Genomic DNA, 54,704 nt, shown 5'->3' with positions numbered 1-54,704 from the left:
AATAATCAAAAGTCTTAACTATAATGGGCCAATTTCAGAATTTATTTTACATTGCTTTGATCTGTCTATCCGCATGCTAGTACTACACTATTTTAAATATTGAGGATTTATAGTATTTCCAAACTTTATCAAGTTAGTTTGAAGGAAATAATGTTTTCTTTTTTCTTTTCTTTCCACAGGTGTTGATCTCATGAAGGAGATAATTTTTAAGGTATGAAATTTGAATTTTTTTTCTTTTGGGGCACAGTGGCTCACTACTGTCATCCCAGCACTTTGGGAGGCCAAGGTGGGTGGATCACCTGAGGTCAGGGGTTCAAAACCAGCTTGGCCAACATGGTGAAACCCTGTCTCTACTAAAAATACAAAAATTAGCTGGGCGTGGTGGCACAGGCCTGTAATCCCAGCTACGCTTAGGAGAATTGCTTGAAGCTGGGAGGCAGAGGTTGCAGTGAGCTGAGATGGTGCCACTGCACTCCAGCCTGGGCAACAGAGTAAGACTCTGTCTCAAAAAAACATGTTTGCAGCAACAGAAGTAATTGTTTACAATTGGTTCCTATTTCTGACTGGATAAAACTCATAGTAGCAAGAAGACTTTCACAATAACAGCTCCTGAAAAGTTGGTCATAAAATAAATTACTAATTTTAAATTCATAAAAGAAAAACCTGACTATAATTGCCAAACATGAAGGTATCAACAGTACTAATGTACTAATGTCCTTGTACAACTGACCTGTATCAGACTGCCTCATTTTATAAATTAGGATTCTCTCATATTTCTACAATTTCCAAATACACTATCAATTTTTTCATTGTTTTTGAAATCAGAAGAATTTTTAACATGACTTTAAAAGTATTTAAGGTATTTATATCTTCAAATGTTACAGAATTATTATTATTAAAAGTAAACATAAAATAAAGTAAAAAGGAAATGAATAACATTAATATCCACATCTAATCACTGGGATTATAAATTCACAGTGCAGGCCAGGTGCAATAGCTCATGCCTGTAATCCCAGCACTTTGGGAGGCTGAGGCGGGTGGATCACTTGAGGTCAGAAGTTCAAGACCAGCTTGGCCAACATGGTGAAACCCTGTTTCTACTAAAAATACAAAAATTAGCCAGGCGTGGTGGTCCACACCTGTAGTCCCAGTTACTTGGGAGGTGAAGGCATGAGAATTGCTTGAACCCGGAGGCAAAGTGCATTAGTCTGTTTTCACACTGCTGATAAAGACATACCCAAGACTGGATAATTTACAAAGGAAAGAGGTTTAATTGGACTTACAGTTCCACGTGGCTGGGGAAGCCTCCCAATCATGGCAGATGGCAAGGAGGAGCAAGTCACATCTTATATGGATGGCAGCAGGCAAAGAGAGAGAGTTTGTGCGGGGAAACTCCTCTCTTTAAAACCATCAGATCTCATGAGACTTATTCACTATCATGAGAACAGTACAGAAAAGACTTGCCCCCATCATTCAATGACCTCCCACCAGGTCCCTCCCACAATGCATGGGAATTCAGGATGAGATCTGGATGGGGACACAGAGCCAAATCATATCATTCCACCCCCGGCCCCTCCCAAATCTCATGATCTTGCATTTCAAAACCAATCATGCCTTCCCAAAAGTCCCCCAAAGTCTTAACTCATTTCAGCATTAACTCAAAAGTCCTCAGTCCAAAGTCTCATCTGAGACAAGGCAAGTCCCTTCCACCTATGAGTCTGTAAAATCAAAAGCAGGTTAGTTACTTCCTGGACACAATGGGGGTACAGGCATTGGATAAATACATCCATTCCAAATGGGAGAAATTGGCCAAAACAAATGGGCTACAGGTCCCATGCAAGTCCAGAATCCAGCAGGGCAGTCAAATCTTAGAGCTCCAAAATGATCTCCTTTGACGCCATGTCTCACATCCAGGTCATGCTGATGCAAGGTTCCCATGGTCTTGGGCAGCTCTGTCCCTGTGACTTTGCAGCGTACAGTCTCCCTCCTGGCTATTTTCACAGACTGGCATTGAATGTCTGTGGCTTTTCCAGGTGCATGGTGCAAGCTGTCGGTGGATCTACCATTCTGGGATCTGGAGGACAGTGACCCAGTAGGGACTCTGTTGGGGGGGATCTGACCCCACATTTCCCTTCTGCACTGCTCTAGCAGAGGTTCTCCATGAGAGCCCTGCCCCTGCAGCAAATTTCTGCCTGGGCATCCAGGCATTTCCATACATCTTCTGAAATCTAGGTGGAGGTTCCCAAATCTCAATTCTTGACTTCTGTGCACCTGCAGGCTCAATACCACATGGAAGCTCAACACCACAAGGTTTGGGGCTTGCACTATCTAAAGCCAGGGCCCAAGCTCTACATTGGCCCTTTTCAGCCACAGCTGGGGCAGCTGGGATGCAGTAGACCAAACCCCAGGCTGCACATAGCTTGGGGACCCTAGGCCCAGCCCATGAAACCACTTTTTCCTCCTAGGCTTCTGGGCCTGTGATGGGAGGGACTGCCGTGAAGACCTCTGACATGGCCTGGAGACATTTTCCCCATTGTCTTGGGGACTAACATTTGGCTGTTCCTTCCTTATGCAAATTTCTGCAGCTGGCTTGAATTTCTCTTCAGAAAATGGAATTTTCTTTTCTATTGCATTGCCAGGCTGCAAATTTTTCAAACTTTTATGCTCTTTTTCCTGTTTAAAACTGAATGCTTTCAACAGCACCCAAGTCACCTCTTGAATGCTTTGCTGCTTAGAAATTTATTCTGCCAGATACCCTAAATCACCTCTCTCAAGTTCAAAGTTCCACAAATCTCTAGGGCAGGGGCAAAATGCTGCCAGTTGCTTTGCTAAAACATAACAAGAGTTACCTTTGCTCCAGTTCCCAATAAGTTCCTCATCTCCATCTGATACCACCTCAGCCTGCATCTTATTGTCCATATCACTATTAGCATTTTTGGCAAAGCCATTCAACAAGTCTCTAGAAAGTTCCAAGTTTTTCCACATTTTCCTATCTTCTTCTGAGCCCTCTAAACTGCTCCAACCTCTGCCTATTACCCAGTTCCAAAGTCGTTTCCACATTTTCAGGTATCTTTTCAGCAACACCCCACTTCTGGTACCAATTTACTGTATTAGTCCATTTTCATGCTGCTGATAAAGACATACCTGAGACTGGGCAATTTACAAAGAAAAGAAGTTTAATTGAACTTACAGTTCCATGTGGCTGGGGAAGCCTCACAGTCATGACGGAAGGCAAGAAGGAGCAAGTCACATCTTACATGAATGGTAGTAGGCAAAAACAGAGATCTCGTGCAGGGGAACTCCTCTTTTTAAAACCATCAGATCTCAGCTGGGCGCAGTGGCTCACGCCTCTAATCCCAGCACTTTGGGAGGCTGAGGCAGGCAGATTATCTGAAGTCAGCACTTCAAGGCCAGCCTGGCCAACATGGTGAAACCCCCTCTCCACTAAAAATACAAAAATTAGCCAGGCATGGTGGCAGGCAACTGTTATCCCAACTACTTGGGAGGCTGAGACAGGAGAATTGTTTGAACCCGGGAGGCAGAGGCTGCAGTGAGCTGAGATTGTGCCACTTCACTCCAGCCCAGGTGACAGAGTAAGACTCTGTCTGGGGAAAAAAAAAAAAAAAAAATCAGCTCTTGTGAGACTTATTTACTATCACGAGAACAGCACAGGAAAGAATTGATTGTCCCTATGATTCAATTACCTTCCACCAGGTTCCTCCCACAACACATAGGAATTCAAGATGAGATTTGGGTGGGGACACAGCTGAACCATATCACAGAGGTTGCAGTGAGCTGAGATTGCACCACTGCACTCCAGCCTGGGCGACAAAGCAAGACTCCATCTCAAAATAAATGAATGAATAAATTGACAGTGCATTAATACTATATCAATACCATAAACATACCCTGTTTGATATAAAAATATAATTGCTGATTCATCATTTGCAGATTTGTACTCTATTACCGTACTCATTTTTTAAAATCTTTAGTATTTCCATTTTTATAGTAACGAAAACCCAAACGGGAATATAATTGGCCCCAAATCTATCCTTCCTCTGTTCCTTTTTAACATTGTAATTAGTTCTCTTGTTTTGTTCTAAACTTTTTAAAATTAAAAATAAACAAAATTATAATTGGTACTCTGAGATGAATATGCAAAACTAAATAATTTTTAGACTCCTATATATTTGCCTTCTTGATTTGGTAAAGTTCTTGAAACTATTAAGGCCCCAGGAACATTTTATCTTCAGTAAATCTTGTTAGCCACAATTAAACCTCTCAAACTTTCTAGACAATATTACTTTAGGAAGATTTTCGAGTCACCCTTTTACTTCTCCCTAATGCATATTCATACATGTGCACAGGCAGACTTCAAGTGTTCTATCACATGAAATTCTGATTCCTCCCATTCCACTCCAATTTAACACTGTATAACTGTGTTCGCCATGATGTGTTATTCATTGTTTTATTGCAGAGGTTTGTATAATAAAGGCCTGTACAACAGGTATCCTTTGATTATGCCCACATCCACCTCCATAGCAACAAAGACCCTTGTAAGCAACCTGAAAAGGAAAAGGCAACTGTGGTGGCCAGTCTCCAAGAGGACCCCAGTGATCATCACCTCCTGGTCTTTGGAGTAGTCTCCAAGTCCCTATCCATAACATATCAGGGTTGGTCTGTGTGACTGAAAGGATAAGACACAAGTAGTGATGTGTCCCTTCCAATATTAGGCTATAAAAGTCACTGCAGTTTTCATCTTGGTAGTTTTTTCTCTCTCCGTACCACCCCCACCCTGGTCCTCGCCCCCCTATCATTCCACCCAAAGGGAAGCCATCTGCCATGTCATGAGCAGCCTTGTGGAGAGGTCCACATGGTGAAGAACTTAGGCCTCCAGCCAATAGCCATCCAGGAATGAAGGCCTGCCAACAGCCATGTGAGCTAACTTGGAAATGGATCCTCGAGCTGCTGATGAGACTTCAGATGACTGCAGTCCCAGGCCAACAGCTTGACTGCAACCTCATGAGAGGTTCTGGCTCAGAGCCGGAACCATGCAGCTAAGCCACTCGCAGATTCCTGACCATCAGCAACTGTATGAGACAATAATTGCTTGAAACTGCTAAGTTAAGGTATATTTGTTACACAACAATTGACAACTAATATACTAACCCCAACAAATACAGCCCACCACCACCACCAAGAAGAAATATCCAAAAAAGAAGGGAAAGCTTTACATAAAAAGGGAGAGGAAAGCAGGTTTCTTTTTGGTTACTGGGTAATAATTTTCCCTTTGAAGCACTTTTAGCACATTTCCAGCATGAATTATCTTGCCTTCTCTGTATTCTTCCATCTAATTATTAATTTCTGTCACCTCTGGGCACCTAAGATCTATTAAATCCTGAGAACTTTATATAGTATTTCTTTATTTAACATTATATTTTGCTAATAAGTCTTATATGAGTATAATGTTCTCCAAATTAGAATTCCTCAGATTACATTGGACTCCCTACTTTTATTAGTTATTTAATTCTGCAGGTTATAATGGTAAGTAAAAGAAAAAACAAAAAAAGGCCAAATTGCATTTATACTATTAAAACAATATAGAAATTCCTGGCTGGACACAGTGGCTCATGCCTGTAATCCCAGCACTTTGGGAGGCTGAAGCGGGTGGATCACTTGAGGTCAGGAGTTCAAGACCAGCCTGGCCAACATGGTGAAACCCTGTCTCTACTAAAAATGCAAAAATTAGCCGGGTGTGGTGGCGGGTGCCTGTGGTCCCAGCTATTCAGGAGGCTGAGGCAGGAAAATCGCTTGAACCCAAAGGTTGGAGGTTGCAGTGAGCTGAAATGGCACCACTGCACTCTAGCCTGGGCAACAGAGCGAGGCACTGCCAAATAAATAAATAAATAAATAAATAAATATCCCCATGCATATGGACATGATCTAAAAGGAAATAGTAATAAAAACAATGTTCAAGTGATTAATTATGAGTGATTAATTCGACATATTTTTGCCATATAAAGCAAATCAAGTCTGTAGGCATTGTCGGTGGTCTATGGGCAAGGCGGCATGCAAATATTCTAAGTAATACCCATTTTGAATTTTACATTGGGTTGCCTTTAATTAAAAAAATAATAATAATAAAGGAAAGGAATCAAATTCCATGTTCCACCTAAGAATGTCCTGAGACTGACAAAGCTCATTATTGACATGCTTTGTTATACTACATTTCAGTCTTAGAAAAAGAAGAAAAAAAAGGATGAAGGAGGGAACAGACCTGCATTCTGGGAATTGACTACTAATTAGCTCAATAATACTGTCTAAGTTACCTATCGTCTTGTGCCAGTTTCCTCAGCTGTACAAAGACTGGGCTAGACCAGCACTGTCTATTGCAGCAGCCACTAACCTACCACATGTGACCGGTGAGCATTTAAAATGTGACAAATTCAGGCCGGGTGTGGTGGCTCATGCCTGTAACCCCGGCACTTTGGAAGGCTGAGGCAGGCAGATCACATGAGGCCAAGAGTTCAAAACCAGCCTGGCAAACATGGTGAATCCCCATCTTTACCAAAAATAAAAAAAATAGCCCAGCATGGTGGCGGGCACCAGTAATCCCAGCTACTCAGGAGGGTGATGCACAAGAATTGCTTGAACCCAGAGGCGGACGGTGCAGTGAGCCAAGATTGCACCACTGCACTCCAGCATGGGCAACAGAGCGAGACTCTCAAAAAACAAACAAACAAACAAACAAACAAACAAACAAAAAACAGCACCAACAACAAAAACTAAAGAAAATGTGGCAAATCCAAGTAGAGACGTATTGTAAATATAAAATTCCCACTAGTATACAAACTTAGTACCCCGAAAAAGTATTTAAAATATCTCATTAATAATACTTTATGTTATATTTTGGAATGATATCTTGAACACATTGCATTAAATATGTTAAAAATATCTTTGGTTTCTTTTTACTCTTTAATGTGGACACTAGAACATTTTAAATTATATATGTGGCTTGCATTATGTTTTTATTGGACAGTGCTGGGATAGATCTTATCTTCCAGCCCTTAACATTCTTATAGTTATCTTAAGCTTCAGAGGCACAGTCATTCAAGTTCAGAAAGCATTACACAGCATACAGTATATAAAATTGTTCCTTCTTTAGAGTCCACTAGGTGGCACTAGAGTTCAGGCCACAAGCTAGTAAGAGATTTAAAATTTGTACTTGCACTTTGAAAAATTATTTATTTATTATTATTTATTTATTTTGAGATGGACTCTCACTCTGTCACCCAGGCTGGAGTGCAGTGGCACGATTTCGGCTCACTGCAACCTCTGCTTCCCAGGTTCAAGCAATTCTCCTGTCTCAGCCTCCCCAGTAGCTGGGACTACAGATGCCGGCCACCATGCCCAGCTAATTTTTGTATTTTTAGTGGAGACGGGGCTTCACCATATTGGTCAGGCTGGTCTCGAACTCCTGATCTCAAATGATCTACCTGCCTCGGCCTCCCAAAGTGCTGGGATTACAGGCGTGAGCCACCGTGCCCAGCCTTAATTTTTTAAGAGACAGGGTCTAGTTCTGTCACCTAGGCTGGAGCACAGTGGCATGATCATGGCTCACTGCAGCCTCAAACTCCTGGGCTCAAATGATCCTCCACTTCAGCCTCGTTGGTAGCTAGGACTACAGGCATGTGCCACTATGCCCAGCTAACGTTTAAAAAAATGTTGGCGGGGGTGCTGGCAGGGTGCGGTGGCTCACACCTGTAATCCCAGCACTTTGGGAGGCCAAGGCGGTGGATCACTTGAGTCCAAGGGTTTGAGGACAGTATGGGCAACATGGTGAAACTTCATCTCTACAAAAAATACAAAAATTAGCTGGGCATAGTGGCGTGCATCTGTAGTCCCAGCTACTGGGGAGGCTGAGACAGGAGACTTGCTTGAGCCCGGGAGATGGAGGTTGCAGTGAACCAAGATCCCACCACTGCACTCCAGCCTGGGCAACAGAAAGAGACCCTGAATGGAAAAAAAATTTTTTTAATTATTATTTTTTTAATAGAGACGGGGTCTTGGTCTGTTCCCCAGGCTGGTCTTAAACTCCTGGGCTCAAGCAATGCTCCTGCCTCAGCCTCCCAAAGTGCTGGGGTTACAGGTATGAGCCACTGTGCCTGGCCTGTACTTGCAGTTTTGAGATGGAGTTTTGCTCTTGTTGCACAGGCTGGAGTGCAATGGCGCATCTCAGCTCACTGCAACCTCTGACCCCCAAATTTAAGTGATTCTCTTGCCTCAGCCCCCTGAGTAGCTGGGATTTCAGGCACCTGCCACCACGTCCAGCTAATTTTTTGTATTTTTAATAGAGATGGAGTTTCACCATGTTGACCAGGCTGGTCACAAACTCCTGACCTCAGGTGATCTGCCCGCCTAGGCCTCCCAAAGTGCTGGGATTACAGGTGTGAGCCACTGGGCCTGGCCTGTACTTGCAGTTTTCTAAATGAGCTGTGCATAGGCTCATCTCCATGCCTTTGCTCCCATTGTTCCCTCCACTGAGACACCTTTTCCTAAGTTGGCCAGCAGGCCTACAACCTACGCATTTTAAAAAATTGAGATCCTCTAAGAAGCTTTTCCTGAACATCCCTCTCCTGCCTACAAATAACTTTATGTACCCACTAGCCTGTATACATATTTCTATCACAAAACCATGACATATTATTTGTTCACATGCTTTCCCCCCACTACCTCGTGTACATTTTGAGGCAGGTAGTGGTTGAGATCCTCTAAGAAGCCTTTCCTGAACACCCCACTCCAGCCTACAAATAACTTTATGTACCCCCTATCCTGTATACATATTTCTATCACAAAACCATGACACATTATTTGTTCACATGCTTTCCTCCCACTACCTTGTGTACATGTTGAGGCAGGTAGCGATGAGGTATTAGCTGATGCCTGGCATCCAACTGGTGCTGTACACAATGTACCAGTCAGGATAGGTTAAGTTATACTTCAGTTAACAAAACCCCCAGATATCAGTAGCACAATTCCTGTGCTATGGTGCAGGTATCAGTCACCTTCCTGAAACAGGCCCAGTCCTTTTACTGGGCCTGTCAGATTGGACAGATTAAGGGCCCTGCGCCATGGCATCCTCATTCCAGGACCTACACTAATGAACAGTTCCATAGGAAGCATTGCTGGTCACTGCAGAGGGAAAAAGAGGGCCTCGCAGATTTCTCCAGCACTGAAATGCTCTCATGTAGAAATAACGCAAGTCACTACCACTCACAGCTCATTGGCCAGAACTAATGACATGGCCCCATCCAACCACAAGGGGGTGGTGGCACACAGATCACTTCAATTAAACTAAACCACTTGGAGGAGAGACTTAAGGTATAGGCTCTTCAATTGAAGGTTCAAAAATACCCCAAATTAGAGGCATGAGAATAAGAAAACATATCAAATATAAGAATACGACTAGAAGAGGGTAACTACTGGCATATGAAACTCTGAAACCAGAGAGAAAAAGCCAAATATATTTTTGAGAGTAGTACTATGCTAACAAAGTAATAGTCATATAAACCCCGCCAGCCACAAGGGAACCAACTTACCATGTACCCAGAAGGTGGGAAACTGGAAATACTTGATAAATAACACTAGTGACAACCACAGTGCAATAAATGAAAATGATGCTTAACCCACAGGCTTCTAGGATAGTGACACTTTAAGAACACTCAGGAAGCAAAACTGGCTTAACAGAAGACACTATACTCCATTGTTTCATTTTAGCAAAAGCAAATCAAATTAATAAAATGATGCACATGCCCAGATGGGAGTGTAACTATATTGTCACAGGCAAAGGAGTGAATACAACTGTACATGGGACAGGGAGTACAAGAGTGGTGGATACAAGAAAAAAACAAAATAAAACAAAACAAAACAAAACAAAAAATCCCTCCAACTTTGAGTAAAGGCCAAGTTGCTTAGATCTGGGAGGGCAGAAATAATCATCTGTGTGGTGTAGACACTTTACCAACTGACTTTGAGAACAATCTGAATTAAGCATACTTTTTGGTGGGTAAAACATGCTGAAGAGTAGAGAAGAAAAAGCTCATGGCCTCCTGGACTGACAGTCCTCTTCGTCCCAGAGACTCAAGGAGAGGGACTGGAAGTGGTGATCACTTTTCTTCTTTACAGATCTAGTTATGACAGGCCTGCAATAGTTGTGGCCTAGACTCACACAACTGGTTGATACAGGGCAGACCCAACTGCCTCTGCCCCAACTTCAGAAGTCTATTGATAATTATGTTTAAACAAAGTGATTTAAGCACTTTCCTGCTCCAAAGTATTGAGATGTTAAACCTCAGGTCTAGAAATTAAGACCCTCCCTACCACAAATTTCAAGAACAGAAGTCAACATGACACACAGTAGAAATACATATTCCACTTTATTAATTAGAAAAAATCATTTAAGCCACATGGTGGCCACAATGTCCATAACTTGAGTAGGCTTTGGTATCCCACCTCCCCCTTCAGACCAATACACACTATGTTGGAGGAAGGACTTTAAAATGTAAAACAATGAGAAATGGGCACTGAACACTCCATCCTCTCCCTCCCAAGACCCCACCCACACACCTCTTCAACTGCTATCCAAACATGGAGGAGCTCTTGTGGAAGAGAGGCTGAACACCAAATAATTGAGCGTAAGACATTCAAGACTAAAGGAATCCCTGGCAGATGTTTAGGAAGCAGGGTTGAAAACATCACCATCTCCCAAAAGTTGAAGTTGGGACATCTAAGAGATGTCAGAGCCATACTGCTGAGAAAAGCACAGCATACACCAGACCCTGGGGTAAGCTTCTGCGAGGTAAGGGCGAGATCAACCTATCTCACGGCCATAAGCAATCCATTCCCACCAGTGCATTAAACAGGCCTTTTCTTTTCTTTTTTTTTTTTTGAGATGGAGTCTTTTGCTCTGTGGCCCAGGCTGGGTACAGCAGTACGATCTCAACTCACTGTAACCTCTGCCCCTGGGTTCAAGAAATTCTCCTGCCTCAGCCTCCCAAATAGTTGGGATTACAGGCCTCTGCCACCACACCCAGCTAGTAGAGACGGGGTTTCGCCATGTTGGCGAGGCTGGTCTCGAACTCCTGACCTCAGGTGATCCACCCACCTCAGCCTCCCAAAGTGCTAGGATTACAGGCATGAGTGACCGGCCTAAACAGGCCTTGTCCAGGCAATGAGCATCCAGTTAGGCAGGTCCTTCAAGGCCTAGTAATAGTTAGTTCTCTGGTTATACTGGTGCTCAGCCTGCCTGCTAGGAAGGGGATTCCCTTCTGGACATGTGTAGGTCAGTGTTCCAAAATATGGCCAGCACAGAAGGAGGTCTTATCACATGCTTCTGGATGGATGGTCTGGAAGGCCCTTGGTGGGTTCTGTATTGGCTAGTTGGCTTCTGGTGGTCCACGAGGTCCCAGGCGATGGGTTCTCTAGTAAGCCCTCTAGGGACTCCATCACTCTAACGAAGATGGAGAGTAGCGTCAGCACCACACCTAAGAGGTAGAGGTTCAACATATGCTTCATGGCTGAAAGGACCCTACTCTTCTGCAGAGAAGCACAGCTGCCTTCTCCTTCTGAAAGGCCTCTGAACCCTGAGGAAAAAGAGGAAAGGATTAATCTATAGCCTTTTAGGGGTATGCATGCATCCAGCCCTGACTCTTCTGTCCTCTCACAGGGCACAGGGACCAGGGGATGTTCTTGCACAGCAACTCTCCAAGAATATTTTACATTGCAAACTTCATGGCTACGGAATCAGTCTTGCTTCTTGGACTAATTCAAGAACACTTCTTAAAACACTGACTTTCTTAGGCCAGGAGCGGTGGCTCACGTCTGTAATCCCAGCACTTTGGGAGGCCGAGGCGAGTGGATCACCTGAGGTCAGGAGTTCGAGACCAGCCTGACCAACATGGTGAAACCCTGTCTCTACTACAAATACAAAAATTAGCCGGGTGTGGTGGCACATGCCTGTAATCCCAGCTACTCGGGAGGCTGAGGCAGAATCGCTTGAACCCGGGAGGCAGAGGTTGCAGTGAGCCAAGATTGCGCCATTGCACTCCAGCCTGGGCGACAAAAGCGAAACTCCGTCTCAAAAACAAACTTTTACTTTCTTGAAAACTTTGTTCCTGCAAGGCACAATGCACAACCCCTGTGCTACAGTGCAGGTATCAGTCACTTTCCTGAAATAGGCCCAGTCCTTTTGCAGGGGGGTGGTGGGTAATGGGAAATACAAGAACATGCCCCAGAGAAAGCAACCTGCCTAGAAGTCTCTCCTACATCACAGACTAGAGTTAACTAAACTTTCTGCAAGTCCAAATAACTCTTCGAGGGTCCAATCTATCAAATTCATTTATTTAACAAACATACCATGAATATCTTCAATGTGTTAGGTACCCTGGAATATACTAGGGCCACATGGAAAACCTTATAGACAAAGGGTAGTTACCACGCAACACGCTAAGTGTTGGGACAGGAAGGAGATGGTGAAGGTGCTTTGGGAGGGCATGGCAGGGATGCCTAACTCAGCACCGGTGGGCATGGGATGGGCCACGTGGATCCTAGTTAGGGCCACCTCAGGACAAAACAGGGCTGACGGCTGACTGGGGACCCTGGATGGCGGGGGGTAGGGGGTGAGGACAGAGGCTCCCGGCGGCGCACCCCAGCCCTGGAACGCGAGGCTGCTAGCCCGGTCAGCACTCTGGCGATGGGGGTGGGGAGCCGGGGAAGCCCACGGGCCGCTCACCTCCGGAGGAAGAACAGGGAGTGGGTCGCCGGCTGTAGCAGCAGGTCGTGCAAGAGTCGGGAGGAAAGTCGGTTACTAAGCAGCAGCGCAGAAGCTTCCCGCCACAAAACTCACTGGAGACAAAAGCGCGGTCACCCGCAGAGCGCCGAGCAAAGCCACCGAGCCTCCACCCCTTATAGCCGCGGGCCCGCCCCCCGAGGGCACGCGCAAGCGCACTGGAGGCCGCACGCACGCACCGGGACGCACACGCCAGGTCGCACGTCCGCGGCCCCGCCCCGCGGGCGACGGGGTTTGGGGACTGTCCGAGGTGCTCTCCCGCGGAGCTGTTTCCAAAAGTACACGTCGTGTGGTTTTGAGTCATTGTGTTCTGGAGTGAGACGAGGCGTATGTATTAATCTCGACTGCCATCTCTGCTGTAGAAAACATTTGAAGGAGTCAGAGAGCACATATCCCTCGTCCCCAGTAGGTGAAAATCACCGACGGCCTGGGTGTCGGTGAAGCCCTGCAGTGGAGGGTGGGTTCTTCCCCAGAGATTTCGGCAAGCGCTAAATTGTCAGAGAGCACCAGACCCCTACCCACTCGTTATTTTCTTCAAGGACTGAAGAGCGGGTTTTGTTTCACTTCATAGAGGTACCAAGATTCCAAATCCCGAGTTTCAGTTGCCATCGGTATCTCTGGAATGGTGAGGCCCTTGTGCACCACATTAAGCTCTGCAAGCTCTACTTTCTATGAGAGTTTGTCGTGTCGTTTAAGAAAACGTGAAATACTCCTGGCCCTGGTGTGGGATCCTAACTGCATATGGGCAAGTCATTTGATATTTAAATGGGCCTCAGTTTTCTCATCTATAATGAAGACATTGGCCACTTTTTTCTTCTTTGTTTTTCTCCTTTTTTTTTTTTTTTTTTTTCTTGTTGTGTTGCCCAGGCTGGTCTCGAACTCCTGATCTCAAGCCATCCTCCCACCTCGGCCTCCCAAAGTGCTGGGGCTACAGGCGTGAGTCACTGCGCCCGGCCGCTAGATGATTTTTAAGGGTGCTTTCGGCTTGAACTAAAGAACCAGGAGGTCACAGACCAGCCTTATGTCCAGATTTGGGGGCTGGGCTGCCTTACTAAGCACCCCCCACCCACTCAGCCAAGACTGTGCGGTCTGTCTTGAGAGCACGCAACCGGGGATCTCCGAAAGTAGAGTCCCGGAGAGACACTGGGAATGGGGAGGACCCCCGGGAAGGGATGTACAGGCCGCGGAAAGGAAGGCCACTGGTGGCTTTAGAACTGGCGGTTCCGTGTACCCGGGTCAAGTTCCCGTGCCGGATGGGAAAGAACCCTGTGACTTTCCACATCTCAGCGAGCTCGGCGGGCTCTGCTGAACAAGAGCTGTTGGACGGGAAGGGAGGAGCCAATCCCCACTGCGACCTTTCTCCTCCTTTCCTGGCTGGCTGGCTGTGGTCTCTCGGGAATGAGGGGGTGGGGAAGCCGGGAAAGCAGAAGGTTGGGGCTGGAGGCCTGCTGGCAGGCAGGCAGACATTTGGAACCAACTTTCCTGCTCAGTCCGCAGAACTTTTGGTCCTTCGCTATACCAGAGTTTCGTCTGTTTTTTTGCTTGACTCTGTGACCCTTCTCTCACACTGTTATTAAATAGGTCTCAAGCTGCGAAATCAGTGCCAGATCCAAACGCCACTACTTTGCCAGGTGAAGGCCTTGGGCGAACCCTTTAACCTTCTTGTAATTTGGTTTCCTCAGCTGTTATGTGAGATCGTAACAGTCTTAGCCTGGATATTAAATGAATTAATCCATATAAAGCACTTAGAACAATGCCTGGCGCATAGAAAACATTCCATGAGTGTTAGCATTATCTGTATCATCAACTACAAAATTCCCAGTGAGGGGTTTTGCTCATTAGGAGCGTAGGCTTGGTGAATGAATGTGGGAATTCTACAATGACCCTTTGGGTTCTACTTAGTTTGAATTCTAAATTTATACTTCACACAGCTGGAAGAAGGGATGGGCACCTCTCCAACAATTCTTTCTCCCCATATTCACTGCCACTGTCTAAAGGTCATGCCAGTTGGAAATAAGAAGAATTTGGGTGAGGGCAGCTCTATGCTTTTCCATCTGTCAGCTACAAATGTAGCTAACTGCATCAGGATTTAGTCCTGCTTTCAACACCTTGGCCAGGCTAACTGACCCCTTTGAATTTTAGTTTCTTAATCTGTAAAATGAGGAAAATAATCTGTGAAACAGGGTTGTTGTGAGGGTTGGAAATAATGCACATAAAGAGTATGTCATGTATGCTCAATAAATAGTAGCTATTATTTTGCTGAAAAGTGTAAAGCCAGATTCTTGTTCTAAATAAGCTTGTCACCTGGTTGAGTAAACAAGACCTGAATAAGATAAGATAACTAACAACCCAAGGCAGTGTGGGGTAGAGCTTAGAAGTAAGTACCTAACTAGGGTAGTAATGTTTTGCTTGGGGAACTGGGATTTTAACATTCACTATGGTTATTTAAAAAAAAAAAAAAGAGCCGAGCGTGGTGGCTCGCGCCTGTAATCCCAGCACTTTGAGAGGCTGAGGCAGGCAGATCGCCTGATGTCGTGAGTTCGAGACCAGGCTGACCAACATGGAGAAACCCCATCTCTACTAAAAATATAAAATTAGCCAGGCATAGTGGGACATGCCTGTAATCCCAGCTACTCGGGAGGCCAAGGCAGGAGAATCACCTGAACCTGGGAGGCAGAGGTTGCACTGAGCCGTGATCAAGCCATTGCACTCCAGCCTGGGCAACAAGAGCGAAACTCCATCTCAAAAAAAAAAAAAAAAAAAAAAAGAGAGTGGAAACAAAATAATCATTCTTCAAGTAACTGATATGTGCTGAACATTTTGCTAAATGCTTTACATGTATTATTTAATTTTTCTTCTTTTTTTTTTTTTTTAGATGGAGTCTCGCTCTGCCGCCCAGGCTGGAGTGCAGTGGCACGATCTTGGCTCACTGCAATCTCTGCCTCCCAGGTTCACGCCATTCTCCTGCCTCAGCCTCCCGAGTAGCTGGGACTGTAGGCGCTCGCCACCACACCCAGCTAATTTTTTGTATTCTTTAGTAGAGACGGGGTGTCACTGTGTTAGCCAGGATGGTCTCGATCTCCTGACCTCGTAATCCACCCACCTCGGCTTCCCAAAGTGCTAGGATTACAGGCGTGAGCCACCACTCCCGGCCTATTCAATTTTTCTAATGATGCTATGAGGTAGGTATTATTGCCTCTCTTCTTTATTTGTTGTTGTTATTGTTGTTGAGAAAGGGTCTCACTCTGTTTTCCAGACTGGAGTATAGTGGCATGATCACTGCTGACTGCAGCCTTGACTTACTGGGCTCAAGCTATCCTCCCACCTCAGCCTCCTGAGTAGCTGGGACTACAGGCAAACATCACCACACCCAGCTACTTACTTTCTTTCTTTCTTTCTTTCTTTCTTTCTTTCTTTCTTTCTTTCTTTCTTTCTTTCTCTCTCTCTCTCTCTTTCTTTCTTTCTTTCTTTTCTTTCACTCGTTCTTTCTTTCTCTCTCTCTCTTTTCCTTTCTTTTCTTTCCTTTCTTTCTTTCTTTTTTTTTTTTTGTAGAGATGGGGTCTCTCCATGCTGCCCTGACTGGCCTCAAACTCATGAGCTCTAGCAGTCCTCCCACCTCAGCCTCCCAAAGTGCTGGGATTACATGTGTGAGCCACCGTACCCAACCTTCTTTATTTGTTAACTATGCTTTTTCCTCCAGAGGAAGAAGAGACTTTCTTCACCTAGTCTTTTACTCATCTTTCACATCTCAATTCAAACGTATTTCCTCTGGTCACCCTTGCTGACCCTCAGGCCCTGTTCCAGGCTCCAGTGGCAGGATAGACATTTCTCTCCCAATGTGTTACTTTGGCCTTAGTTGTATTAATGTCTGCATCCCTTCAAAAGCCTGAAAAGTCAGTGAAAGGAGTGTTTGGTCTGATTTTGTTTCCATTCCATCTCCAGCAGCTAGCACGAAATAGTAGGCTTTTGATAAATATTGATTGATTGAAGGAATAAATGAATGAATATTTTACCCAGTATCTTCAGTGAGTACCTATTGTTTCACCAAGGAAAGGTAGATAAGGGCCCCAAGACAAGCCGTTTTCAGGCTCTACCTCCTCCTTGGAACTGCAACCAAGGAAAGCTTTTTATAAGCTGCCCTTCCCCCAAAGCCCCTAAAAAGAAGTGATTCTGAAGTCAACCCACACAAGAGTACCATACTAAGAACACAAGTATTTTCACAAATTTGATCTTATCATCCAGTGTTCATTTAAAGAACATGTACTTACATTTCTGGTAAGTATAAACTGGTACATTCTGTATGGAAATCAATTTGTCAGTAATTGTTTCCCAGACCCCTGCTTTTTTTAAAAAAAACACTTCAAGACCATTGCGGTGTTAAAAAAGACCACTGAGTACCATTTGGCAATATCTGTAAAAAGAAAAGCATACACATGCCCTTTAGCCCAGAATTCCTTTTTTAGGATTTATCCTTACAGACTTCCACATGTAGAGAATGGAGTATGTAAAGTTGTTGTTACAGCACTGTTTGTGATAGTAAAAGACTGGAAAAAACAGCCCATTGATAGAGAACTGGTTAAATAAAAGGTGGTGCATTCATTCAGACAGTGAATTACCATAAAGCCAGAAAAAAGAGATAAGTTCCGTACTTATCGACAAGATCTCTACAATATATTGTTAAATGAAAAGGGTATATAGTATGTGTACGGTATGCTACAGTTTATGTTAAAATGAACATAAAAAATAGAATACAATGAGACACCACCTCACACTCACTAGGATGGCTATAACACAAACAAGCAAAAAAACCCAGAAAAGAACAAATGTTGATGAAAATGTAGAGAAAATAGAACCCTCATACGTTGCTGTTAGAATGTAAAATAGTGCAGCTGCTTTAGAATAGTTGCTCAAAAAGTTAAACATAGAATTACCATATGATCCAGCAGTTTTGCTCCTAAATATATATCCAGGTGAACTGAAGATGTATGTTCACACACAAATGCTTATACACAAATGTTCATAGCAGCATTATTCATAATAACCAAAAAAGTAGAAACAACCCAAATATCCATCAACTGACTAAAGGATAAACAAAATGTGATACAATGGAATATTATTCAGCCATAAAAAATGAAGTATTGACACATGCTATAATATGGATGCACCTTGAACACATTATGCTAAGTGAAAGAAACCAGAAACATTAGGGCACATATTGTATGATTCCACTCATGTGAAATGTCAGAATAGGCAAATCCAGGGCCGGGCATAGTGGCTCCCACCTGTAATCCCAGCACTTGGAGGATCCCAGCACAGAGACCAAGGTGAGCAGATCACTGGAGGTGAGGAGTTTGAGACCAGCCTGCTAACATGGTGAAACCCTGCCTCTACAAAAAAAAAAACAAACAAAAATTAGCCGGGCATGATGGTGCTGACCTGTAGTCTCACCTACTTGGGAAGCTGAGACAGGAAAATTGCTTGAACCCAGGAGGCAGAGGTTGCAGTGAGCTGAGATCACACCACTGTACTCCAGCCCGGGCAACAGAGTGAGACTGTCTTAAAAAAAAAAAAAAAAAAGGGAAAATCCACAGAGACAGAAAGTAGGTAAGTGGTTGCCAGGGGCTGGTGGAGAGGGAACTGGGGAATGACTGCTAGTAGGTACAGGGTGGTTTTTTTTGGTGTGTGGGCTGTCCATGAAATGTTCTAAAATTAGACAGTGCTGACAGTTATACAATTATACAAGTCTGTGAATATACTTAACCATTGAATTGCATACTTTAAAATGGTGGATTTTGATATGTGAACTATATCTAAATAAAGTCATTTTTTTTAAAGGAGGGCAAGTTGAAGACATCTTCAGATGACAAACAAAAGCAGAGTTAGCTGCCATAGGCCCTTACCATGGAAACTACTGAAGAATGAACCTAAGACACAAGAAAACTGAACCCAAAAGGAAATAGGGAAATGCAAGAAAAAATGGTAAGGAAATATTTACAAAACATATGGATGTATCTAAACAAATTATGACTATGCAAAACTATTTTTAGTAATAATGGTTGATTTGGAAAAGTAACAATAACAAGATAAACTTAAAAATTGGTAAACATTTCAGATGGGAACAGTGAGCAAAGATAAAATTTAATATGTTTTTATTTGGAAGGAAAGTAAATATTGATTAATTTTAGACTTTTTTTTTTTTTTTTTTCAGACAGAGTCTTGCTGTATTGCCCAGGCTGTAGTACAGTGGTATGATCTTAGCTCACTGCAACCTCCACCTCCTAGGTTCAAGCAATCCTCCTGCCTCAGTCCCCCTAGTAGCTGGGATTACAGGCATGTGCCACCATGCCCAGCTAACTTTTATATATATATTTTTAGTAGAAACAGGGTTTCACCATGTTGGCCAGGCTACTCTTAAACTCCCGGCCTCAGGTGATCCATCCGCCTCAGCCTCCCAAAGTGCTGGGATTACAAGGTGTGAGCCACCACGCCTGGCCTTTTTTTTTTTTGAGACAGAGTCTTGGTCTTGTCACCCAGGCTGGAATGCAGTGGTGCAATCTCAGCTCACTGCAACCTCTGCCTCCCAGGTTCAAGTGATTCTCCTGCCTCAGCCTCCCGAGTAGCTGGGATTACAGGCGCCTACCACCACGCCCAGCTAAATTTTGTATTCTTAGTAGAGATGGGGTTTCACCATGTTGGCCAGGCTGCTCCCAAACTCCCGACCTCAAGTGATCTACTTGAAGTGATCCACTGCCTCAGCCTCACAAAGTGCTGGGATTACAGGTGTAAGCCACCATGCCCAGCCAATTTTAGACTTTTAAGTCCGTATATTAAAATGTTAAGAGTTGGTTGGGCACAGTGGCTCACGCCTATAATCCCAGAACTTTGGTAGGCCAAGGCGGGTGGATTAGTTGAGGTCAGGAGTTTAAGACCAACCTTATTAAATAAATAAATATATTTATATTTATTATTATTTTTTATTTTTTTGAGACAGAGTCTCACTCTGTCACCCAGGCTGGAGTGCAGTGGTGTGATCTCAGCTCATTGCAACTTCCGCCTTCCGGGTTCAAGCGATTCTCCTGCCTCAACCTCCTGAGTAGCTGATCTACAGGTGCCAGCCACCACACCCAGCTAATGTTTGTATTTTTTTTAGTAGAGATGGGGTTTTACCACGTTGGCCAGGCTGGTCTCAAACTCCTGACCTCAGGTGATCCACCTGCCTCAGCCTCCCAAAGTGCTGAGATTACAGGCATGAGCCACCGCGCCCGGCCAAAAAAAATTAAAATGTTAAGGGTAGCTCTTCCTCTTCCTTCCCTTCCTGTACAATTCAGTCTTCAAGCCAGTAGGTAAAATAGTACAAAGTGTCTACAATGAAGAGGAGAACCGGTGGCCCAGAGCGGAATGTCACTTTTATTCACTATTATGTCCTCAGTGTCTGAAACATGTTCACTCAATATTTGGCTTGCTCTGTCACTTCTTCTGGACTCTGATCAAATGTTGTTTCTCAGGGAGGCTTTCCTAATCATTTCATGTACAGCAACACTCAACACCTACTCTTCTCCTTTACCCTGTTTTATTTTTTCTTCATAGTACTCAACACTATTTTATATTTATTTGTTGATTATCTGTCTTCCTCCGCTAGAATGTAGCTCCTTGAGAACAAGGACTCAGACTATTGTGTCAATTACTGTGTTCCTAAACCCAGAACAGTGCCTTCCATGTAGTACATGCTCAACAAATATTGTTGAATGAATGAATCATGTTTGTGTATCTGAGATATTTTATTTTATTTTATTTTATTTTTATTTTTATTTTTTTTTGAGATGGAGTCTCGCTCTGTCGCCCAGGCTGGAGTTCAGTGGCCAGATCTCAGCTCACTGCAAGCTCCGCCTCCCGGGTTCACGCCATTCTCCTGCCTCAGCCTCCCGAGTAGCTGGGACTACAGGCGCCTGCCACCTCGCCCAGCTAGTTTTTTGTGTTTCTTTTTTTAGTAGAGACGGGGTGTCACCGTGTTAGCCAGGATGGTCTTGATCTCCTGACCTCGTGATCCGCCCGTCTCGGCCTCCCAAAGTGCTGGGATTACAGGCTTGAGCCATCGCACCCGGCCCTGAGATATTTTATAACCGGAAGGAACATGCCAAGCATGGTGGCTGACGCCTGTAATCTCAGCACTTTGGGAAGCTGATGTGGGAGCATTGCTTGAGCCTAAGAGTTCAAGACCAGCCTAGGCAACATGACAAGACCCTGTCTCAAAAAAAAATTAATAATAATAACGGAGCAGCTGATCAATTTCTAATTCTATCTATTGATGTTTGTTGCACAGCATTTTTACAATGATCATCTCTGGGTGATATGATAATGAACTCCTTTTTTCCTCCTATTTTCTCCCATGTGCATCTGTTACTTTTACCATCAAAGAAAAAAATTAAAATTTACTAACATTTTGTAAATTTACAGCTTGAGCAACATGGTGACAATGAAGGGAAAACAAACACAGGAGTTTGGATGGGGAAATTGGGTCAAGAGCTTGGAGCAGCTAGTGGGAAGTGGGAGTGGAGTGGGAGGGCCTGGCAGTATGGCACCAGAGGAAGGTGCCCACAGAGAGTTGGCCCTGGAAGATGGGCAGAGGGCAAACAAGGCAAGCAGTGACTTCTTCACCTCCCACCTGAGCCAGCAACCTAAATTCTGAGTCTGGTTGTGGCACTAACTAACCACTCACCTGGGGCCAGTCACTTCTTCAGGCCTCAGTTTCCTCATCTGTGAAGCACAGGGCTGAGGGAGACAAGCTGTCTCTCTCAGAGCCTTTCTACCTAAGAGGCGGGTGGTCCTAGAACCTGCACTGAGAAGCTGTGGTGTGGGTGGCGGACTCCCACCAACACAGCAGGCCTCTGCTCTCAAGCTCTGTTTGGGAAATACTGGATGAACAATGTGGAATAGGAGAAAAACAGTATTCAAAACTATATGGGCCCTTTAAGTTAACCATGATAAATACATAGAGAGAGAGAGAGAGAGACTGACAGTATATCTACTCTTAAATAGTAACATTTTTTACTGGGCAGGGTCCTCTTATTCTTTAGTCACAATAAGCACAGTTCCTGGGGCCTAGAGACTTTTCAAGGACTCTCAAACATATTTGAGATATAGAAAACAAAATATATTGACTTCCAAAAAATTTAAATGACAAAACTAAAATTCACAAACATTTAATCAAAGGTCTGCAAAATATATGTTAACTAGACAGTTTCTTTTTTTTTTTTTTTTTTTGAGACTGAGTTTCGCTCTGTCACCCAGGCTAGAGTGCAGTGGCACGATCGCGGCTCACTGCAACCTCCACCTCCCAGGTTAAAGCAATTCTCCTGCCTCAGCCTCTTGAGTAGCTGGGATTACAGCTGCCTATCACCACGTCTGGCTAATTTTTTTGTATTTTTAATAGAGATGGGGTTTCACCATGTTGGCCAGGCTGGTTTTGAACTCTTGGCCTCAAGTGATCCGCCCGCCTCAGCCTCCCAATGTGCAAGGATCACAGGCATGAGCCACCGCGCCTGGCCAACTAGACAGTTTCAACTAGCATAGTAACTTCAGATGTGAGATGTGGGCTCATCTTTACATGATGGAGTATCCTATAGGAGGCATATCCGGGGCCTGTGGAAGTAAAGTGAGAATGGGGTGGATTATGGAGGTTTGATAGTTTCCTGAGTTTCAATTTTTCTACTATGAGCATGTATTATGAGAAGAAGAAAAAGTATTCAATGAATGTTTTGAAAAAGTATGTAAATAAAAAAACCTTAGGAAAGATTTGGGGTGAAGAAGTCCCTATTTTCTCATCTCAATAAAGGCTTGGGGACAGTCCTCTGTCTTATGGAGTTAATTAGAATCAAAAAGGAAACTCACTGGAGACATGTATTTAAGAGTTTACTCATTCTGTGCTGTTCTCCAAGTTATTTCCATTTAGCAGTTTAGGATAAATCTGTGTATTGACACATTGCTCTCTTTTTCCTTCATGGAACTATAAAATCATTGAATGTTAGAACATAGAGGGAGCCTTCCTCCTTGCTGTCACCTTCTCTTGGTGGTCACAGTGGGCTCTCTGAGCATGGGAGAGCCCAGGTTAGCCGCAAAAGGGCCAGGGTCAAATGAGCTCCATTGCTGCCTGGTAGATGGCGGAGGTGCTACCAGAGGAGACAGGTGTCTTGCTCCTGGCAGGGAGGCAGAGTCTGAGTCTATGGGTTGGGAGACAATGGGGTTCTCCTGGTGTCTATGCTGTTGTCATTCACAATTACAACAGCTGCTCTTCCCTCTGCTGCATGTGTTCACTGACACATGCCCTACCTATACACACATGTGTGTGCACATGGGCACATTTTCTCTCCGCCTAGACAGCTGGCACCTCTCCCCCAGACACAGATGCCCAGACATTTCTGCCGCCAGCCAACTCACTCCGTGGCTCTGCTCCAACTCGGCTAGAGCAGGGCAGGGGGCTGTTCCTGCTGCCTCTTATCTTAGCCAAGAAGGACAGTGGCTGCTGTCGGGAGAGGGGGTAATGAGGGGTAGAGGACAACTGGTCTTTGAGGAGACTCCCACCCTTTTTTCCTTCTCCCAGTTACCCCTCCTCCTTTGGCTAAAGGACTGGAGAAAAAGCTGTTCAGGGCTGGGCGCAGTGGCTCAAGCCTGTAATCCCAGCACTTTGGGAGGCCAAGACGGGCAGATCACAAGGTCAGGAGATCGAGACCATCCTGGCTAACCCGGTGAAACCCCGTCTCTACTAAAAAATACAAAAAACTAGTCGGGTGAGGTGGCGGGCGCCTGTAGTCCCAGCTACTCGGGAGGCTGAGGCAGGAGAATGGTGTAAACCCGAAAGGCGGAGCTTGCAGTGAGCTGAGATCCGGCCACTGCTCTCCAGTTTGGGCGACAGAGCGAGACTCCGTCTCAAAAAAAAAAAAAAAAAAAAAGAAAAAGCTGTCCAGTCAGAATCCCTCCTGTCAACAATGAAGGCTCAAAGCCCTACCCACACCGAACCCCTCAGCCCCTCGCCTAACAGATCCTGAAAGTCAGCTATAACTGTTGGTGTCTCAGGCTCCCAGCTCTCCCATTTGACCCTGAAAACCTCCCCAGTCCCCCATCCTGGGTTCTTTTGCATATTGGAGTATCACATGCTGATACGGCGTTCGATGTTTATACCTCTCAGTTTATAAGCATGTTCCGTCTAGAGAATGTCTTGTATATTTTCTTAAAAGTTCTTACCAGGGACTCCAAAGGGGGTCCCTTTTGAAAAACTACTCACTGAGTGCAGTGTTCACTGTTCGGGTGATGGGTTCACTAGAAACCCGTTATGCAATATACTCATGTAACAAACTGCACATGTACCCACTGAATCCAAAATAATTTTTTTTTTTTTTTGAAACGGAGTCTTGCTCTGTCACCTAGGCTGGAGTGCAGTGGTGTGATCTTGGCTCACTACAACCTGTGCCTCCTGGGTTCAAGTGATTCTTCTGCCTCAGCTTCCTGAGTAGCTGTGATTACAGGCACCTGCCACCATGCCTGGCTGATTTTTATATTTTTAGTAGAGACAGGGTTTTGCCATGTTGGCCAGGATGATCTCAAACTCCTGACCCCAAGTGATCCACCCGCCTTGGCTTCCCAAAGTGTTGGGATTACAGGTGTGAGCCACCGCATTCGGCCAAAATAAAATTTTAAAAATGTATTGTAAGCATCATCCTTATTCATTGATCATCTCTGTTAGTTAATTATTTCCTTTAACTTTGAGAGGGTTGTTTTAAGATTTAAATATATATTTGCTTCTCAGTCTGTGCCTTGTGCAAACTAGATACTCAGTTGTTATCAGTGGACCAATCTATTACTCACATGCACTAAAGATCAGTAAACCAGGCTGGGTTCAGTGGCTCACGCCTGTAATCCCAGCACTTTGGGAGGCCAAGGCAGTTGGATTACCTGAGGTCATGAGCTTGAGACCAGCCTGGCCAACATAGTGAAACCCCATCTCTAGTAAAAATACAAAAATTAGCTGGGTGTGGTGGCACACGCTTGTAGTCCCAGCTGCTCGGGAGGCTGAGGCAGGAGAATCACTTGAACCCGGGAGACAGAGGTTGCAGTGAGCTGAGGTTGCGCCACTGCACTCCAGCCTGGGTGACAGAGCGAGACTCTGTCTCAAAAAAAAAAAAAAAAAAAAAAAATCAGCAAGCCAACCCCACCCATGAGCTAACTAAATTCTCCAGCTAGACTGAGCCTGCCTATCCCACCTATATCATCAAATTCAGCCTCAGCCACTGCCCAGCCTGGGGCATTGGGCAAACTTCTTCGCTTCTCTAGCCTTAGGATCCTTGTGAAAACAGACTGAGCTTGATAATGGCTCTAAGCATTCCTTGTAGCCGATTAGATTCTATAACTAAGTGCTTTTATAGAGTCTTTGTAGCCTCGGTTCCTCAGCCTTCTGGAATTAAATCACCATTGTCCCTTGCCACTTCTCTATCTGTACAACAGGGAGAAATCAGAGAGAAGGAGGAATAGAGGGTTGTGGAGAATCTTCCTTCATAGCAAAGAAAATGAGCAGCCTGGGTACTAGCTCTAAAAGGGAATTCTACCCAAAATAAGGAGCTCAGTGCATCATGGGATATATACTGCCCGAGGGGCTCTGAGTATGTAAATCCGGACAGGTATGTGTATATTAGGGCAAATGTGTGTACCCTAGGAACCTTTGCACCTGTCAGTGACCTCAGGCCTGTTGATGTTCTCGTTGTTCATGTGACTCCTGGTACCCCGAGGGCCTGGGCCTGGTTGTGCGCTGCTTTCACAGCCTCCTGGGGTAGGTCTGTGAGTCAGGAGGCATGTGACTCTTGGTGGTTGTGTGTACCTGAGACTGTGTGTTGGCCTCATCACTGCAGGAAGTTCAGGTTCTTTGGTTGGCTTAGTGAATTACCCAGGAAACAGTAGACATGGGCTGGCTGAGCTCCCTTATGTTTTCCAAGCCAAGGAAGGAGGGAAATGCCGTTCCTGCCCTCCTAAAGGTCAGCATACTCTTCCCACAAAGGGGGCACACTATGAAAAGTCACCCTTGTCTCCTGAGGATGAGGCTTCACTTATGAGGCCCCTAGGGGGATGTGTGTAAAGCCAAAGTCATTCCAAGATCTGGAGACAGGGAAAAGGCCGGTAACCAAGCACAGTAACCAGGTCTGCAGTTGGCTAAGCCCCAGAGTCACATCACCTGGAAAAGCTATTTTTATGTGCCAGACAAGACTGAGAAGTTGCCGCTGTCATCAGAGCCCAGGTTTCCCCTAACCTTGTCCCAGAGGCTGGGCCACTGTGACCCACCCATCAGGGAAGAACAGAGAGCTGGCCTTGCTCCAGGTAGGCCCTTTCCCTTCTCCTCCTCCTCTAGCTCTTTCCCCAACTCTGCTGTTGGGAGACTGCTGTCTACCTGTAGAGTTGGATTTCCTCCTCAAAGGGTAGCTTCCCAGCAAAGCCACATTCCTACTTCCAAAGCAGGGAGCTCATCAGTGTATACTTCCGGATTTTTCTGTCTACTTTCCCTAACTTGGGACATCTGATCGTTCTGCCAGGCCATGCAGCAGTTCCTTTCCTGTCCTCCTGTGCATCTGAAAAAGGCTTAAGCCAGCTCTGCAGCTGAGCCCTTTGCATTTTCTAAGTCCCCCTTCACATACCTGAGGTCTGCTTGTCTTCATATGGTCTCCGATGTACTCTTGGAAAATTAATATGTTAGTGTTACAGCTCTTTGAGAATTTGTCTAGCAGGTCTTTGGGTCTTCACTGGAAAGCCCCTAAAAAAATTAACATGTTAAATTCCAGGAAAGGCATCTCTCTATTAGCCCCCACTTATTCTTTCATTTATTCATTCTGCATTTATTTAGCATTATCATTTTTCTATTGAAGATTTCATGCTTTTCTTATCTATTTCCCAAGTTCCTAATATATTAAGAAATTGATGCCGGGCGCGGTGGCTCACACCTGTAATCCCAGCACTTTGGGAGGCCGAGGTGAGTGGATCACGAGGTCAGGAGTTCAAGACCAGTCTGGCCAACATGGTGAAACCCCGTCTCTACTAAAAATACAAAAAAATTAGCCAGGCGTGGTGGCACGTGCCTGTAATGCCAGCTACTCCAGAGGCTGAGGCAGATAATTGCTTAAAACTTGGAGGGGCAGAGGTTGCCGTGAGCCAAGATCACGCCACTGCCCTCCAGCCTGGGCAACACAGCGAGACTCCATCTCAAAAAAAAAAAAGAAAGAAAGAAATTGAGACCTTGTTATTGTACTTACGAAAATATTTCCCTGCCTATTTGCTTTTAGTTTTTTTGTTTTGTTTTGTTTTGTTTTTCTTTGAGACAGAGTCTCACTCTGTCACCCAAGCTGGAGTGCAGTGGCATGATCTCAGCTCACTGCAACCTCTGCCTCCTGGGTTCAAGCAATTCTCCTGTCTCAGCCTCCTGAGTAGCTGGGAGTGCAGGTGAGTGCCATGATACCAGCCAATTTTTGTATTTTTCGTAGAGATGGGGTTTCACCATGCCAGGCTGGTCTCAAACTCCTGACCTCAAGTGATCCATCTGCCTTGGCCTCCCAAAGTGTTGGGATTACAGGCGTGAGCCACCATGCCCGGCTGCTTTTAGTTTTTTGTAAATAATTTTTACTATTTAGTAGTAGAGATTGGGTCTTGCTGTGTTACCCAGATTGGTCTTGAATTCCTGGGTTCAAGCAGTCCTCCTGCCTCAGCCTCCCAAAGTGCTGGGATTACAGGCATGAGCCAAAACACCTGGCCTATTTGCTTTCAATTTTGTTTATGACTATTTTCTTCTTTTTCATGGTCATTTATTCAACAACTATTGATTAAATGTCAACTATGAAAAACCCACTGGGCAAGGCATTTTGGAAACTGAACTACTTGCCTTTAGGACACTTCTTCCCTCCTACCTCTTAATTATTTAACTGATAGATCTGAAAGCTTGATAGTATCATCACACCCTTAGATGACAAGGCTCTGGGCCTTATCACTCAAATCACTTAAGTTTATATATGACTCGCATATAATAAAAGTTAAAAATTAATAAAAATGGCCAGGCGCAGTGGCTCACGTCTGTAATCTCAGCACTTTGGGAGGCCAAGGTGGGCGGATCACCTGAGGTCAGGAGCTCGAGAGCAGCCTGACCAACATGGTGAAACCCCGTCTTTACTAAAAATACAAAAATTAGCTGGGCATGGTGGCAGATGCCTGTAATCCCAGCTACTCAGGAGGCTGAGGCAGGAGAATTGCTTGAACCCAGGAGGTGGAGGTTGTAGTGAGCTGAGATCATGCCACTGCACTCCAGCCTGGGCAACAAGAGTGAAACTCCGTCTCCAAAAAAATAAAATTAATACAAATACACTATATAATATATACAGTTACAATAACTCAAATTAGTTAAAAAATCACACGAAATTAATGAACACTTATTAATTAACTTCAATTTATTAAATTACAGAGAGAAATAAACCTGCCAGGCCTTGTGCTTATTGGTTAGTGAGTGTTTTCTTTTCTCTGTACAAAAGTCTGTTTGGGGACCGAAAAGACAACAGAAAGTAGCCTGAAGGTGTAGAATCTGAGCTGGGGGAAGTGCCTAGGGAATTGCAGAGGCAAGTGTCACCAAGCTCCAATAGCCTGCTGTCCTCACTGTCCCCTGCAAGAAGAGACACACTAAGAGAACCAGATTTCTCACGCTGGCATTTCAGGGCATCTTGATTAAAAAAGTAGTGACTTCCAGGACAAACAGACGTGAGTTCAAAGCCAGCCCCACACTCTCTGACTGGATGACCTTGCGTGAGTAACTTAATCTTCCTGGGCCTCAGTATTCGCATCAGTTTTCTCTCAATGTGATGTTGAGACACTCCCCGTAGGAGTGTTTTGAAGATGAAATGAAATTATTCAGGCAAAGCAGTTGGACATTGTTTGGCACTGAAGCTCAACAAATGTTATTTCTATTTTATTATTATTATCACCACTATTATTATTATCCTATGTTGTGTGCCAGAGGCTGTGCTGGGTGCTGGAAATGCAGCAATGAATAGGACACATGGTCCCTGCCCCATCCCACCTCCAGGGATCTGATTGATCAAAGGAAGCTGAGTTTTTCAGCACCAAACTCAGCCTCATTACACACATGGTCTTATTATATCCCTTCCTGAATTGTCTTTTTGAGAAAAGACACTTTAAATCAAGGAAAATTTTAGACTATGAATTATTTGAAGCCAAAAATTTAACTTAATTCTTTCTCCACTAAAGAGTACAATAATACATATTTAGAACACTAATGAGTCCTAATAATCTCTTCTATATGTAGAAGGCTGTCAGTCCCCCAAGTACTTTCATACTCATTTCCTCCTGGAAAACAATTAAGTTAGAGAAACAGACATTTTAGAAAAATTACATAATGGAGAAGTGTTAATAGAGCCGCCTATGAAGTTGTGATACCTAGAAGATTCTACAAAAACAGAATTCAACTAGATATATACTTTGTTTAACTTTTTATTATGGAGAATTTAGATCATACACAAAAGTAGACAGATGAGCAGAATAGCTTACAGGTATCCAATCTTCAGCCACCAGCAACCCTATGACCAATTCTGCCCCGTTCACACACACGTGTGCTTTCCCCGCGCCTGTGTTATTTGAAGAACATCCTATACAGCCTGTCAATTCAGCTGGGAATATCTGGTATGCATCTGTAAAAGCTGAAGATTTGAGGCTGGGTGCCGTCGCTCATGCCTGTAATCCCAGCACTTTGGGAGGCCAAGACGGGAGGCTCGCTTGAACCCAGGAGCTCGAGACCAACCCAGGCAACATTGGAAGACCTCATCTCTACAAACAAATTAAAAAATGAGCTGGGCCTGGTGGCAGGTACCTGTAGTCCCAGCTACTCAGGAGGCTGAGGCAGGAGGATAGCTTGAGCCAGGGAGGTTGAGGCTGCAGTGAGCTGTAATTGCACCACGGCACTCCAGCCTGAGTGACACAAAAAGAACTTATCTCAGAAAAAAAAAATCAAAAAATAAATAAAGTTTACACATTTTTAACAAAGCTAAAACACTGTTACCCAGCTAAAATATCAATAGCAATTCCTAATACCATCAAACAATATTCAAGTTTCTAATTGTTTCATAAAAGGACACCATTTTAATATCTGCAAGTGGGTTGTGGTTCTAAGAAAAGGAAACATAGGTAAAAGTAAAGAATTCAGTTGAATTGCAACCTCTTTAAGAGCAAATAAATTCTCCTTTGTATTCATTTAGAATGTTTGTGTTTCTTTTTACTGTTTTAAACAAAGCTGCAATGAATATCTTTATACTTACATTTTTGTATGCTTGCCCAATTATTTCCTTAAGAGTAACACCTATGAGTAAAAGCCAGAAGGCATGCCTTTGTTTTTTTATTTTGTTTTATTTTTGAGACAGGATCTCACTCTGTCACCTAGGCTGGAGTGCAATGATGCTATCATGGCTTGTTGCAGTCTCGATCTCCTGAGCTCAAGCGATCTTCCCATCTTACCCTCCCAAATAGCTGGTACCACAAGCACACCACCACTCCTGATACTTTTGTTCTTTTATTTTTATTTTTTGTAGAGACGGGTCTCATCATGTTGCCCAGGCTGATCTTGAACTCCTGGGCCCAAGCCATCTTCTTGCCTCGGCCTCCCAAAGTGTTGAGATTACAGGTATGAGCCACTACAGACAGCCAGCACACTTTTAAGGCTCTTGTTCCATACTGTGAAATAGCCTTCCTAGGCACACTGTGTGAAAGCGCCCATTTTCTTTTGTTCCATGCACACATAGTCCTAATAGTATTCTCTTTATTTGCAAATGAGGATATGGAGTGGGGGGCACTGGATTAGGGTGGGCCCTAATCCAATGTGACTGGTGTCCTTATAAGAGGAGGAAAATTTGAACAGACAGAGGGAAGATGGCCATGTGGTGCCAGAGGCAGAGAATTAGAGTTAGGGTGCCATGAGCCAAGGAGTGTGTGGAGACACCAGAAGCTTTAAAAAACAAGGAAGGATCCTCCCCTAGTTGGCAGCATGGCCCTGCCAATGCCCTGATTTCAAACTTCCAGCCTCCAGAACAGTGAGAGAATAAATTTATATTGTTATAAATCACCTAATTTGTGATACTTTATTACCACTGCCCTAGGAAACTAATACAGGTGGAGCGGAGTGGTTTGTAAAATAGGGAGGGGAAAGGATTTCTTGACACCATCTACACATTTGCTGGGGATATGTCAGACTAACTCCTTTTAGGACACCAGAAGGCTGTGTTGGATCATGGGGAAGGGATGGGAAGAAGGCAGGCAGATAGTGCTATAGGACACTAGCTACCACAAAGGTGATAAGAATGGATGTCCTCTGGACTTCTAGGGGTACAGGATATCTGGGAGCAGACCAGGGTGAGCTGGGAGCAGAGGTGCAAGGGACCAGAAGAAACAAGGCTTCGGAAGAGCAGCTCCCTCATCAGTTTTACCCAGGGAGTAATTTTGGGTACAGGCCACACTCCTAGATTCCCCTAAGGCACAAATTTCTACTCTTCTCACACCAACAACTCTTTTTTGAGATGGGGTCTTGCCCTGTCACCTAGGCCAGAGTGCAGTGGTGCCATCATAGCTCACTGCAGCCTTGAACTCCACAACTCAAGGGATCCTCCCACCTCAGCCTCTTGAGTAGTTGGGACTACAAGCATGCGCTACCATGCCCAGCTAATTTTTTTATTTTTTATTTTTGTAGAGACTGGGTCTCTCTATGTTGTCCAGGCTGTTTCAAACCCCTGAGCTCAAGTGGTCCTTCTACCTTGGCCTCCCAAAGTGTTGGGACTACAGGCGTGAGCCATGCAATGGGCCTATACTTTTTAGATTCCATACAAAGGAATACTATTCTGGACATTTCATATAAATGAATAATTTAATATATGACCTTTTGTGTCTAGTTTTGTTAATGGATGGTACCGTGTAGTTCCTGGCTCTTGGTGTCCCAAACAAAGAACTGGACGTGACACAGATAGCATAGCAAAGCAGCAAAAATTTGTTATGCTTAGTAACACTCCCAGAGAGGAGAGAGCAGGCTGACCAGTGAGTGGTATCAGTCCCAGTTTGTTACATTTCATGGCCTTTTATATGTTTTTTTTTTCTTCCACTTGCTCAACCTTACTTTATCTCTTGACCAAATTGCTTTTCTTTACTTTTATTTTTTTGTGACCAAATTGCTACTGCAAGTCCTTATTTTTCTTATCTTGCATGTTTCAACTCACTGCTTACTCCCTTTTGTACATACTGCTTATTCCCTTATTTTGTGTATTCTACTTCTGCTATTTTGCATGTTTTGCTTTTGCTACTGATTAAGCTAGCTTATGTCCAAGGATCCGCTTCACCCCCAACTTACTCTGCTATTCTCTTGCCTCAGTTTCTTCCAACTTGCACAATGTTTTCAAGTTTCATCTATGTTGTAGCTTGTATCAGAATTTCATTCGTGTCCAAGTAATATTCTGTTGTATGGATATACCATATTTTATTATCCATTCATCAATTGATGGACATTTGGATTAGTTTTCACCCTATTATGAATAAAGCTGATATGAATATTTGTGTACATGTTTTTGTGTAGATATATGTTTTCAGTTCTCTTGGGTCTACAACTAGGAGTAGAACTGCTGGGTTATATGGTATCTCTGTGTTTAATATTTTGAGGAATTGCCAAACTGTTTTCCAGAGTGGCTGCATCATTCTGTAATTCTACCAGCAATATAGAAAGGTTCCAATTTCCCCACGTCCTGTCAACACTTGTTATTGTCTTTACTTTTTTAAATTTTAGCCAGCCTGGTGGTTGTTAAGTAGTATCTCATTGTGGATTTCATTTGTATTTCCCTAATGACTAATGATGTTGAACATCTTTTTATCAGTATATTGGCTATTTGTAAGCCTCCTTTGGAGAAATGTCTATTCAAATCCTTCACCCAGTTGTAGCCGGGCATGGTCGTGGGCACCTGTAATCCCAGCTACTTGAGAGACTGAGGCAGGAGAATTGCTTGAACCTGGGAGGCAGAAGCTGCAGTGAGCCGAGATCACCACACTGCACTCCAGCCTGGGTGATGGAAAAAAAAAAAAAAAGTGGCTGGGCACAATGGCTCACGCCTGTAATCCCAGCACTTTGGGAGGCTGAAGTGAGTGGATCGCCAGAGGTCAGGAGTTCAAGACCACCCTGGCCAACATAGTGAAACCCCATCTCTACTAAATATACAAAAATTAGCTGGGCATGGTGGCGGGCACCTGTAATCCCAGCTGCAAGGGAGGCTGAGGCAGGAGAACTGCTTGAACCTGGGAGGTGGAGGTTGCAGTGAGCCGAGATTGTGCCATTGCATTCCAGCCTGGGCAACAAGAGCAAAACTCCATCTCAAAAAAAAAAAAAAAAAATTCTGTGCTTATTTTCAAATCAGGTTATATGTCTTTTTATTTTTCAGTTGTAGAAGTTCTTTATATATTCTGGATACAACTCCCTTATCAGATACATGATTTGCAAATACTTCTCCCATTCGATAGGTCCCCTTGCTTTTAAATGTTATCTTGACTAAGTATAAAATTCTAGTTTGCTAGTTATTTACTTTTTTTTTTTTTTTTTGAAACAGGGTTTTCGCTCTGTTGCCCAGGCTGAATTGTAGTTGTGTGATCTCAGCTCACTGCAACCTCTGCCTCCCAGGTTCAAGCAATCCTCCCACCTCAGCCTCCCAGGTAGCTGGGACTACAGGCATGCTCCACCATGCCTGGCTAATATTTTTTTTTTTTGGTAGACAAGGGGTTTCATCATGTTGCCCAGGCTGTTCTCAAACTCCTGGGCTCAAACAAGCTGCCTGCTTCAGCCTCCCAAAGTGCTGGGATTACAGGTGTGAGCTCCCATGCCCGACCTGTTATTTACTCTTATACATTGAAAAATATTATTCCTTTGTCATCTAGCTTCCTTGATGATAGAAGTTGAGGGTTTCATGTCATTCATTGCTTCTGGACAATTCTCAGCCACTATCTCTTAGAATATTGCCTCTCTCTATTCTATTTTCTCCTTTCAGTACTTCAATTGGATGCATGTTCATCTTACTCAGTCTGGTCTTCATGTCTCTTAATATTTCCTTCATATTTTCCAAGTTGTTGTCCCTCTCTGCTTCATTCTGTGTAACTTTTTAGATCTTGTGGGGGAGGGGGTTTGGCTTGTTTCATTTTTGTATTTTTTTTGGTTCACTAATTCTGTCTTCCATCCTGTCTAATCTGCTGTTTAACTTGCCCATTGAGTTTTTAATTTTGATTATTATGGCTTTCAGTTTTAGATGTTCTATTGATTTATTTTTTCAAATGTCTCTCATCTGTTTTGATAGCATATAGCCCCTTTGTCATGTTTTCAGTTTATTTTTATTTTTCTGTAAACATTTTTTAAATTCTTATTTTTTACTTTATACCTAATAATTCTGTTATAGGAAAATAGAAAGGATATTATGCAGCTGTTTCTTGGGTATGCTGGCATTTGCTCATGTAGGCTTGTTGCTGCGTGATTTATTTTTTGCATTTGAGCTTTCCTTGTCCAAACTTTTTGTGTGGGAATCATACGTAGCCTGGGTTAACTGTAGCTCCTCTAGAGAAGCTTTGTGCAAAGCTTCTTCAAGGAACTAACAATCCACCGCTAATGTTTGTTCATGTTTGATCTTGTGTTTGCCCAGACCAGGCACAGTACTCATTCTGTTTGCAAATACACCTGAAGCCCAGGATTGCAAATTCTCAGTGGAAATGTTTTTTCAGGTCCAGAATTATGACTGAAGCAGATACATTTTCCCTTTCTCCTCCTCCTTTTGCTGATGGCCAGATTTCTCCTGGTCCACTCCTCCTTGAGAGCAAAGCGCTTGAGGGCCCCAGCTTTATGCCAGGCTTTGGTTATCAATGTTACTCAACAGCCGCCCCCTCTCCCCCAACCCGCAGCCACAGCTTCAGGGTTCTCATTTCTTTGCTTTGTTTTTTTGTTTGTTGTCCCTGTAGCTTTCCCTTCCTCCTCCGCCCTCAAGCTCTGCTATGCATTTAAAGGAATGTTTGTCATGCTTTAGGTGTTTGGTATTGGGAATACTGTCTGATTATCTAGTTCCTATACTGCCTGAAATTGAATCCAGGGGGAAATAGTACAGATACACAAGCAGATAATTTCTAGTGTTCTCAGCCCCACTGGAGCCCGTTATGGATCCATGTGCTTCAGAAGATAACCAGACAAGATCAGGCTTTCAGGGTGGTATGGCTGTAGACAGAAGATGAGTTAATCAGATAATGGAATTCCTATGCTATTAGATAATTGATGTATGACCTCTCTGGGTAAATTAGAACCTTGACCCAATCAGAATGCATTAGTTGTATTTTTTTTAATGTTTTTAAATTTTTATTTATTGAGACAGGGTCTCAGTGTTGCCCAGTCAGGTCTTGAACTTCTGAGCTCAAGTGATCCTCCTGCCTTGGCCTCCCAAAGTGTTGGGATTACAGGTGTGCGTCACCACACCCAGCTGTATTTATTTATTTATTTATTTATTTATTTATTTATTTATTTTATGTACTTACTTACTTTTAGAGACAGGGTAGGTATCTCTCTGTTGCTCAGGCTGGAGTGCAGTGGTGTAATCATAACTTGCTGCACCCTCAACCTCCTGGGCTCCAGTGATCCTCCTGAGACAGTGCCCTGCCCCACTCCCAGTAGCTGGAACTACAGGTACGTACCACTGTGCCCAGCTAATTAAATTTTTTGTTTGTAGAGACAGGGTCTCGCTTGGTTGCACAAGCTGGTCTCAAACTCCTAGCCTCAAGTGTTCCTCCCACTTCAGCCTCCCAAAGCACTGGGATTACAGGTGTGAACCACTACAGCAGCCTAGATAGAATGCATGATTTTTAAGAGGGATTATATAGGTTGGCTGTGTCCCCACCCAAGTCTTATCTTGAATTGTAGTTCCCATAATCCCCATGTGTCCTGGGATGGACCTGGTGGGAGGTAATTGAATCATGGGGCAGTTACCCCCATGCTGCTGTTCTCGAGATAGTGAGTGAGTCCTCATGAGATCTGATGGTTTTCTTACGGGCTTCTCCCGCCCTTTGTTCTGCACTTCTTGCTGCCACCATGTGAAGAAGGATGTGTTTGCTTCCCCTTCCACCATGATTGTAAGTTTCCTGAGGCATCCGCAGCCATGAAGAACTGTGAGTCAATTAAACCTCTTTATAAATTACCCAGTCTCCAGCCATTCTTTACAGCTCTTTATAGCGGTGTGAGAAGGACTAACAAGGGGTTTGAAGATGGGTAATCAGTGCTAAATCTTGCAAATGGCCAGGAGGAGGGATGTTAGTGACAAAGGTTTGTTTTTCCGAGACCCTTCAATCAATCACCCTCATGCTTAATTTTCCTACATGGAGCTTTAGGGGAAGCCATGAGGAATATGGTTTCTGACACATAGTAAGTGTTCAGTAAATATTTGCTGACCAGATATAGTGGAAGTGCCTTATCTTCTAGTCTGTTTGGCCTCAGCTGCAGAAGTGAGATGAAGGGAATGTCATCGTTTGGGAAGCATCACAATAAGACACACAAGTTGTGCCACCACTATGGCTCTAAGGCCTACCACCTCCAGAAGATGACCTGTGGCAAATGTGGCTGCCCTGCCAAACACAGGAGGAAGTATAACTGGGTGCCAAGGCTAAACAGTGAAATACCACCAGGACTGGTTGAATGAGACACCTAAAAATTGTTTGCCGCAGATTGAGGCCAGATTCTGAAAAGGAACAACACCTAAACCCAAGAGGGCAGCTGTTGCAGCATCCAGTTCATCTTAAGAATTTCAGTGATTAGTCATGTGATAAATGTTCTAGTTTAAAAAATAAATAAATAAATATTTGCTGACCGAATGTTGAATGCATAACTGAGTCATTGTGTCACAAGACAACTCCCTAATTTTCTGCAGTAAGCTTCCCTCTCTGTTGATGTGACAATCCCCAACCCACAGTTAGAGAATAAGTTTGTAAAAACATTAATATTATGCCTTTGGGAGGCTGAGGTGGGCAGATTGCTTGAGCCTAGGAGTTTGAGACCAGCCTGGGCAACATGGCAAAGGCAAAACCCTGTCTCTATAAAAAAAAAAATACAAGGGCCGGGCGCGGTGGCTCAAGCCTGTAATCCCAGCACTTTGGGAGGCCGAGACGGGCGGATCACGAGGTCAGGAGATCGAGACCATCCTGGCTAACACGGTGAAACCCCGTCTCTACTAAAAAATACAAAAAACTAGCCGGGCGAGGTGGCAGGTGCCTGTAGTCCCGGCTACTTGGGAGGCTGAGGCAGGAGAATGGCGTGAACCTGGGAGGCGGAGCTTGCAGTGAGCTGAGATCCGGCCACAGCACTCCAGCCTGGGTGACAGAGCGAGACTCCGTCTCAAAAAAAAAAACAAAAAAACAAAAATTAGCCAGCTGTGGTGGTGTGTGCCTATAGTCCCAGCTACTCAGGAGGCTGAGGTGGGAAAATAACCTGAGCCCAGGAAGTCCAGGCTGCAGTAAGCTATGATTGTGCCACTGTCCTCCAGCCTGGGTGACAGGAGTGAGACCCTGACACACACACACACGCACACACACACACACCAAAAGCCAAAACAAAATATTGATACAAATGAGAGTGCGTGAGTATGTTGGGGTGATGTATGGCAGCCATTTCAGATTAATTGAAGAAAGCTTCCTGTGCAAAGCGGACTTGGAGTTGAATGGTGAAGGGTGGGCTGCTCCAACACTTACATACGAATTGGGAACAGTAATATCTATGGGGTACTTACTATGCCCCAGCACTATACTAAGTTCTCTCCGTCTGTCAGAGCATTTAATCCACCCAACAACCCTTAGAGGTGGGCACTATTATGATCCTATTTTGCAGATGAAGGATCCAGACACATAGAAATTAAGTAACTTGCTACTAAGTGATGGAGCTGGAATTCAAACCCAGGCAGTGTAGCTGCGTGTGTGTGTGCCCCGCTATCATGCCATATGGTTCCGCTTGGGCCTCTGTTCCTATATACAGAGCTACATTTTGTTCCACGGAGCACCATGCCATGGGAAGCCTCTGAGCCTTGCTTGTACTGTTCTCAGAACTTGAAATGACCCCTTCTTTGTCTGTTGAGCTCTTATTCATCTTTTCTGCCTCCACTGAGATTTTTGTGCCTCCAGAATTTGACTCTAGTTTGGGCAAGGGCAACAAGGACAAAGAGGAAGGAAAGAATCTATAATTAGAAAAGATCAGTAGACTCTGATTTTTATTATATAAAGGGAACAAAGAGACATCCAGGTTGGCTGCTGGCCTGTGGCTCCAGGGGACCAAGATGCAACCTCTTGTGTGTGGACAGAGACGGGGATTGATTAAGGCATGTTTAGGAGTTTTAGGAAATGTTATTTGCATCCTAGTTCCCAGCTTGTGTCTAATTAGGACTGTTTTATCCAGAAAAGAAACAGAAATGGTGGCAGGAAGCACGCTCTAGTCTATTCAATATAGTGTGGGCAGCAATACAAAACCTGCCCGCCCAAACATACTTTGTGTGAAATCCCCACCCGTTGGGATTAAGTGTTGTCCTGTAAGGCACATTTTAAAGCCATGTACTGAGCTCCTATTCTGTGCCAGGCACCATCTAAGAGCGTTCCATGTTTTGTCTCATTTAATTTTTGCAGTAATCCTAAAAAAAGTTCCATCATAGTTATTAGCCATTTTACAAATGAGGAAACTGGCCTCTGAGAAAAAGAACTCACCTAGAATAACAGAGCCCCCCAAAATGGTAGAATCAGGACAAGTCCAAGTTAGGATGCTAGAATCTGTGCTTTTAACTATTTCTCACACTCCCTCTCATTGTTACGCCTCCCGTGTGTGTATATACCCTTGCCCCCTGCCTCTTGAGAGTGGAAGAGAGCCCTCATGGGGAAAAGTCCTTCCTCTTAGCAGTAAGTAATTGCTTTACTAGTAAAGTCTAGAGCCAGGGAAGTAATGCAAATGCTGGGATAATACTGTTTGTCCCAGGAGGAGGGGAAGATCTCAGTAGGCACCTTGACCTGCAAGGGTTGAGCAGCAGTTTAGGGCAGCCTCCAGGGTAGCCAGACCTCCCAACTCGGGGAGGAAGTGAGCGGGCCAGTTCTACCACTGGCCAGAGCAGTGCTTTCCCCGTGGGGCTGACTCAGCCGGAAACCACCCTGGGCCGCCCATAACGGGAAGGAGGGGTCTGTCCTCACCTTTACCCTGCAACTGAGACATCGAGGCAGGGAGAGGCTGGGTGGACACAGGAACTAGAATCCCTGCTTGTGGGGTGGGGGCGGGAGCTGGGGCTGGTGGGCTCCTTTGCCAGGGATTGTGATTTGGGGCTACCAAGTATGCCCCGTCCCATAGCCAGGAACAGTCTCCTGGTCATCTCAGAAGCTACCCTCAGGTCCTAGCTGGAGGGTCTGTGGGTGCCTCTGGGGTCTTGTAGATTGTTCTCCGAGTGGAGGGGCCTCCAAAAGGGGTGGTCCCAGAACTCAGGGAGGCAACCACTCCCTCTTCCTGAAGGTGGCCACATCACGACCTGTGGCTGCTGCTGGTGGGACCCAGGGCTCCCTGAGGAGGAGCGCCAAGTACCCCCAACACTGGACAGAATTGTAAACCCCCTTAGGATGGTAGAGCCCAGTTCAGTTCCCCCGGGGCCTGAGAGGAGTCTTTGTGCAGTCTGACTGCCATATGCAGGTGCCTTCCTGTACCCTGTAGGGACCTATAGGTGCAACAGGGAAATAGGTGAAAGGTGCCTCTCCAGGTAGGTCTCCACCCTCACCCATGAGATCAGCAACCTGGGCTAAGCAGGGCGGGCCAAAGTGACTGAGTCTTCCCAAAAGCTGGGAAAGGAATAAGTCTTGCTCTGGTCACAAGCAGGTCAAGGACTGAATGGTGAGCTGAAAGGCTTATTGGAAGCAGTGTTTCTTTGGGACAAGTGGAGTTTCTATTCTGATGAATTTTGCTTATAATAACTTGTAAAGATGGTGTTGAGGTTGGTGTTTTATATTAGGTCACTCAAGGTGGGGACGGGGTGGGCATCAGTCCTGGTCTGGGCCATCATACCTGGATGTCATGCCACCACGTGGACATTAGATGACAAGCATGTTGAGAATGGATTTCTAGCCCCATCCACCCCAACCTCCTGTCTTGCACAATCTGTGGGCTCCAAAGGGCTCCAAAGCTCAGTAAATAGTTTTTTAAGTGAAAATTTTTGGCTAAATTTTGGACTTAAAAAAAGTGGTCCTGGCCAGGTGCTGTGGCTCACGCCTGTAATCCCAACCACTTTCTGAGGCTGAGACAGGTGGATCACTTGAGGTCAGGAGTTTGAGACCAGCCTGGCCAACATGGCGAAACCCCATCTCTCCTAAAAATACAAAAATTAGTTGGGTGTGGTGGCGGATGCCGGTAATCCCAGCTACTTGGGAGGCTGAGGCAGGACAATCATTCGAACCCAAGAGGCAGAGGTTGCAGTGAGCCGAGATCACGCCACTGTACTCCAGCCTGTGACAGAGCAAGACTCTGTCTCAAAAAAAAAGTGGTCCTAACCATGCCCCCCACTTGTGTCGAGGTGTACCCAAGTCCCACACACCATGCTTCTTCATCCCTGGACTTTTTTTCCTGTGCTGTTCTGTTTTCTCTACTTGGAATGGTTGCACCTCCTTCGTGGTCCTAACTCCTCATCCTTTAAGTTTTGGTCTAGACACATGGCACTTGACACTTTGCCAATGCTCTGAGTCTTAGTTCAGTGTCCCTCCTCTGTGCTCCCACAATTCCTTCCTGGATTAGCATATATTACATGGGATTTGTAATCACCTGTTTCCTAGCGTTGGTCCTTCATTAGATTAAAAGCCTTGAGGGCAGTGACTGGGTCTCGTTCATGCCCATGCCCCTGTGCCTAACACATAGTGGATGCTCACTAGATATTTATGGGATGAATGTGTTAGGGACACTGCTTCTTCTATTTCCTCCTCAGTAGCTGACCTAGAGTTCAACCATCTGGTGAGTGAGACATAAGATTTACCTCTTGTAGAGAGAGGTATATTTTATAAAAGCCTTCAAGCCCAAAGAAATAATATCTGAAGATGAAAGCCAGCTGGGTACAGTAGCTCACACCTTATTTAATCAGACAAGGTGGTGTGATTGTATGTGCATATGTATGTATGCATGTAAGTCTATATTAACAGTGTGCTTGAGGCTGAGGATGGCGTATAGGCAGTCTGGTGGTTGCATGTGTGTGTGTGTTTCACACCTACATGCACACTTGTGTCCCCTCACGACTTCAGGTCTGTCATGGAAGTGAGGAGGGGAGAAAGGGAGAGAATAAACTCTTAACAGAGTACCTGTTCTAAATCAGACACTTGATGATTTTTAGCTTGTTTAATCTTCACAACAACCCTGTAGTGTAATTTTGCCATCCCAGTTTTACAGATGAAGAAACTGAGATTCGGGGATGTTATGTAATTTGCCAAAGGACATTGTGTTCACTTGTGGTCCTGACAGTAGTGTTTAATTTATGTCTGCTCTGTCATTTCCTGATTGACCCCTAACTCAATGCTGAGGGTTTGGTATCCAGGACAGGGCACAGAAGAAAATCACTGATTAAGCCCAGTTCAAAGAAATGGTTAAACATTTGGGCTCGGGTCAAATCCTACTTCTGCCCCTTTGTCATGTGGCCTTGGCATTAGTAAGGTGCCCTTTGTGTGTCAGTGCCTTTAAAAAAAATACCACAAATTTACCTTCCAGTAAATTGTTAGGTCCAAACAACTGAATAAGTATTTATGTCCAAACAACTGAATAAGTATTTATGTCCTTGGCTATTTAAAAAGATAATGCACATAATTAGAAAAAAAAATTGTTTCTTGCTTAAATTACCAGTTACTTACTAATGGGATAGCTATGCCTACTGGGCACTGTACTACTTCCCCAATGTTGGAATCAGATTGACCACCACCACACTGATACCCTATTCCATGCCAATTTTCAGGCTGAAAAATCCAGTTTGCAAAGAGATTATGTCATTAGAAGGAATGTAGCGCCATCTACTGTAGAAATGGTGAACTACCATAAGCTAGCACAATAGTTCCCTTGGTGCCTGGTCTCGGCTCACTGCAACCTCCGCCTCCCAGGTTCAAGCGATTCTCCTGCTTCACCCTCCCGAGTAGCTGGGATTACAGGCACCTGCCACCACACCTGGCTAATTTCTTTTCTGTATTTTTAGTAGAGACAGGGTTTCACCATGTTGGCCAGGCTGGTCTCGAACTCCTGACCTCAAGTGATCCACCCGCTTTGGCCTCCCAAAGTGCTGGGATTACAAGTGTGAGCCCCCACACCTGGACTTTCCCTGATATTTTTCAGATATCATGTGGAATCTCTGTGAATCCATTGTGGAGACTTGGAACGCCTTAGTGAACAGTTTGGGAATTGTGGTATTAGGGGCTAAGGTCAGTTGGGCAATTTACCTATCCTATCAGCACATGGCTGGTATACCTAGCTGATGAGATTTGTGAGGAGGTTTAAATGAGAAGGTTTTTATAAAGCCCTCACACATGGCACTTGGTGCTGTACATTAGAAACATCTGGAGGAGCTAATAAACCCACAGATGTCTGGAACTCCACCCACGGATTCAATGTAATTAGTTGAGGAGAGGCCCAGATAGGAGAGTTAGTTAAGAACCCCAGGAGATTTTAGTGTGCAGCAAGGTTGAGAATCACTGACCTACCACAAAGTAAATAGGATATTGCGAAAATAAAAGTAATATTTTTATTATGGTTAGGCAGAAAGAATGCAAACCCCATATCCAAAGGCCTGGGTTCTAGAACTTCTTTCCCATTTACTGGCTGTGCACTCTTGGGCAAGCCACTTGCTGTCTCTTAACCTTTATTCTTCCATGTACAAGGAGGATAATCATTTGTGTCTCGTCTTAAGTCACAGGATTATGATGACATGTGAAATTAGTGTAAAACTGTCCCCCACCCCCCCCCCCCCCGCCGCCCCGAGACGGATTCTTGTTCTGTCCGCCCAGCCTGGAGTGCAGTGGCCCGATCTCGGCTCACTGCAACCTCCACCTCCCGAGTTCAAGCAATTCTTCTGCCTCAGCCTCCTGAGTAGCTGGGATTACAGACACCCGCCACCAAGTCAGGTTAATTTTTATATTTTTAGTAGAGACGGGGTTTCACCATGTTAGCCAGGCTGGTCTCGAACTCCTGACCTCATGATCTGCCTGTTTTGACCTCCCAAAGTGCTGAGATTACAGGCGTGAGCCACCAAGCCCAGGTGAAATTGTTCTTTAAAATGGTTAGCACTATACCAATGTAAGGCAATGTTGAGGAGTAGATGCGGCCTCTTTCCTCAGAGATCCACAAAGGCTTCTGAAAACCCAAGACACTTGAAGACCATTGTGCTCTAGCAGTCTGAGCACCATGGAGAGACCCACAGCCGTGAAGACAGAAAGGGGTGACACGGTTCTGCCAGTGCCCCATTCCAGTGAATGAAGGCAAAGAGCCTGCCTGAGCAAGGAGTCACTGCAGTACTGGAGGGTCCCAGAAGGGGGCAGTCTTGTCTCAGCACCCCCGACATGGATTCAAGTGCAGCCATCCAAGCCAATTTGCTTTGAAAAAGTTTACATGACTGTTTACAGATTTAACTTATTTTTATTAGCCACTGTATCATGGTACACAAAGTAATTACAAACTCAAGATTAAAATTAGGGCCGTGTTGTAAAAACTAAAAAAATTAAAGCTTTTTTTTTTTTTTTTTTGAGATAGAGTCTTGCTCTGTCAATCTCGGCTCACTGCAACCTCCGCCTCCCGGGTTCAAGCGATTCTCCTGCCTCAGCCTCCTGAGTAGCTGGGATTACAGCCGCGCCTGTCACCACACCCGGCTAATGTTTTTTTGTTTTTTGTTTTTTTTTTTTTTAGAGGGAGTCTCGCTCTGTCGCCCAGGCTGGAGTGCAGTGGCGTGATCTCGTCTCGCTGCAAGCTCCGCCTCCCGGGTTCACGCCATTCTCCTGCCTCAGCCTCCCCAGTAGCTGGGACTACAGGCACCCGCCACCATGCCCGGCTAATTGTATTTTTTAGTAGAGACGAGGTTTCACCGTGTTAGCCAGGATGGTCTGGATCTCCTGACCTCGTGATCCGCCTACCTTGGCCTCCCAAAGTGCTGGGATTACAGACGTGAGCCACCGCGCCCAGCCTAATTTTTGTATTTTTTTTAGTAGAGACAGGGTTTCACCATATTGGTCAGGCTGGTCTAGAACTCCTGACCTCAGTTGATCCGCCTGCCTCGGCCTCCCAAAGTGCTGGGATTACAGGCATGAGCCACTGCGCCTAGCCTAAAGCTAATTTTTAATTTGCTTAAGGTTCTTTGGTAAGAGAGTTTAGCAAAAAAATTTCTCTAGATTTCTTCTTTTTAATCACCATTTTGACTTTGATTATGACATCTGTATTCATACTAGGTTTATATTTCATCTATGCAAGTTAGGTGTGCACCTGTAATGAAAACAATAACAATGAAATCATTTCAATAGTTAGGAGATAAAATACTAGTTTTAGTGAATTAACAATAATACTTCATCCTTTCACTCTGAACACAGCCCGAGGTCAAGTGAAAGCAAGTCGCAGGCTGCCAGAGCTCATCTTTGCAGAATGTGTATGAAAATGCTCAGGGTGGCTGTTTGGCTTCAACTATCATAGTAATAATAGCTTTATGAAGCAACTGCTATGTGCCAGGTGTTTACTTAATATTAATAAACTGCTGTTCCTCATAGCATGTTAACAGAAGTCACTATCATCCTCATTTTCCAGAGGAAGAAACAACCCAGAATGCCTGTCCATGGTCACATAGCTAATATGGAAGGAAGTAAGGGTTTCAGCCAGGCTTCTGTCTGCCAAGCTCATGAACATTCACCACATCACTCAGCTAGTCCCAATAACTTTCGCCAAGGGACTCCCTGGGGTCTACTCCAAAGCCTCAGGTGGGACTATGGAGGAATATCTTTTCCCACAGCTCCCTGCTCCATCCCACATGATCTGCCCTACAGCATGATGAACCTGAGGTTCGGGGGGTATCTGCCACCTACTCTCAGAAGTGGAATTAGGGCATGGCTGGAATTAGAATGTGAATCCAAGGAATGGAGTAAGGGGCATTAGAGTTGGATTTCCAGCCTGTTTGTTGCTGGACTTAATGGGAACTATGTTTATAAACCATGTGGGCTCTTCCTGAATCTAGAAGAAAGGACAGCTGATGGGCCTGTGTAGTTTCTGGGCCTCTGCACTCAACCAAGGCTTTCTGTGGCACCTGTGAAGAGGTTGTTGAAGATCCTGGATGGGATTAATCTTTGTAATAATGCAACTCTTTATGGTTGGGCACTGTGGCTCAGGCCTGTAATCCCAGCACTTTGGGAGACTGAGGCGGGTGGATCACAAGGTCAGGAGTTCCAAGACCAGCCTGGTCAATATGGTGAAACCCCATCTCTACTAAAAAGACAAAAATTAGCTGGGCGTGGTGGCAGGCGCCTGTAGTCCCAGCGACTCGGGAGGCTGAGGCAGAAGAATCACTTGAACCTGGGAGGCGGAGGTTGCAGTGAGCCGAGATTGTGCCACTGCACTCCAGCCTGGGTGACAGAGCAAGACTCTGTCTCAAAATAACAATAATAATAATAATGCAGCCCTTTATAAGCACCCTTTTCACTTAGTGTTGCCCTGTATCTTCTAAATCATCAACAGCAATTAGTAATGGTACACATGGTACAAATTAAAGCTGTTCACCAAATTTTTCTTCCTCTCTGCCTTCTGGCCATTTGATAGGATTGTATTCCTTGGTCCATGTGATTGTATTCCCTGGTCACTTGTGATTGGGTGTGGCCATGGACTACAGTAGTTGTGGCCAATGGGATTAAGTGGAAGTGATGGTATTACTGCTGGCCGGGAGCATTTTATTGACTTTGTGAGACCTTCAGAGCTCTCTTCCCCTCTGCCACAGCTAATGGCACGGTTCCAGATAGTGATTGCTCCATCAGCCTGGGTTTTACAGTAGCCCCATCTGACCCACAATGGACATGCAGAGTAAATGAGAAATAAATTTTTGTTATTTATGCCAGTGAGAGTTAGGTTTTTGCTGTTCTTACTGCAACATGACCTAGGCTATCCAACTGGTAGAGTGGATTTACTAGCTACCTGGCACTGTGCTCTGAGTTAAGGTGGAGTAAATGAATCATTTAAGGAGGATTAGGTGTGGCAGAAAGAGAATGGATTGGCCGAGCTCAGTGGCTCATGCCTGTAATCCCAGCACTTTGGGAGGCCGAGGTGGGTAGATGACCTGAGGTCAGGAGTTCCAGACCAGACTGGCCAACATGGTGAAACCCATCTCTACTAAAAATACGAAAATTAGCTGGGTGTGGTGGTAGGTGCCTGTAATCCCAGCTACTCAGGAGGCTGAGGCAGGAGAATCACTTGAACCTGGGAGGCAGAGGTTGCAGTGAGCCGAGATGGCGCCATCGCACTCCAGTCTAGGCAACAAAAGTGAAACTTGTCTCAAAAAAGAAAGAAAGAAAGAAAGAGAATGGATTTGGGAGACAAGTAAATTAAAAATTAAATAGCAGCTCTACCACTGGCTATATATGTATGATTTTAAGCAAATTTTATAACCACATCTATCAGAATGGTGAAAAAAAAGAAACAAAAAAAACTGACCATACCAAATGCTGAGAAGGGCACAGAGAACTGGAACTGGGGATGCAAAATAGTATGGCTAATTTGCAAAAACAATTTAGCACTTCCTTATAAAATTAAAGATACAACATAGCATATGCCCTATCAATTCTACTCTGATTTAACCAAGAGAAATGAAAACTTCATTGACATGAAAACCTGTATGTGAATGTCTATGGTGGTTTTATTTATAATTGCCCAAAACTGAAAACACCCCAAGTGTCCTTGAACTGGCAAGTGGGTAAACAGCCTGTGGTACGTCCATGTAATGAACCACCACTCAGCAATCAAAAGGAAGGCACTGTGGATAGAGAAAACAGTATGGGTGAACTGCAAGTGCATTATGCTAAGTGAAAGCAGTCAGGCACAAAGAGCTCCATATTGTATGATTCCATTTATAGGACAATCTGGAAAAGAACAAATTATAGGAGCTCAGGGGTGCCAAGGATTAGGGGTATTGGGTTGGGGGAAGGATGGCAGAACAGTTGATGACAAAGGAGGAGTGTAAAGTAATGGGAACTGTTCCATGTCTTGCTTGTGTCTGTGGTTACACAACTTTATATCGTCAAAACTCAGAACCACCAAAAAGTGAATTTTACTGTTTGTAAATAAAAAATTTTAAGGGAATTAAAAGCCAGATATAAAAGGCCACATATTGTTGGATTCCATTTATATGAAAAGTCCAGAATAGACAAATCCATAGAGACAGAAAGTAGATTACTGGTTGCCAGGGGATGGGGGGAGGGAAGAATAGGGAGTGACTGTTAATTAGGTATAGGGTTTCTTTTTTTGGTGATGAGAATGTTCTGGAATTAGATAGTGGTGATAGTGAATAAACTAAAATCCACTGAATTGTACACTTTAAATGGTGAATTTTATGGCATGTGAATTATAGCTCAGTTTTTGTAAGTGTATTTTATTATTATTATTATTATTTTTGAGATGGAGCCTCCCCACGTTACCCAGGCTGGTCTTGACCTCCTGGGCTCAAGTGATCCTCCCACCTTCAGCCTCCCAAAGTGCTGGGATTATAGGGGTGAGCCACCACGCCCAGCTGTATGTGAATTTTTAAAAACCGGCTGGGCATAGTGGCTGTAATCTCAGCACTTTGGGAGGCCAAGACCATCATTTGAGGTCAGGAGTTTGAGACTGGCCTGGCCAACACGGCGAAACCCCATCTCTACTAAAAATACAAAAATTAGCTGGGCATAGTGGTGTGTGCCTGTAGTCCTAGCTACTTGGGAGGCTGAGGCATGAGAATCACTTGAACCTGCGAGATGGAGGTTGCAATGAGCCGAGATCACACCACTGTACTCCAGCCTGGGTGACACAGAGAGACTTTTGTCTCAAACAAACAAAAAACAGACCAGGCACAGTGGCTTATGCCTGTAATTCCAGCATTTTGGGAGGCTGAGGCAGGTGGATCACTTGAGGTCAGGAGTTCGAGACCAGCCTGACCAACATGGGTGAAACTCCATCTCTACAAAAAATACAAAAAATTAGCCAGGCATGGTGGCATACACCTGTAATCCCAGCTACTTGGGAGGCAAAGTCAGGAGAATCACTTGAACCTAGGAGGCAGAGGTTGCAGTGAGCTAGTATTATGCCGCTGCATTGCATATGCATATGCCACTGCATTATAGGGGTGAGCCACCACACCCAGCTGTATGTGACACAGCCTGGGTGACAGAGCCAGACTCCGTCTAAAAAAAAAAAAAAAAATTAAATAAATGCAAAAATAAAAAACCTTTCTTGGCCAGCTTCCTCAGCTGTAAAATTAATATTCCTATTCCATAGGATCGTAGTTTGGGGTGGATGTAATGTGGTAAATTGTATAACACAGTGTTCATTGTGGATACATAGTGAATGGCTAGCTATGTCCCAGGATTCCAGTGCTGGCTTAGTTGCTCTGTGTGGCCTTGGAAAACCACTTCACTTCACTGAGCCTCACGTTTCTGACTTGTAAAAGGAAAGAGTTGGAATAGGTAAACTCTCACATCCCTCCCAATCTGGCAAGGACCTCTGTAGTACTCCTTGATGATGAAAACACTAAACATTATGACTTGGCTGGTTGCAGTACCTAAAATCCCAGCACTTTGGGAGGCCGACGCAGGTGGATCATGAGGTCAGGAGTTCGAGACCAGCCTGGCCAACATGGTGAAACCCTGTCTCCCCTAAAAATACAAAAATTAGCTGGGCCTGGTGGGGGGCGCTTGTAATCCCAGCTACTCAGGAGGCTAAGGCAGGAGAATCGTATGAACCCGGGAGGCAGAGTTGCAGTGAGCCGAGATCGTGCCATTGCACTCCAGCCTGAGTGACAGGGCAAGACTGTGTCTCAAAAAAAAAAAAGAAAAAAAAAAAGAATGACTTGTGTTTGTGCAGTTGTTGACATGTTTCAAAGCACTTTTAGGTAACTTACTTCACTGATTACCTCACCTAGCATTTAATATATTCTACTGCAATGACAATCTTCGGAAAAAGAGGTGTAAATCACTAGGAAACTGAGGCCGAGATGTGACAGGGTCAGGGCCAGGGCAGGGGAAGCTGACACACTCGTGCAGAGGGGCCCTGCAGAGAGAGCTGCTGCAGAATCCTCCATCTGCTCATGAGGCCTCCTTCCTCCCACCCACCAATGCCAGGATAGGTGCCAGGCCTGGCTCCCATGCCAGCACTTAGGGACACAGTGGCATAGTAGCTATGCATGCAGTGGGCTTGTCACACATATCCCAACCCAGACCCTCCCCTGCTGGCTCAGGATGCTAGGGGCCACACACACCTGCTCTGTTGCAGGTCAGTGGTGACAGAAGCTTTCTAAACCTCTTCCTAAATCTGCTCTCAGTCTGAGGAGAATTCTTTTTGATATTGTTGGCTGGAAATTAAACAGGACAGTATCTCACAGCATGTCAAGACTACAGGCCAGGTGCAGTGGCTCACGCCTGTAATCCCAGCACTTTGGGAGGCCAAGGTAGGCAGATTGCTTGATCCTAGGAGTTCAAGACCAGCCTGGGCAACATAGTGGGACTGTGTCTCTAAAAAAAAAAAAAGTTTTTAAATTGCTGGGAATGGTGGTGTGTCCCTGTAGCCCCAGCTACTTGTGAGACTGAGGTAGGAGGATCACTTGAGCCCAGGAGGTTGAGGCTGCAGTGAGCTGTGTTCGTGCCATTGCATGCCAGCCTGGGCAATAGAGGGAGATTCTGTCTCAAAATAAAACAAAAACGAAAACAAAAAAGACTGTAGATATGAAGTCCTTTTCTCTTTTTTCAGTGTATGCAGGGAGAGGAAGCCCTAGGGCATCCATTCTACCTCTCTGTCTCTCTCACACCCACACCCCACACACCACACACACACACACACACACACACACACTTTCAGCCCTGCTTGGAAGGTAGGGCAGGATTATGTCAAGGGTTCCACAACCACATGGGACTTGTAATGGAAGGGTGACAAGGAGCAGTGAAGAGTGCTTCTTGTGCTCCCAGCGAGATCTCACATGGCCTGGGGTCATCAGGCCCACCTCTGTACCTTCAAGGGGGTAGAGGTGTTGCCTGCCCTCCCCGCTTCACAGGTGGCTCTGGGCTGAGCTGCAGAGGCACCTGAGTGGGGCGGGGGGTGGGGGAAGGCAGTGCTGTGGATACAGCTCCTGGCTGCAGGTAATTAATTAGATGGGGCTGGAGGCCTAGGGCGGGAGGGCCTGGGGATCAGCCAAGAGACCCAGGTGTCCAGGCAGGAAACCCTGGGCACCCACTCACACTCACAGCCACCCTGAGGACTGAGGGGTGGAAACAGGAGCACAGGGAATTCCTCTCCAGGCATTGGCTCCTGGGAGTGAGTAGGTCAGGCAGGAGGGAGATAGAACAGCTATGGGAACCAATAAGGTCTCAAGGCCTGGAAGTAGGGTGGGGAGGTGTCACTTCCAGATGTGCCCTTGGACGGATCAGGCAAGTGGGAGGCTATTACTGGGGATACAGGGAGGCTTGGGGGAGTGAGGTAGGCCTGTGACTACCTGCCATGTGGCTGAGACCCTACCCTTCTCCTCCCTCCCTCCCACATTGAGAAGGAAGGCCCGGTCCACCTCCCTGGCCCCTGCCCTCTGTTCTAAAACACAGCAGCCTGCTTGCACCCTATGACCTGCCAAGAGGCAGGGACTTAGGCTACAAGGAGGGAGGGTGGGGCTCTTTTTGAACTTGGGGCCCAATTGCCCTCCTGAACATGGACCAGAACAACTTCTGACCCATTTGCACCCTTCAGACTGAAAATCACCCACAGCAGCACCTCCAGGCCAGGCAATGCAGGGACCAGGATAGGGGCCTGCCCTGGTGCCACACATGAGCACCAGCACCCTGCATCCCTCTGCTTTCAAGCCCTGGGCTGGAGGCAGGAGTGGGCTGGGGTGAAGGCCAGGGTTTGTTGTGGTTCTGATAATGTCAGGGCCTCTCAGGCAAGAGAAATGTGCAGTCTGCACATTGCTTACATTTTTCTTATGAGGCCAGGCTAGGAAATGGTTGAAAATGAAAGCGAGGGAGGGTGAGCACACTATCCTTAAAGACACACTCTTGGTGCCCCCTGTTTCCCTGGGGGTGAGGGAAAGGGCGTCTTGGTGGGGATCCAGTGCATTCTTGGTGGGGATCCAGTGCAGAAACAGCTGTGGGCATGGGTGGGAGGAATTGCCATGGTCTCGGCCTAGATGTTTCCTGGACCAGACACCTCCACCACTGCACTGGCTCTTTATGACCTCAACTTCATCCTCACTGGAGATTGAAAAGCATGCATAGTTGGATGAAACACAGCCAGGCTTTCGGATTACAGTGGTCCCCCTTATCCTCAGAGTATACATTGCAAGACCTCCAGTGGATGCCTGAAACCTCAGATAGCATTGAACCCTACATATACTGTGTTATTTCCATCTAATATCTGGGATGGCTTCTAAGTGACTAAAGCAGATAGCAGTAGTGTGGATACGCTGAGCAAAGGGATGATTACACCTCCCTGGCAGGTGCAGTGGGATGGCATGAGATTTCATCCTACTACTCAGAATGGCATACAATTTAATTTTTAAAAATTAAATTAAATTTTCTTTTTAGAGATAATGTCTCACTATGTTGCCCAGGCTGGTGTTGAACTCCTGGACTCGAGTGTCCTCCTTCCTCAGCCTCCCAAAGTGCTGGGATTACCAGAGTGAACCACCATGCCCAGTAATGGCTTGCAACATAAAGCTTATGACTTTTCTTTTTTTTCTGAAAATTTCCATTTAATATTTTTGAATCTCAGTTGACCGTGGGTAACTGAACCTCAGAAAGTGAAACTGAGGATAAGTGAGGACTTCTGTATTTCAGCCCTAGAGGCAGGGGCTGCTGGGATGAGGAGGGGTGAGGGAGAAGAGTCGTAGCACTGGTGCCTGGGTCCCTGCTTGCTCCCATGAACCCCCATCCGATCCCTGACATGGGTGGCTGGCAGGGGTGGGAAGATAGACCCAGGTTTGGGGCTCTACCTCCTGCATGGCTCTTCCCAGCTGCACCTTCTCCACTGACTTCACCCAGCTCCTCAATGTCCGTCCGGCCAGGAGTCGGGGCAGCCGCTGGCAATCCACTTCTTTCTTTCCCCAAATCCCATCCTCTTCTGGCCTAAAACACCTCCAGTCACTTGTTCTTTTCTTCTGCCCTTCATTCTCTTTTCCACCCTTTTCTTTACCCCGGGGTCCCTAAGTGTTACCTTGGGGTCCCTAAATGTAGAATGGAGAGGAGGGACCCCTGGAAGTCAAAACAGACTCTCAGGAACTGAGGTTGTATAAGAGTTCCCTAGGGACCTTGACTGCTCCCTCCTCAGATGCGCACGGGCCTTTGCTCTTCTGTCTCCTCTGAATGTCTGAATGGGAAGTTCCCAGTTACCCCTTCACTCCACCCAGCGAGGTTTCTCCCCATTGCTCCTGCTCTGGCAATGCTGAACACCCATCTGCTTCCTCTCCTCCTTCCCCCTACTCTCCCACGCTTGCTGGCGTCTCCATTCACAGTGACTGTGCCTCACCGGCCAGAAGCTGTTCTGTGGCTTCTGCACCAGCAGATTCTCTTCTTAACTGGTATTCCATACTGTGTGTCTGTGCTCTTCAGAACATGATTCCATTTTCTACCTGCCTCTATTTTTTGCTTGAGTGTGTGTGTGTGTGTGTGTGTGTGTGTGTTTGTGTGCTGGAGTTTCTACAGGGTGTCCTTTCAAATAAACAGACACTGAGGTTCCAGAGTAGGACTGCTGGATTTGGGGTAGAAGAAAGCCTTTGTTTGGGCAATGCCCCTGAAGGTTTCATTTGGCTCCTGGTAACTGATATCAGCACAGGGTGGGCTCAAAGCTCAGGTGAAGTAGATTACACTGGCGAAAGGTCTGGGCCTGGGCAACAGGTGGACTGGCGTCTAGCTCTAGCTCAGAGACAATCACAGGATCCTCTCTCAAGCTTTCTGTGACTTGGTTTCCTTATCTGTCATGTGGAGATAATGTCACCTGCTGACCCACCCCCTAGGCTGTGCAGTGGAGAGAATGCTGCATCCAGGACGGCCTGCTCACTGCTCCCAGAAACCTCCCAGCTCACTCCCCTCCAGCACTCTGCCCATATTCCCTCCTTGGACTGTTCTCCCTAGGCCCTCTCCCTTCCTAAATCCTAGCTCTTCTTCAAACACAGTCCAATCCTTTCTCCTCTATAAAACCTTCCCTGACTACTCCAGTTGGTAGTGTTGGGTTTCTTCTTTCAACTTCTATAACACTCAGAGTTGGCACTACTCAATGAGCATGTAATTCTTATGTGAGGATTTCTCAACCTCAGCACTATTGGCATTTTGAGCTAGATCATTCTTTGTTGTAGGGTGTCACCCAGTGCATTGTAGGATGTTCAGCAGCACCATTAGATGCCGGTAGCACCCCTCCAGTTGTGACAACCAAAAATGTCTTTAGACACGGCCAAATAAATCCTGGGGGGAAAATGACCCCAGCTGAGAGTCATTACTTTATATTGTTACTTAGTTATTTAGCTTTTTGTTTGTTTTTGAGATGGCGTCTCGCTCTGTCACCCAGGCTGGAGTGCAATGGTGCAATCTTGGCTCACTGCAGCCTCCATCTCCCGGGTTCAAGTGATTCTCCTGCCTTAGCCTCCTGAGTAGCTGGGACTACAGGCGCCTGCCACAATGCCCAGCTAATTTTTTTTTTTTTTAAATTTATAGTAGAGACAGGGTTTCACTATGTTGGCCAGGCTGGTCTCGAACTGCTAACCTCAAGTGATCTTCCCTCTTCGGCTTCCTAAAGTGTTGGAATTACAGGTGTGAGCCACCACACCCAGCCTGTTATTTAGCTTTTAATGTTTCATTTGCCTGGCGAGATTTCTTTGTATGCCCTCATGTGTCTAGCACACTATACATGTCATGCCCCAAGATTATCTGTTAAACAAATCAATATACTCTTTTCAAGCATTAAAAGTGCAAGTAGAAAATTAGCTGGGCATGGTGGTGCACACCTGTAGTCCTAGCAACTCAGGAGGCTGAGGCAGAGGCGACTGGTTGAGCCCAGGAGTTTGAGGCTGCAGTGAGCTATGATCGTGCCTCTGAACTCCATCCAGCCTCAGTGACAGAGCGAGGTCATATCTGAAAAGAGAAAAAAAAAAAAAAAAAGGCCAGGCGTGGTGGCTCACACTTGTAATCCCAGCACTTTGGGAGGTCAAGCCAGGTGGATCACCTGAGGTAGGAAGTTTGAGACCAGCCTGACCAACGTAGAGAAACCCTGTCTCTACTAAAAATAAAAAATTAGCCAGGTGTGGTGGCTTATGCCTGTAATCCCAGGTACTCACGAGGCTGAAGCAGGAGAATCACTTGAACCCGGGAAGCAGAGGTTGCGGTAAGCCAAGATGGTGCCATTGCACTCCAGCCTGGGCAACAAGAGCAAAGCTCTATTAAAAAAAAAAAATGCAAGTAGAAGTTATCACAGCTACCTTAGGCCTAAGTTACACTATATGAGATGGAGACATTCATATTTGTTTCTAAAACATTAGCTCACTGTCTTCCCACAATCAGATTGTGGGGAACAATTGTTAGCAAGGAATTT

The 54,704-nt window shown here is 45.2% G+C and overlaps 1 protein-coding gene, 1 non-coding gene and 1 pseudogene across 2 annotated transcripts; 2 read left to right on the top strand and 1 right to left on the bottom strand.

Annotated features, from left to right (window-relative positions):
- Nucleotides 1-10,417: 10,417 nt before the first annotated feature.
- HILPDA (hypoxia inducible lipid droplet associated) lies at nucleotides 10,418-12,988 on the bottom strand. The gene is made up of 2 exons (XM_007982836.3): nucleotides 12,791-12,988; nucleotides 10,418-11,642 (listed from the first exon to the last, which is right to left on the bottom strand). The coding sequence occupies exon 2, from the start codon at nucleotides 11,572-11,574 to the stop codon at nucleotides 11,383-11,385; it is 192 nt and encodes a 63-aa protein (XP_007981027.2). The 5' UTR covers nucleotides 11,575-11,642; nucleotides 12,791-12,988; the 3' UTR covers nucleotides 10,418-11,382.
- A 43-nt stretch (nucleotides 12,989-13,031) lies between these two features.
- On the top strand, nucleotides 13,032-36,766 carry LOC119626209 (large ribosomal subunit protein eL37 pseudogene; annotated as a pseudogene).
- Nucleotides 26,577-26,638, top strand: LOC119626393 (U7 small nuclear RNA). Its single transcript, XR_005242560.1, has one exon. It is a non-coding gene; the product is annotated as a U7 small nuclear RNA (small nuclear RNA).
- Nucleotides 36,767-54,704: the final 17,938 nt, after the last annotated feature.

Source organism: Chlorocebus sabaeus, chromosome 21 (assembly GCF_047675955.1).
Source record: "Chlorocebus sabaeus isolate Y175 chromosome 21, mChlSab1.0.hap1, whole genome shotgun sequence".
Lineage (NCBI taxonomy): Eukaryota > Metazoa > Chordata > Mammalia > Primates > Cercopithecidae > Chlorocebus > Chlorocebus sabaeus.
The sequence above is the reverse complement of the archived record's forward strand: the minus strand, read 5'-3'. Positions and strand labels throughout refer to the sequence as shown.

What these genes read in the sequence shown, in the direction of transcription:
- HILPDA (XM_007982836.3), bottom strand. Translation starts at nt 11,574, where the DNA reads ATGAAGCATATGTTGAACCTCTACCTCTTAGGTGTGGTGCTGACGCTA.